Raw genomic sequence first — 72,089 nt, 5'->3', positions numbered from 1 at the left:
CTGAGGAGCCCTGCAGACGTTCTCCTGTGTTCCTCTTTGTCTGGGTTCCCAAAGCCAGCAGAACAAGCTGTGCAGCGTTCCAGTCCTCGGGTCAGAACCAGCCTCTCCATGGGTTGGTGGTGATGAAGCACAGCGCTGCAGCAGGAGGCCACGGACGATGAGAGCGGCTCTGAGCTGCAGCTCCTTGAGTCGTGTGACGTTCTGTTTGTGTTGCTGCAGCTTTCTGAATGTACCGTGTTTGTTCTGCTTCTTCTTCTTCATGTGTATTTATGGAGCCACGCCTCAGTGAGATATATTTATGTACACTGGAGAAAAATCTAATAAAACAATGGAAACTAACTGCATGACTTTTAATTTCATTATTATTACTACTACTACTACTTCTATTATTATTATTATTATTTTAACTTGAGATAAACGCTTTTAAAAGTTTTCTGGCTTCCAGGACTTTATTTTATATTTGCATTATGTTGATGCAAATGTATCAGAAACTGGACCTGTTGTATATTTCAATGCAGGTTTTCCAAAGTGGGGGATATGAGATGATTTTCTGCTGATGTGCTAAAAAGATTAAATATTTCCCTATTTGTGAAACCGACTATTAAATTTTATTTAAATTTTATGACTTTAATCTCTTACTATTATAACGTGATTCTCCTATCTATCTATCTATCTATCTATCTATCTATCTATCTATCTATCTATCTATCTATCTATCTATCTATCTATCTATCTGTTGTTATCTGAAAAGTTTCAGAACCCTTGTTTTAGAGCTAATTCAAAGTTTAACTTTTTTTTAAATGCATAACTATTGTAACTTGATTTAAATTGGACTTTTATTCCTCTTCAACACGTCTGTTTCCTCACCAGGTGAATAGTTCTTCAATATTTAGCAAATATCCACCTATTTTATCTGTATTTCATGAACTGGACCAGAATCAGAGCTCCAGACGGTGTTGGACCTTCTCAGGCTTCAAACTCAATGTACTGGATGGAAAGATTTTAAGAGTTTAAACTGATCATTTTAAAACATGGTCCATTTCCAGCACGTGAGGACAGACTGGGAGAAATGATCTCCCAGTGTTTCATGTTCTGAGAAGAAACTGTCTTCTGAAGTGAAGCCAGAGCAGAAGCTGTGGAGCAGAACCCAGCTGCTCAGAGTTCTGGTTGGACCTGCTGGGCTGTTTTCCAGGAGGAGACGAAGGTTTGGGATGTCGACGCCCCTTTCTGGGATGTCGACGCCTCTTTTTGCAGAAACACCCCGAAATTTAAGTCAAATACGAGAAACGTGGATATTTTGGTAGATGAGCGAGTAGCTCAGGGAGTAAGAAGAAATGCTGCTTGGCTGACTGTTATCTAAAGGTTGCAGGTTCAACTCCAGAGAGCATCTTGCTGCTTTTTGCTTCCAATAGAGGGAAACTGGAGGTAAAAGTGGACTAGTCCAGGAGGTGAACCTGCAACCTGTGCCTCTCTAGCTCACTTCTTACTCCTCTGAGCCACCGCTCATCACACCAGAAAGGGTTCTCAGGCGCCATTTGTCCCATAAAAATCACAGATTTTGGTAAAAAAAAAAAAAAAATCCAGGAACGAGCCAGAAGCTGAAGCTCCAGCTGAGGCAGAGGGCTGATCAGGAGGTGGTTTGTTGGTCTGAAGGCTCTTGGTTCTGCTCCACAGATCATCACCTGCAGAGTCTCCTCACACAGCTCTGCTTCATGAACCCACTGAAGCTCTTCAAACCACCAGGAGCCGGTTCTTACAGAAAAAGCCTTTATTTTTCCTCAGTATATTATTCATGTTTACATAAATAGAAACAGGTTTTCTTTTTGGACTAGTCCAGAACCTCAGAATGAAACATTTAAAGGCCAGCACGGCATGCAGAGTCACATTTCATCATAGAAAATAAAACAGTAAAAACTGAGTTTTGTTAGTCTTCAGCAGAGTGAATGAGGTTAGTTGACCCAACTAGAGGAACCTGAACATGATGAGGGAACACAGAGCGTACGGGCAGAACCACCAGCAGGGAAGTGGGCTTGGAGCCTTAAAGACGGATGCAGGAACAGCAGCAGAGGGAGACGTCTTCAGCTTTTATCCTGAAAGTCTGAACTCATCTGTGGAGACCACAAAAACCCCTTAGTTTGACTTTTCTTCACAGAGGAGATAATCGGTGTTAAATGTGCTTTGGCTGAATCTCACCATTGTGCACCTTGGAGAAATAATTGGTCCTAACAATGAAAGCAGAGCAAAAGCAGCACTTCTGAATATTAAATAAACCAGCAGCCCATTTATACGTTTCAGCACAAGCTGCATTTATGTAAATACTACATGCTACATTTGTCCTTCTGCATATTTTAGAACATTTATTCTGTAAGTTTTTCAAATTGTTCTTTGAAGAGTCAAAAAAGGTTTTAGATATCTAATAGTTTTTATTTTATCGAAGAGTTTTAACATTTTTGACAGTGTCCTTCAGGGATGCTCATGTCTCGTTTTTCTTTAAGTGCTTTTAATTTAGGTCTGCCTCTTATCATATCAGTGTCTCACCAATATTTCATTTTAGTTACATACAAACAATAAAGACTTGATTCTTGAAAAGTTAGTTTAAGGCCTTCCTAACTCAAAATTAAACCATAATCAACAAATTATGACCATCCGAATGAAATTGAGAAGGCTGGTTTATGATCCATAATCTGATCAGCATCCATGTAAATTCATGAATTTACAGAACCTGCATGAGAAGGATGGAGCTGCAGCAGAACATTTTGGGATGATCATCATTTCCTCTCCACAGCAACAGCAGGAGTTCTCTACCATCTCAGAACCAGCTGCAGGTCCATTCTGTGCGCTCAGAACAGTCAGAACCAACACACCTCTGCCTTTATTGTTGGTTTTTTCCTGCATGAAGAAGTATAGAACTTCTGTGGTTGTTTTATGGAAATTCAACCACTCTGCTAACGTCAGAGAGTTTCTACTATGAATAAATCTTGGTGCAATAAACACGTCATGATGAAATTATGATTTTAAGCTGATATAAACGGTGCTTTCAGAATACTTTCTTTCCTTTTAATCCGAACATGTTTAAATTCAATCAGGGAAAGTTGGGCATGTAAACAAGCTCCTGTCATTAACCAGCTAACAAACTAAGAGCCCCCTTACGAGCTACCAGACTGATGTTTACGCGGCAGCTGGAAGAATGACTTCAGCCGCTCAGGACTCTGCTCACAGCCCTGAGACAAGCCCTGTCCTCGTTTCCTCACTTTGAAACGGAACAAACTTAAAATATTGTAACGACTTAACCTGCTGTTGAGCTTCCATCGCCCTCATCAATGACTCCATGTTGTTTCAGCTCCTGCATCATCACGTTCCCATGCCATGTCAAATCTCACGTGTTACTTTTATTCTTTTTCTTTGGAAACGCAACATGCTCCCCATCTTTTAAGGACTTAGTCTGAGTCGTGTTCTGTGACTTAATTTAATAGAATATACTACAAAAAATCTGTATCTAAAAATACTACATCTGCCTTGCTCAGTCATCTGTAAATAAAATGGGTAGCACTGCTGCCTTGCAGCAAGAAGGTCCTGGATTCGAGTCCGACCCTGGGTCTTTCTGCGGGTAGTCTGCATGTTCTCCCTGTGCATGTGTGGATTCTATCTGGGCACTCCGGCTTCCTCTCACAGTCCAAAAACATGACTGTTAGGTTAACTGGTCTCTCTAAATTGTGTGTGTGTGAATTGTTGTTTGTCCTGTCTGTCTCTGTGTTGCCCTGTGATAGACTGGCAACCTGTTCAGGGTGTAAACCGCCTCCATCTACAGCTGGAGAAAGGCATGGGTCAGAAAATGGAAAGAAGATGTCTATTTTCCAGGTAGAAACAACATGATCAGATATTTACTGCCTTTAACCAGGGATTCATATATTTCCAAATCAAGACTTCCTCTGGGTAAATCAGATCACAACCTTGTTTTTCTCTGCTCAGATTATAAACCCCTTGTCAAGAGAATATCCTGTAACAAAAAGGGCTATGAGAAAGTGGTCACAGGAAGCTGACGGAGCCCTACAGGGTTGTTTTTGAAACTACCAATTGGGTTTTTCTTTGCCAGCCACATGGAGAGGACATAAATGCCATAACTGAGTGTGAGACTGACTATATGAACTTCTGTATGGACAGCATTAGCCCCACCAGAACAGTGATGTGCTTAATAACAAACCCTGGATCACCAGTGACCTGAAAGAACTGTTGAACAAGAAAAAAAGAGCCTTTAGGGAGAGAGTCAGGGAGTTATTTAGGAGTATACAGAAGCATGGTGGAGCGAAGCGAAAAACGCACCTTACATTTGAAACGAATTGTGGTCGTACATCTGGGAAGAGGAAGTTACCGGAAGCTAATAGCATTATGCTAGCAGACATTTGGCACTAACTTTAAAAAGCTTCGGCTTTATTTTAGTCGTAATGAGTGGACTAGATAACACAAACATCAATATCCCATCAGTGTATAAAACCCTTGTGGAAATAACGTTTGTTAAAACCATAAAAACACACTCAAGTTTCATCAGCAATGACATAGTTCAAATAATGCTAACGAGGCTAACGGTGAAAATGCATTATGTAAACCTAAATAAACCATTTAACTTTCCCTGTTTATTTCTCTGCCAAACCTGTTGGTGCCTCGGTGTGAGTCTGATTCACTTTGGCCATCCAAGGGAACACAGTACTCCAGGAAAACGTTGGTCATTTCAGCAGCAGACATGTAGCAGACATTTGAGCTAGCCAAAACGCGGTCGGATCAGGCCCCGGGTCGTAGTCGAGTCCCCGGCATGCAGCAAGTGATTTCAGCCCAGATTTTGTTCTCAGCTTGGGCACATGGGTCCTCTGCTGACTGCTCCAGCTGGAGTCTTGAGGAAGCAAAACAAAGCAGGTTTTGGGATGGACAGATTCTTTACTTCAGCGTCTGACGCAGAGTCTAAGACTGCAGACTTAACTCTGATTCAGCCGGCAGTACTCAGATCCAAGTCAGGTCCTGAACTCTGCAGAGGACAACGAGAATTTCCCCCTCTTGTCACTGCATTGAAGTGACGGTAAATGAGTTTCACAGAAAGCACATTTACTCAGCTCGTGAGCCTTTAGCCCCATGTGGCCCGCATGGTGGCTGGTCTCACCAGCCACCCACCACCACAGCGTCTCCAGAAAAAGAAGTGGTGGTGGGACTGAGGTGAAGTCAGAATCTATAGCAGGGTACCCTGCTGTGAGAGGCTGTCTCTGCGTGGATGTGTGAAATTCCTTTGCTTTCAACCCATTTTGAGTTCTCCTCAGGTTAAATATTGCTCCAAATGTAATCAGATTTTAATTTATTTATAGCTCCATTCATCTCCAGTAACATAAATTCTGCATTAATCATATCATAATCATCAACATCTTCAAACACATGTACATTATTTGCTACTGTCTTCCTTCTTGCTCTTCTTTCTTTACCACTAAACTTGTCTGTACTATGGACTTTAACAAAATGCTGAGGTAAACCTTTAGATTTACTTTTATCTAAAATAGTCTTCTCCCCACAAATCATTACAGGATAATTAATTACTAACTCGGTGAAGCTTTGCTGTATCTGATGAAATACTACTACAGCCTACATTTCACCTCTACAAAGTGTGTCCCAACCCTTTTGTCTGTCATTCAGACTGAAGTGTTAAAGGACAATATCCAGGAGAAAGACAGCACAGGCTCATCCAACAACGTCATGGCAGATTGGAACAGTTTTATAAAAAGTAAAGTTGTTCCAGCTAAGTGTTACTGACATTCAGGTTTGTGTTAAAAGGTTTTGTTTTTAAAAGAACAATGTGTATACACATGTGCAAAATAAAAAATGTGAACAATGACAATCTGTTTAATTTTCAAGTTAAAGGCTAAAGAGCTCTTATCTAAATGATGTTTTCTAATGGTACGGTCAAAAGTAATCAGCCAAGGTATCAGTGCGCACATTTCAGGCCATAATATTATGGTTTGAAATGTGAACACCAACCAAAGAACAAAAGCAAAAGACGCTGTGAAGATGTGGCTGAAGCTAGTCAGAGTGTCTCATTATCCACAGTAAAACAAGTACTGTACTGACATGGGCTGAAAGGCTACTCTGGCAGGAAGAAACAAAAGTCAGATTAAAAAGTTCCAATCGCACACATGGACAAAGAAATTAATTTTGTCCTGTGGTCTACCGACACTAAAATTCAACTGGTTGGCCTTAAGGACCATTGTTACATTTGTAACAATGGTCAGAAGCTTTCAAGCCTGAAAACACCATCCCAACTGTGAAATATGGGTTGGTAGCATCATGTTGTGGGGTTATTTTGTTTTGTGCCAAAATCTCCTCCAGTTGAATAAAAACAAAACAGAAGTTAAAATTTTTTGCACACAGCTTCAGTTGCTTCAGCTAGTAACCACAGATCAGGCCCAAAATCTGGGTGCACTAATGCAGGGGTTCTCAAACTTTTCATGGCCAGGGACCCCTTTAGATTCTTCATGCTGATAGTATTTAACAGTCTTTTTTACAGTTAAAGACTTTAGCAATTATGTATGTTTTCAAAAAACATAGAAATACACCCAATATTAGACATTCACTGCTTCCTCTATGCTATCCATTGTTAATGTTCTGTTTTATTATATTGTTAAAGTTTTTTTGTTAAAATCAGTTGAGTTGTGCAATATTTGTTGTAATTGTGTCATTTTTATCATCTAAAGAAATAAAAGGCAATACCTTCTTCAGGAATAGGCCTACAAAATGCAGCACATAGAGGATAGACTGATGTCAAAATAATCGGCATCTGCCTTCAAAAAAACACTATCGCACCATCACTAAATAATATGCTAAAGGAATAAAAATAAAGATTTTAACGCTTTAATTACAGAAGACATTTATTCAAGTTATATCTTCACAGGATATTTTCTTCAAATTTAACATTTTAAAGCTTACAAAAAAATATAAAGCTGTGAGAATAAAAGAAAGAAAATCCAGTGAACCCTATTTGGTCCATTCATAAGATTAAAGACTTAATTGGTTACATGTTAGCACAATAAACATTATTCCATCTATTGGCAAAAAACACAAAACACTCATATCTGCTTCAGGCTTTGTTACACAGTCAAGTCATTCATCAATGACATCTATAACCTCTTGACAATTAGTGAGAAGGATGAGCCTGTCTCTCCCCACACAGTTTATTCTTGGAGGCATGGATGACAAACAAACTCTAAGATCGTCTTCCACTTGTAAACAAGCTCAAAAACTCTCAGCAACACTTTCCCACGAGACATCCACCACACCTCAGTAATAAAGCAGTGTGTCATGTTCAACATCCAAATCTGGGCAAAACTGACTATAACGCATGAATTGCTTTGATTGATTTTATCCATGCTTCAATTCCATTCCTTCAGCCGGTCATCACTGCTGAGCCATCCGTACAAACAGAGACATTTTTACAGCTCAGTCTCGCTTCAGTCAGAAAAGCATCAACTAGCTTAAATATTTCCTCACCAGTTGTCCTGCCCAAGACCTCCTTGCAGAAACAAAAATCCTCCAAAATGTTTCCCTCCCAGGGATAGAGCACCAGAGCTATCAGTTGAGCAGCAGTGGAAATGTCTGTAGATTCATCCAGCTGTAGAAAAGTGATCACATGATCACAGTCTATCCAATAACTGTTCCTGAATGTCAGCCAACAGTTCTTTAATTCTTCTCCCCACTGTGTCGTCTGAAAGCGGGACAGTTTTCAACTTGTTAGCTGCTTCTGTGCCAAGTAGAACCTCACACATGTCCACCGTAGCAGGAAGCACAAGGTCCATTCCAATTGAGTGTTGCTTCTTATTGTTTGCATTGCGCTACGCCACCAGATACAAAGCTTGTTTTGTAGCACTTGAAGACAAACACATTTTGGTCTCCCATACTTATTCTCCATAAAGCCAAACTCAATGTCACTGTTGTCATACTTCCTCTTTTTAGCTGATTTGGTTTTTACCTTACATGATGAGGTGAATGGAGTTAAATATTTGTCCTTTATGATACTTAGCTCTTATTACTTAACACTAATACACTAAGCCATGAACCTGCAAAGGCATCTAAATGAAATTACAAAGTCTGCCTTCCATCACCTGAAGGAACATTTCCAAGATTAAAGGACTGATGTCTCAGCAGGTTATGGAAAAACTAATCCATGCATTTCATTTTGGTCAAATCAATAACTGAAACGGTGTTTTCACAGGTCCACCAACAAAGTCGATCAGATAACTGGAGTTGATCCAGAACGCTGCTGCCCGCATCCTCACTAAGACTAAGAAAATAGAGAACATCGACCTGGTCCTAAAGTCCTTACACTGCCTCCCTCTATCTCAGAAAATAGGCTTTAAAATAAATGTGTTAGTCTATAAAATACCTGAATGGCTTAGCATCTAAATACATCACAGACTTCTTATCAGAGTATAAACCCTCCAGACCACCAAGTCCTACTGATTCAAACCTAATCCGGTAATAGCGTACCGCGAGCGAGATATTTTTAGAAACGTAACGTCACGATAACGTCACATCACGTGGTACGCAGTAGGGCAAACTCCCGAAACCCGCCGCTGTTTTGCCGTGGAAGAGACGTGCGTTAGCCTAGGTTTTACTCGTTAAAACGACTGCTTTTTCCAAATCTAAGACCATGGTTTTTAAACATTGTTGCAACAGCGTGCAACAGCGATTCGAGGTACGCTGATCGGCCGCATATGAAGGATGTTTTCTTCATTACTTACCCGAAATTCAAGACTGCCAAGGAGAAATGTGTGCGCTGGTTACACCGGTGCGGTCGGCCTACATATGTAGCAAGCATTTTGTCGGAGGAAAGGGCACAACCGAAGAACATCCTGACCCAATTCCAGCGACATCAAGTAGTGAACAGGTAAGAGTATTTTGGTGGCCGACATGTTAATAATGAAGAGCCTGCTACCATGATAGCATATAGGCTATCATGGTAGCAGGCGCTAACAAGATACCCTGCTACCAGGATAGCCTACTCAAAAAACATTTCAAATAAGACAAACATTAAACATATACCGATTCCTGGACGATGATTACAAAAACGGCTGATGACGGCATGATCGCCGCGAAGGGAAAAAAAAAAACAAAGCTTACCGTTCGATCAACTCGGCCCGTTTTCCGGTCTTTTTAAGCCCTCGACACTCAAGCCATTGTTTGAGCTGAAGTTTGGTGTGTTCTTCGACAGTGCAACCAGTAAACAGTGCGTCTTGGGAAAGTTTAACGGCTGCAAAGTCGGTCATATCGCTGGTTCTGTTGCGCTTGTAATAGCTGGTTGCTACGTGCGTTCTCTACCTGTGTGCCCTACCTAAGCGGCAAAAGGGGCGTTGCACTTGAGACGGTGACGTCACGTGCGCGGTACGCTATTGGCTTGTACCTGTACAGCACCTTAACTAGTCCGACGACCCCAAATCACTTTGAAACTTGTTATAACAAGGTAACTTCCTATATTCTACCCATCGGGAACAAACTTCCAGAAGACTGTAAAAAGTTCTTGAAAGCCAGATTAAAATCAAGATTATAAACCCAGTTGCTAAGGATTGATTTTGATTGTTCTGGTTAAAATTTATACTGAAACATCATTAATTTAAATTTGTAGTCCAATTGTTTATAAAAGCATTAATATTTACTCTTAGTTTAACTTTTCCTACATTTTATTCCGACTATTTGTGTGCATTTTTATTTTCCTACCTTTTATTCATGTAACTCATTTGCATTGTGCTTGTACGGAAATGTGCTATACAAATGAAATTGCCTTTTGTTATTGCATGGTTTTTCATGTGTCTGTGTAAATTAGATTTGCTAAAAAAAATTTGTTCACATAGATCACAACAGAAAGGCTTCTGTCCTGCATGGATTATCATGTGTTTTAAATTTCATTTTTGGTTAAATCTTTGTCCACATAGGTCACAACAAAAAGGCTTCTGTCCTGTATGGATTCTCAAGTGTCTGTTTAAATGTGATTTTTGAATAAATCTTTACTCACATAGATCACAACTGAAAGGCTTCTGTCCTGTATGGATTCTCATGTGTCTATTTAACATTCCTTTCTGACTAAATCTTTGTCCACATAGATCACAACAGAAAGGCTTCTGTCCTGTATGGATTCTCATGTGTGTGTTTAAAGCTGATTTGTGCCTAAATCTTTGTCCACATAGGTCACAACAGAAAGGCTTCTGTCCCGTATGGAGTCTCGTGTGTGTGTTTAAAGTTCCTTTCTCACTAAATCTTTGTCCACATAGATCACAACAGAAAGGCTTCTGTCCTGTATGGATTCTCATGTGTGTGTTTAAAGTTCCTTTGCGGCTAAATCTTTGCCCACATAGATCACAACAGAAAGGCTTCTGTTCTGTATGGATTCTCATGTGTGTGTTTAAAGTTCCTTTCTCGCTAAATCTTTGTCCACATAGATCACAACAGAAAGGCTTCTGTCCTGTATGGATTCTCATGTGTGTGTTTAATGTTCCTTTGCGGCTAAATCTTTGCCCACATAGATCACAACAGAAAGGCTTCTGTCCTGTATGGATTCTCATGTGTGTGTTTAAATTATGTTTAAGGCTAAATCTTTGCCCACATAGATCACAACAGAAAGGCTTCTGTCCTGTATGGATTCTCGTGTGTCTGTTTAAAGTTCCTTTGTGGCTAAATCTTTGTCCACATAGATCACAACAGAAAGGCTTCTGTCCTGTATGGATTCTCATGTGTGTGTTTAAAGCTGATTTGTGCCTAAATCTTTGTCCACATAGGTCACAACAGAAAGGCTTCTGTCCCGTATGGATTCTCATGTGTGTGTTTAAAACTGAATTTCCCATTAATGTTTTGCCACAGTCTTTGCAGCTAAGCTTAACTCCTGTGCAGCCTTTCCTACATTTTTTCTTCTCTGTAGGACATTTATTATATCCAGAGTCTGACAAGTGTTTCAGCTCAGACAGAGGGTGCTCTACAGTACTGTCCTCTTCATCCTCCTCAGTGTCTTCAGTCTCTAAAAAAATTGAAGCATCTCCATGATGTTGTATTCTGGTGGATTCTTCTCCATCATTCTCTTCTGGAAGCTCTCTGCCTTCAATTTGGTCTGGATAAAGCTGTGAGAGCAGCAGCAACTGTTCATCATCCAGACTCTTTATGGGAGGAGCAGAGACTGGAAACCTGATGGCATTAATCACCTCCTTCCCATTGAGCTGCTCTCCTGGTAGTGTGATGTAGACTCCCTTCTGTTCCTCCTTGATGTGGGGGGGCTTTGGGTCATGCAGGTCGGCACCAGGTCTGTGGTCTAAAGAAGCTTCTTCTTTAACAATCAGCTTCTGCTTAACATCTGCAGGAAACATTGAAACACATTAGATAGTAACCCTAAACTGAGGCACATTTTAATTCTGATATATTTAGGAAATTTTGCTAGATTAAATTCTTTGACAGAACATGCAGAAAAGTAAAACACAGAATAAAATGACATGACTGTTATAACCCCTGCAAAAACTCTGTTCTTTGTAGAGCTACCTTTTTTAACTTAAAGTGCTGATGACACAACATTGACCTTTTCAGCCAGGGTTGCAACAAAACAATCCTGTGAAAATCCTTTAAGGTTTTTGCCGAGCTTTGCTTGAATACAAATTCTCAAAGTTCCTGCTGCTAAATATTACACTGAGAAGCGCTGCCGACCACCCCAAGATGGCGACCCAAAGGTTGTCAGCACCCATAGTCGATTTGTGTATAACCCTTTTTCTTTACCTTAGTGCAGTTGTGCGCTCTTTATTGGGTGGTTACAGTCCTACACTTTTAACATGAGTCCAAGAAAGGTTGAGATTTGGGCTGTTTTCTTTTGTCCCTTTTAAACCCGTACCATTTGCCCGGCTCTACTCGGATCCACCAGCTTTCTGAGCATTTAGATTATATTTTTTCAGTAGCAGTGTGGCTTTTTTCATCTCTACTCAAGAATAAGGCCAATCAGAGAGAAGGGACACAATGTCACATGAACAGACTTTTTTCACTGATTGGCCAAGGATAAAGAAGGTTTTCAATGTAGAAATCAAAGGAAAAGTTACATTTAGAGTGACGTCATTAATATTAAGGACCACTAAAAACTGAGTGGTTCTATTGTCATTCTCTCAGAACAGCAGCTAGAGCTGCAGTGAGTCCCTCCCTACTTCCCTCAGCGCTGCCTCATCCTGAAAAAAAATCCCAAACTTTTCTTCAATTGAATAAAAAAACTGAAGTAATAATCTTTGGACCAATAGAGATCAAAAGTTAGCACACAGCTTCAGCTGCTTCAGCTAGAAACCACTGATCAGGCCTGAAGTCTGGGAGTAGTGATGGACTCAGACCTGAATCTCCAAAAGCATCTAAAGACAATTACAAGGGCGGCTTTCTATCACCTGTAGAACATTTCCAGGATTAAAGGACTGATGTCTCAGCAGGATCTGGAAAAAACTAATCCATGCGTTTATTTTTAGTCGAATTGATTACTGCAACAGTGTTTTCACAGGTCTGCCTAAAAAGTGGATCAGACAGCTGCAGCTGATCCAGAACGCTGCTGCCTGCGTCCTCACTAAGACCGAGAAAGTAGAGAACATGGACCTGGTTCTGAAGTCATTACACTGGCTCCCTGTATCTCAGAGAATAGACTTTAAAATCCTTCTGTGAGTCTATAAATCCCTGAATGGCTCCTAAATACATCACAGACTTGTTATCAGTGCATCAACCCTCGAGACCACTAAGGTCTTCTGGCTCCAGCCTGCTCTGCAGAACCAGAACCAGAACCAGAACCAGAACCAGACATGGAGAAGCAGCATTTAGTTCCTATGCTCCACTTATCTGGAACAAACTTTCAGAAAACTTTAAAACTGCAGAAAGCCTCAGTTCCTTTAAATTAAGATTAAAAACATATTTATTCACAATTGCCTTCGACTGTTCTAGTTAAACTGTTTTAGTGAAACATCATTAGTTCAACTTTGTAGTCCAACTGTTTTTAATGTTTGCTTTTAGTTTCTATTCCATTTTATTCCTACATTTTATTCCTACTTGCTTTTATTCTGTTTTATTTCCCTGTATTTTAATCATGTAAAGCACTTTGCATTGTTTTAACATTGTCATATTTTTCTGACACTGTGGCACGAAAATTATTACCTGATTCCCACACAGTTTGAATCACTTATTCACCTCTTCAATGTGTGCCTCTAATTACTATCTTTCTGGTAGGATTAGATGTATGCAGTATGGATTCGGGCAATGTTTAAAATTTCCTACATTACGACTATAAATTAATCTTATTGTGTTTTGCATTTAAATAACATTTTAAGAACAGTTACACAGGTTAATCTTTATAGTTTTGTCTGATTGGATGCCACTCAATCCAGAGAGTTTTGGCCTTTAGCTGCAACACAGGACACAGAAACAAAGTAAACCAATCCTTACTGTTGATAGGAGCAGCAGTTAATGGAAAGCTGCTATCAGTCTCCTCCTTCACCAGGAGCTGCTCTCCTTCCTGACGGACCCCGGGTTCCTCCTGTTCCTCCTTTATGTGGAGGAGCTCTGACTCCTGCTGCTCCCCCTCAGGACTCTGTTCTTCAGGAGCCTCTTCTTTAACATCTGCAGCCAACACTGAAACACATTACATACTTTATGAACAACTAGATCTTTACAATGTTACAACAATGGGAAAGATTCAGTTTAGAGAAAAATATTTGATCAGCAGTGTAGAGAAAACTGAACCTCAGGAACTGACAGTTTCACCCTAGAAATGATCACCAGTAACTTTAGGGTCATTCTGTTGTGGGAATTTAATGTAATTATTCTGTTAAAACATTTAATAATGACTAAATTGGATAGATTATGACAGTTAAAATAGAGTTGAGAGATAAAATATGACAGTTAAACATTGATTTATAAGTATATATTTGTTATTTGAATATATATTTGTAGCTGATTATTTGATCAGTTATTGAATAATTGTCTTTTTATTGTTTTGTTGCATTTAATGGCACAGAGTTTTATATTATTAGCTACTTTTGGCCCAGTATTTGAGTCATTGATTTATTTCGTTACATATTCTAAATGTTGGCAGGATTGGTCCTCCATACAGGCAGAAGAAAACCTGCAACCCTTTTTCTACACAAGATAAACCAAAAAGCGTTTTTCGGACACAAAGAGAAACTTACTGAACTGAACGGTGCTATATGCTGAGCTAACATTAGCTTTCCTAAGCTACATGCTAAGCTAGCATTAGCGCCCTCTATGCTACATGCTAGCTTATCATGTAGGCTTACCCAATTTTCTGGGGGGAAACCCTGCAACGAGTTCTGATGAAGAGGAGGAATCCATCAGCTGCTGAAAACGGCTCCTACACTTTAGCTTCATCCACACAGTTAGCATGAAGAAGGAAATCTCCAAACCTGATGGGTGCAGCAGAACTCTGGGCTGGAAAACATCCCCCATCATTGGTGTCTCCTCTGCTGCGTCCTGCCGCTCTTTGAGCTCCTGCTTCCCTCCAGTTTCTCCGCTGTGCCTCCAGCTGCTGGACTTCTTTCCAGACTTCATCACCTGCAGCAGCTGCTGCTCTCTTTCAGCCTCACCAACACTCCAGATTCTGGCCTCACAGCAAAACGAGGACAAAGAACCAGGAAGAGAGCGACGTGGCTGCGCTTTGAGGAAGAGGCACACAAAACACGGCCGCCATCTTGGTGCGGTCATCCTGCAAACAGCACCAGGATGCCAGAGGCGGATACTCAGGATTTCTCGTCAACTTGTTTGTAAAACGAAAGATAATTATGTCAAGGTTGCCGCTTTGCTTAAATTTAAATATTGTTCTTAAAAATCTGATACAATGAATAATTTAGCATATTTTTGTAGTGTTTTTGAGTCATTATATTAGAATGGGTAAAATTGGACACTGATATTTTCACGTTTTGCACCCAAAAGTATTGTTTCTATGTATATCTTATTACATTAGGGAGTTATTTAACTTTCAGGGGGAAAAAAATCTTTTATCTCAGGCATTAGTTTCCTTCTAGTTTTGATCATTATTTCCAGATGTTGTCACTCTAATTCCTCAACCCTGTTATGGAAACTTTGAAGGCTCTCTGAATATTATCATAAAATAATTTGGGATAGAAATCAACATTTTCACATAGATCAAATGTCCCCCATACTAATTCAATCATTTTAAACTAAAATGTGACATAAAATCACACATTTGTGTCCTCTTATTTCCTGAAATGTGACTAATCAGGAAAAGCACTCTTGTCATTTTTCATTCTTGTCAGATGTTTTTTAACCTAAGAATTGTAAACAAAATAATTTCACATAATAACTCTCAATATTTTAGATAAAAGTCAACAGACATTAAATTATTTTTTCAGCATTTACATTTTTTTAATGAAACTGTAGGTGTGAGTGGGTTGAGACTAGCATAACAGGGTTGAAGATGGTAACGGGGTTAAAGGGACAAATACAATTGTACATATTTACTTCAATGTACAGCACTTTCCGTTGGCATTATACTGTATTTAATTTGGAACCATAGCAGAGACACCAAATATAAATTGCTGTTGAATTGAGCTTTATTACTCTAAAGTTTAAAAATCAGCATATTACCAACAGTAAAACATTAAGTGAAATGATTAAATGCAACATAATGTGAACTGTGTGTGTGTAATAACAACGATGATCAGACAGTGAAGGATTTTAATGTGTCTGTATCAGTGTTTGTGTCCATGTTAAAGTGATTTTGCATGTGTTCCTGCATCAGTGTGTGTGTCTGTATATATGCATGAATGTGCCTTTTGTTTCATTAAGTTCATATTGTGAGTCGGTTCCACACCTCTTTAAAGATTTCCACATGGCGCTTTGTAACGTTTGTGGGGGTGGAATAAGTTCAAGGACTTCATCAAACAGGTACCAGTGAAGATCATCCTGATATGGCCAGAAGAACCACTTTGACCCAATACCATGCATACATTTTTTTCTCTTAATTTTTATTTCAATTTTTGCAATTTACACACATATACATACAAGCCCACCTTCAGTCTGCCATTCTTCACTTACAGCATACTTAGAAGAAAAAGCTTGTAGAATGGCCAGCAAAGCAACATGGAGGGAGGCTCTGAGAAATGTTTCCATCCTTCAGCTTTTCTAGCCCACTTCCAGCAGCTCAACATGAAGCCAGATGGAGATTTGGCCAAAGAGCCGAGCGCTTGTCATTGTTGATCATTTAGAGATCAGACTGTGAGGACATGACAGAGCTGCAGTCATCAGAGCCCAGCAGAAAGCAGCAGAAGCCAGAGAAGAAGCAGCAGCCATGCTTGTGTTGTGGATCAAGGTAGCGTGCTCCATGTTTGGCTCATTAAAGCAGAAGCTTCACAAGCAGACAATGGGCCACTACTGCACTTTACAAGTTTACAGTCCTAGCAGAGTTTCCTTTAAAGACCTTTGGCTTCCAGGCGCTTCTTTCTGGAGGAGTGGCACCCTGGAGCGGGTGGGCTCAGGAAGCCCACTGCAGCTTGGTGACTAGAAGCCACTTTCTAGCAGTGACTTCTGTGCTGCTGCTGGCTTGGCCTTTAACTTTTTCATCTGCAAAGCTGAACAAGGATCAGATGTGCGCTGAGTCTGGACTCACATCTTGACTGAGAACGCTGCAAATGCTGCGCTGAAAGCACAACTTTGGCTCTTTTCTGGACCCAGGGACAAGATTTGCTCCTCAGCGCTGAACTTGACCTACATGGTGGGAGGGTAGGGGGGGGGGGTCCCTGTGGGCTGCCGTACTCCTCCCCTTCTACCTGTCCTTGGTCCAAGCCGTCCTGATGATTGTCCTTCCAGCGCTTCAGGCAGCTCTGCAGGGCCAAGGGACAGAAGTGATCTCTGCAAGAAGTAGAAAGTCACCTTCTGCATGTGGAAAAGTTGGAGCCTTCAGCATGCAGAAGTTTGAAGAATCAGTCTTTGTTCCCAGAAAGCCGTAGTGGAGCAAAAACACACAAAGACAATGAGTGCAGAAGAGCAGCTGCAAAAAGGCCTCAAAGAAAGTGAAAAGAAGAAAAGAGCAGCAGCAGCAGGAGTCCGGGTGGCCAGCAGAGCAGCACAGCCACAATTTTCCATCTCAAGCCATGAACTTTAAAGCCAGATATCATGTTTAGCTTTGAAGGGCTCCACAAGCCATCAGAATCAAAGCAGAAGCAGAAGCAGGAGCTCAGCTACTTTTAGCTACTTTGTAGACGGCATTCTGGGAGAAAGAAGAGTTTTCATCCACTTTTTTCCACTCTTGCTGCTCATGTGCATTAATGCGCCACCATGAGAGACGAGGGGAAGCTTCTGCTTCTGCTGCTCACACGCTGCACTCTGGACTCCCCAGCAGAAGAGAAAACAGACTCTGCAATAGTTAGAAAAGCACTTCTCACTAACTTTGCAGCTGCACACCTTGCAGAGGGAAAAAGGCAGGAAAAAAGAGGCAAAGCAGCCACTTGTTCCATCCTCTGATGATTAGAAATGAAAGCAGGAAAATCTGCAAAGTGCTTCTTTAGGATCCTGTTCTACGGCTGCAGCTTCTAGCTGCTAAATATCTGCAGACACTTTGGCTTCAGCAGCTTGTGGAGAGCAGCTCTAAAGGAAACTTTCTCACTATGGGGGCTTTATTTTCTGCTGGAACTTTGCTGCTTTTAGCAGCTTTCTGTCCTCCAACACTTGATGCTCAGACCAGAAGCTTAGCTCTGCTTGCTCCCAGCTCAGAGGATGAAGGACGTTTGAAGGTGAAGACGGGACTTTATGGACATGTTGATGGAAATCAAGGACTATTGTGAATGAAGGAAGAGGAGATGGCTGGTCTTGATGACTCAGCATTTCTTGGATCCTTGCAGGGAGAAGAGCAGCAGTCTGTGGAAGATGTTCAATGTGCTCTAAGCAGACAGAGAAATGTTCTCTTCTAGATGTGGCTGACTAGAGGCAGCCTTCAAGAGCCACTCCCCGACTGAAGCCTGCAGCTTTCCTTTCTGCCTAGCGCTCTCTGTGCTCCTCAGCCTTGGCTCTCTCTCTCAGACTAAACACAATCAGGAGGGATTGAAGACTTTTGGCAGGCTGGCAGCACAGAAACTTTTTGAACTTTTCTATCTGAGCAACACATGATTGATTTGCTCCTTTAAATAGTCACAGTCATGCTGGGCTCTGGGAGGTCAAAGGTCAGCTAGGTGCCAGCAGGGAAATCCTGATGCCCACGTTGCTGAATCTTTGCAGCTTTTCCATCTTTTTCTTTTTCTGCCTGCGTTCAGTTCAGATGATCTTTTAGTTGCTTCCTGCAGAGATGTGAACGTTCCACCATGATTCCTGTCTGATTCCAGCAGAGCAGCAACACACATGATGCTTTAAAGCCAAACTGAAGAGGCAGATGCAGACAGGAAGGATTGCTGGCTGCAGTTAGTTGCTGTGGACAGCAGGTGGCGCTGCTGCGTGGCCCACAGAGGGAGAGCAGCAGCGCCACCTGCAGGGACACATGAAGAGCAGCCTGAAGCTGAGCTGGGAGACATGAAGCTTTAACATCTGCTGAACTCTTCAGCTCCTCTTTCCCTCACATCTGGCCTGAAGCAGCTTTAAGGTGGAAAACTGCTGCAGCTGGAGGAGATTCAGCAAAACCAACATGTTGCTTTGCTTTCTGGGCCACAAGCTCCACAGGAGGCTTGGCAGCATCAAGGTGGATGCAAGAAGAAGAAGAAGAAGAAGACGTGAGAGCAGCAGCAGCAGTCACCTCCACACAGGCTCTGCTTCCTTGCTGAACATCTCCAAGCAACACGTTTCCTCAGCTGTGCTGTTAGGATGCTGCTCTGAAACATCTCAGGAGGACAGGACACTTGGAGACACTTTGGAGAGGAGATCTCCTGGAATCAGACTCACCTAAAGCTGCTGAGAGCCTCAACATCTCCAGATCCTCAGCAGACTGAGTTGAGCTGCTGACCAGTCTGCTGAGCAGAACTTTACTGGACCTGCAGCTCTGACTGGGATCTTCTTCCACTTTGGCTTTCAGCAAAAACATCAGCAGAAGATTCCCAGAAATCACACATGAAATCAATCTTTTCTGGGACTCCAAGCTGGGAGAAAGTCAAGCTGACTGTGGCAACATTTGCTGAACACTTGCAGATGATTTCAGGGAGAAAATGATCCCCGTAGAACCAGGACTGAATGTTTTACAGCGTAGAAAGAAAGAAAGATTAGAGTCCAGCTAAACATGGATGGAGCCTTTTCATTAGCAATCTTTCACCTAGCATAAGAGCAGCTAAACAACTGCTAACACACTTCTATCACTGTTTAACAACCTTTAAATGCTCCACAGCAGATTATTTTACAACAACAATCATCAAACTGTCACTTATTATGCTTCAAATCCACTTATTGAAGACAGAAAACCAAACTTCATACCTTCTCCCACGGAATGCTAACAGAAAGAGCGATGGAGAGCGCGGGAAACCCTTCACAGACTATAATGGTATGATCCGTTAATTTGTCTTTTTAAAGTCCGAACTAACACTCAGAACAACAATCCATCAACTCAATAGGTTCACCAGCAAAGATAATTATTTACATTTATATTCGCAACACCTTAAATCTGAATAGAAATAATAATTTAGAAACAGGAAGTTACCCGCTGTTTTTCTATGGATCTGTCGTCTTTTCAAAATAAAAGCTGCCGGTGCTCATATAGTTTCCTACCGGAATAGCTTCTCACTTGACAATCTAGTGTAATAACATCCCACTGCTACATTATGGATGTGGAGAACTGTTCAATAACGTTTAAATAGTATAATAATATCATTATTTCCTGGTGGTTTGTGTAAAAGGATTTGGGAGCTAGTAGAGTCACGTGTGACATAAACACAGAGACTCAGGTTCATGCCAGCTGACCAAATTTACCTTGTTATAGTGTTACTGTGAAGTTTAATTAATACTCACCGGTTGTGTCTTTCCTCGTGTGTGTAGGTGACGGAACGTCTCTCTCAGAAACCAGTTTTTTCCCCCAAAGAAAAATCACAAAAAAGTTACGTAGCGTGAATTGCATAAGGAATTTTAATCTGATTACTAGTTTGTAAAAAGTAACGTGTTTGTTTGATCTTCATTAAAAAAGTAGACACAATAGAGTAACGCCCTACTAAGTAACGCGTTGCTGGCATCATTCTCCATCGCTGCTCTTGAATTGACCCGACCTTTCCGAACACAATTACAATAAACAATTTTCCAACAATTTTAAAACCAATAAATGCCCCAGGTTCACTATTAGGCCGGTAGCTGTAATCTGTAGGGTTGCTCTAAATTGAGTTTCGTTCCTGTGACTCTGGAACTAAACTATTTCTGCATTTTTTCAATCATTACTAGGGTCTAAACTCATAATTAAAAGTTCTCCACGTGAAACCTGCACATTCATAAGTTACAAGGTGTTGAAAGAGCCAACTTTTTGAAAAACGTGACAAATCTGGGTTTTCCCTTAATTTTAAGTGCTTCCCATTTTTTTCAGAAGAGAAGAATGAAAACCAAGTTTCTTTTATCTGGTGTATCTAAATACTTTCTGCAAATATTACAGGCTTTGAATAGCTCACTCAAATGACTTATGAGTTAAAGTGATATGAAAACTGCATGTTTTCAAGAAATTAAGGCCTTAGGCTGAGCTGCACCCATGGCTTTTCAATTTCACATTTAAAAGTAGGCCTACTGATATTTTACATCGAATCCAGTATTAAAATTGTTTATAAGGCGCTTATTTACCATTCCAGCAATTATTAACTAAAATAGGAGATTAAATATGAGCCCCAACAACAATGACAGACACTTAGATGTACATATTTATCATTAGAGTTTAATCATCGCATTTTAATTTCAGAGCACAGGTAACATATTTATATTCACTAAAATTGGAAATTAAATATCAGCCCCAACAACAATGACATACACTTAGATGTACATACTTATCATTAGATTTTAATCATCATATTTCAATTTCAGAACACAGGTAACATATTTATATTCACTAAAATAGGAAATTAAATATCAGCCCCAACAACAATGACATACACTTAGATATACATATTTATCATTAGATTTTAATGATCAAATTTTAATTTCAGAGCACAGGTAACCAATTTATATTATGAAAAAGACAATATGGCAATATTGATGACACTGATGGGTATCAAATTGAGTTTACTCTATTTCAGAGTCATCATCAGAGGCATCATTGTCAACTCCGACTTCTTTATCATTGTCACAACCAATACATTTGCACAACTCAGTACATGCCAGATTAACTTTTAGACAGGAGCATCTCCCAGCCTGACATTTGTTAGTCTTACAAGCACAATGCACAAATTCAAGAACGGAATCTGGTGCTGCCTGTTTAGTCATCCACTTTATACAGAGTTCTGCATTTATCATCTCCCAGCCATGATTGGTTGGTGATGGGGCTCCAATTGTAGCAGACAACGAAAGTCTGTGTAAGTCACTTGGTAATTGGCACGTCTGAAGTGTAACTTCAATGCATCACTGGTTGGTGGCATACTTGTTTCGCTTGGGTTAGTGCAGAAAATCCTGTACCTTGCTTCATCCACTCCACTACTCATTTACTGACCATACAGGGAGCACACATACACTTCAAGATCTTTGAAAGTGTCAAAATTTGGGTAAAAGTTCTCACCAAGCTTTGCAAATGCTGTGAGGAATGTTTCACTTTCCACAGCAGTCTTGAATGCTTTTGTTTTGCCTTTTCCATGAAAAGAGCTTGTGCAGTCACATCCAGTGAAAACATGGAAGCCAATGAGTGCATCACAAACAGCAGGTCCAAGAGATGATGTTATCTTCAGATCCGAGTCCTGTTCTTAACACCAGTGGCAAAGTACAATTGTCCACCAATCTGAGACTGTAACCCTACTGACATAACAGCTACATCAGTATCAGGACTTTTATTCACTATAGTCTCATACAGCTGATGCATGTCGAGCATGAAGCAAGAGCCGAGTGTCTGCCTCCTCATGCTCACAACAGAGCTCATCACTTATGGAGCGATATTTGTGGCTTCTGATTGAGCGAGCAGGAACCAATCAGAGAGCGCAGTGAGACAACACGCGTGAGCTCAAAACCGGTCTGGTGCGCGCTCAACTCTGAAAAACTCTTCTCAACCCACTGTCCTCGCGCTCAGTTCCATCTCTGCTCGTGCGCTCAACCTGCGCATTCCACGTTCAACACCAGCTGTGCGCTCGCTCGACTGTTTCTCCGCTCGCTCAACTCTGTCTCTGCGCTCGCGACTTCAAAAACTGTCCTCACCAGCCAATCACAGACAAGTTTCTTTCCATCCAATAACACTGCAAAAACGGATCTAAAAATAGGTAAAATATTCTTAAAATTTGTGTTTTTGTCCTAGATTTGAGCAGGTAAATAAGATTATCTGCCAATGGAATGAGTATTTTGACCCCTAAAATAAGATAATTAGATATACATCACTTGAAATAAGATGATGGAGATGAATTGTTCCTATTTTAAGTGCAAAAATCTTATTCTATTGGCAGATGATCTTATTTACCTGCTCAAATCTAGGACAAAAACACAAATTTTAAGAATATTTTACCTATTTTTAGTTCCGTTTTTGCAGTGATCAGAGTATGGCTTGCAAACACTGCATTCAGATGGATTAAATCAAAATGCTGCAGCTTTTGGCAGAAATTACTAAACGTAATGGTGGTATTGAAGGAAAAAAAGAAAAATAAACAGTTTAATATTTTTACCTAACATATTTAGTCTAAAATATTTCCTTGAGCTACTAAGTGAGGTGTGGAAATATTGTTGTCTCTTTTTTAAAGATTTTTTTTCAGGTTCTGGGGGGTAATGTAAAATATTCTTTTGGTTTATGTTAAAGAAATTCCTACACTACATCCAGAATCAACATTTCATTACTCTACTGTAGGATTTTAATATAGACCCAAGGAAAGTCCTGAACTGAATGAGAAAGAGATCTATAGGATGAGATATAGGTGAAGACGAGGAAACCATCAAAACTCGAATCAATTTGTCTTTGCAAATCATGAATTGTTAAATATTTTTCTTGGTACTCATATTTCTGCAGTTCCGGCTGGTTATATTGTGTTTTATAGTTATTATTATTATTATTATTATTTTTTTTATTATTATTATTATTATTTTATTTTTTTATCTTAATTATTTTTTTATTGTTGAGTGTTTAGCCAAGTCATTTTATTAGATGTTATCTCTTATCTGATGTATCTCTTATCTAAAGTGCTTTTCAAATAATGATGACAATGATGATGATTATGATCAGAAGAAATTTTTGCATCTCTTCCCCGAAGCTGGAAAGAAAAGAGACAAAATAATTTTTCACACCTCACTTAGTAACTCTTAGTAACTCAAATATTTTAGTCTAAATATTTTAGGCAAAAATATTAAACTGTTTATTTATTTATTTTTTTTACCTTCAATCCCACCATTATGTTTATAAGTTTCTGCCAAAAGCTGCAGCATTTTGATTTAATCCATCTGATTGCAGTATTTGTGCTTGCGCGTGGAATGAGCACGCGAGCACAGATGGAACTGAGCGCGAGGACGGTGGATTGAGAAGAGTTTTTCAGAGTTGAACTCGCGCCAGACCGGTTTTGAGCGCGCACGTGTTGTCTCACTGCACGCTCGGATTGGTTCGAATCAGAAGGCACAAATATCGCTACATAATCACTGACACTGATATGTGAAGAACCTGCTGTTACTCTTATGAGGTGACACATCGATCCATGTGTCAAATAGACATCTATTGTTTTTTTCACACTTTTGAAGTCTCCCTCTGCCTAACCTGAGTACAGAAATTCTTCCAGTGCCTCCTTGTTGTCCCCACTAGTCCTTTGCTGCTTACTATGGATCTGAATCTTTTAAGAACCATCAGATGCTCTTCTCATTCTCTCAGTGTTTTTTGTACTGATGGCCGGATAACGGTCCGTAACATAATCCACTCTGCTGCAGCCTAACTTCTGTGCTTGTTGGATGACCTGGGTTTGTATCAGATCCCCAAGCTCCCCAAAGGTTGCTGGGATATTTTGCAAACTCTGGATGAGTGCCATACCATCGATTATGAGATGTTTACCAATGTTGACATTCGTAGAACTTCCTGGTTACTTATCAGTCTCTGTTTAACAACGGTTCTGCAAAACTCTTTGTAACCTTCAGACAATCTTCCATCTGGTGTCTGACTGGAATTAAAAAGTGAAATGAAATATTAGTAAATAGAGAGGCACAACAAAAACTCACATACGGCTGGCTATGTTATGTGCCAGTTATTTATCATCAGGGTAGGTCTACATCAAACGTAACAAATCCTAATTTCAAAACTTGTCAGTAACAATGAGAGAAATTTCATAATATACCTTTCTGATTTAGATCTTGTCAAGAATTTGGTATATGATCCATAGCAGGTTCTGTGATAGGAGACCTCAAGAGCTACACAGTCCTTATCTCTTATGTGTACAAGTACACTCTCATCCTTCTTTGCTTCTGCTGCTTTTCGCAACAATCCTAGAAATATAAAATATTTATTATACGACACGTCAATATAAACCGCATCATGGTACAAATTTACAAAAAAATGTATACCATGGGGCATCATTCCAAGAAAATTGCATTTATCAACATAGCTGAGCCAAACAAACATAAACATTATGATGACATTATTAAACCTTTTTCCTATAGGCCTAAATATGTTTCTATCCGCATGGCTAAAGATAGAGACAAGACATACATCCACTAAATTTAAGGAAAAATTTAACAATAGATTACAGAGAAAGTATTAACTTACCACCATCAACAGTGTCTGCCTTGACAAGTTTCACCCTCTGGCGAGAATTTCTGACAGTCTCAAACTTCTCTCTTATTTTGCATATAATGCAGACAGCTGGCAGCGCATGTTTTCTTGGCTGGCTATGACCAGCTTTTGGATTATCTTGTTGAGGAGGGGCAAATCCGATGGCGATGTCTTCTCTTGATCTCAGTCGTTTTGGTGATTGGATATAGGGCAACTTATTAATGTCCTGTTCATCAGATACGGGCTCGTGCTTTCGTTTCTGGGCAGCATTTATTCGCTTCCTGTCGGTAAATCGGCGATAACAGGTCGGGTGGTAGCCAATGTTGCTTGGTATATCATCATATTCGAAGGAGAGGAGGGGAAGCGCGTTATCGGCAATCGTCCGTTCATCACCGGCTAAATCAGCCCAAACACGGCAAAAACTACGAAAAGTTTCCCACCTCGTTTGAGTAAATGGTTCTGTGTGTTCTCCGTCATTTCCGGCAACATGCATAAGGCATTCACATTCCATAATTACAATGTTTCCGCTGGATTTTCTTCCTATCCCGAATAAAAGTCTTTGTTTACTACGAGCGCCGCCATGTTGTTTGATGACGTCACGACCTACTTAGGTCACCTGATTGGCTGAGCAGCGGCCGGTCGCGACCTAAATATTACGACATTTTCTCGTCTTAAACTGGCTGTAACTTGCCTTGTGCGCGATTTTGTGTGGAGAACTTTTTATTCTAGGCATTTGAATATATGATCTATCATTTAAGACAATAATAGAGTAGTTCCACGAATACAGGAACGAAAGTGAACGCTACAGTTTTCAGCTACCGGCCTATATGACATCTATAAAGAGAGACTTTACAGATATAACTTACAACTGAAAAATGCAATAGAATCTTTCTTCTCAGAGATCATCAAGAAAAACATTAATAATGCTCGTGTCTTATTTTCCACAGTTGACAGGCTAACAAATCCTCCTGTGTCAGTGGCTTGCGAACTCCACTCCACCAGGGCCTGCAATGAATTTGCTAACTTCTTTACTGAGAAAATCCTAAAAATTAGAGGATCAGTTTGTACATCCATACCAACTTTAGAACCAAAGCCGTATTCAGCAGGAATTTATCCTGACAAAATGTCCCAATTCAGCCAAATAGACTCCAAAAGCTTAGAGGAGATCATTCAGCAGCTAAATTCCTCTTCATGCTGTCTTGATGTTCTACCCACAGTTTTCTTTAAAAAAGTTTTGCCTGTCATAGCGTCTGATTTGACTCAGATAATAAACACGTCCCTTCTGTCAGGTGTTTTCCCCCAGTCCCTAAAAACAGCAATTATCAAATCACTGCTGAAAAATAACAATTTAGACAAACTACTACTCCAGAACTACAGGCCCATCTCAAACCTCCCCTTTATCAGTAAGATCATTGAAAAAGCTGTATTTCAACAATTAAACACCTTTTTAACAACGACCAGCCGCTTTGACGTTTTCCAGTCAGGTTTCCGTGCTCACCACAGTACAGAGACCACCCTTATTAAGGTGTTTAATGACATCCATATAAATACAGACTGTGGAAGAACCACCATGCTGGTTCTATTGGATCTCAGTGTATCATTTGATACTGTTGATCACTCCATTCTGTTAGAGCGCCTGGAGAACTGGGTCGGCCTCTCTGGTACAGCTCTCCACTGGTTTAAATCCTACTTAAAGGACAGGGACTTTTTTGTGTCAGTAGGTAACTTTACATCAGAGATGACAAAAATCACATGTGGGGTTCCCCAAGGGTCAATTCTGGGTCCCCTCCTTTTCAATATCTACATGCTCCCTCTTGCTCAGATAGTAAAAAACAACAACATCAGCTACCATAACTATGCAGATGACACACAGCTCTACATCACCATGTCACCAGGTGACTATAAACCAGTTCAAGCACTGAGTAAATGTTTAGAAGAAATCAATGCCTGGATGTGTCAAACATTTATTCAATTGAATAAAAACAAAACTGAAGTAATAATCTTTGGACCAATAGAGGAGAGATCAAAAGTTAGCACACAGCTTCAGTCGCTTCAGCTAGAAACCACTGATGAGGCCCGAAACCTTGGTGTAGTGATGGACTCAGACCTGAACCTTCAAAAGCATCTAAAGACAATTACAAGGTCGGCTTTTTATCACCTGAGGAACATTTCCAGGATTAAAGGACTAATGTCTCAGAAGGATCTGGAAAAACGAATCCATGCGTTTATATTTAGTAGAATTGATTACTGCAACGGTGTTTTCACAGGTCTGCCTAAAAAGTGGATCAGACAGCTGCAGCTGATCCAGAACGCTGCTGCCCGCGTCCTGACTAAGACTAAGAAAGTAGAGCACATCACCCCAGTTCTAAAGTCCTTACACTGGCTCCCTGTATCTCAGAGAATAGACTTTAAAATACTTCTGTTAGTGTATAAATCCCTGAATGGCTTAGTACCTAAATACATCACAGACTTGTTATCAGTGTTTCAACCATCCAGACCACTCAGGTCTTCTGGCTCCAGCCTGCTCTACATACCTAAAACCAGAACTAAACAAGGAGAAGCAGCATTCAGTTCCTATGCTCCACTTATCTGGAACAAACTTCCAGAAAACTGTAAAGATGCGGAAAGCCTTAGTTTCTTTTAAGCAAGATTAAAAACACATTTGTTTAGGATTGCCTTCAACTGTCCTAGTTAACTGAATCACCACTTTTTTGTTCTATTTTCTATCTACATTTTATTCCTACTTGCTTTTATTCTGTTTTATTTTGCTATATTTTAATCATGTAAAGCACTTTGCATTGTCTTTGTACTGAATTGTGCTATATAAATAAATTTGCCTTGCCTTGCCTTGCCTTGCCTTAGTTATCAATTTAGGTTTCTCTGCTTTCTGGGCATATAGACGCACTGGCCTCCACCTCGGCTATTTTTGGGGGGAACATCCCTATTCTCATACACCTGCTTATGCATATTGAAGTATAATTCAGCGTGAATGTTTCCTGCCGAGGTCTGAGCGCCAAAGTCTTAAAATATTGTATCAATAAATTCTTCTAATTGTCTCTTCTTTCCGTGTGAGTTTTTCAGATTGAAATAACTGCGCTCATTCTTAGTCTGTCATCATGGTCCCAAAGGCAGCTGCAATGTGCCGCAGCGCTGCGCACAGATGGCAGGACGCTATGTGGAGGAATGCAGGCAGATGGAAAGAATAGCAATGAGCTTCTCTGTTCATGTGAACATCTTTAAAATAATGGAAGAAAAATGGAAGCAGGACCTGTGGCAGCCTGGACAGGTTTCTGACTGAGACTGTGTTTTCTGAACACAGTCTCAGTCAGAAACGGCTCCACATAATCTCTGCAGAGACCCAGGAAACTGTTTTAATGGAGAACGTCTGCTATTTGACCTTTTCCTTTATTAAAGACACTATTTGGTATTATAAAAATAAAAGAAAACGACTGTTTTGTCAACAGACGTTTAACACAAACTGTTCAACAACATTTCAACAAAGCAGAAGAAAAACTCTTCATTTTATTTTTAATTTTCTGAGTTTAATAAGAAAATATTCCAGCTGCCAAATCCAATGAACAAAGGCAGTGAAAAGCCATTTTCTCCTTATTCTAGCGGTTGGTGGATCAGTGACAGTCCTCATGTCAGACCAACAGCCTCCGTGGACTAAAGAGCTCCTCTGGTCTCCAAAGTCCAACCAGCGTCTTCATCAGCTCTTCCTCCACAAACTGCTGCCTGACAGCCCGGAGCTGAACAAAGATCACCGCAGCTGCTGCTTTGCCTCAGAAGGAAAGAAGGGAAGATTCTGAGCAGATGTGGACTTGGTAATAGTTCACAGCTTAATAGTCACTTCCCACATCAGTTCATGGGCCACATAGTTGCATACTTGAAGAAGTGGGACAGAGACCTTGATAGTAGCAGCATGTTTGTGAGGATGATGAAGATGGAGAAGAAGATCTGCTGTTGCATGCTGATGGCTCCAAACCAACTGAAGGGAGAAAATATTGTCATATTTCTACTGTCATTGCTGTCATTAGTCCTCATTGCCTCTAAATGATGTTTCTGATAGAGAACAAACTGATTTCTGCATTCAAAAATCTTCAGTGTTGAGATCCTGAGTTTCTTTGACATAATCTGGATTTTGTTCCAGTTATAATAGCTTGACTGACAACCTCTGTTTTCTCCATTGATCAGGACTGTAGCAACTTCAAAGCTGCAGATTTACTCTGATCCAGAACCAGCAAAGCAAACGTGACGTAACTGGTGGATCTGGAGCTGCTGCCGCCATGAAATACCATTAATGTTGTTGAACCGGTGGAGAAAGGTGCGTTCATTAATCTGAGCAGAAGTCATTACCTGTGGTTATAGATGGAAAACCCTCAGATGCTGTCCAGAAATGCTTAATTCTCTGTTATTTTCTCATGTATTTATCAGTTACCAGAATGTGTCATCAGTGAGCTGCTGAAAAGATGTCAGGACAAAAACATTCATCTGAATTTCATAGACGACGCTGCATGGGAACTTTTCTCACAGATGCATGTGAGCATCTTCCTGAATGTATGACTCAATATTTCTGTTCATACTAATAACTCACTGTATTGTGTTGATTAGAAAACCAGAGAGGCTCTTCCTAAAGGTTTCTCCATGGCTGTAGTGGCATTTCATGTTTACAGACATAAACTGCTGGCTCAGTTTATTTTTTATTTGCTTGGACTAAAACTATTTAGCCAAATTGTAGCAGATGTTTCATCCTAGGTACATACCTGCATATGAAGAAATGATTCACTTCATTCTTTGTGCCACAGTTTCCAACAATGTGCTCCGAGCTTTTCTCTTCATCCCAGATCATGTAGAGAACACGAAGGCCGCCTGGATCTGGCCTAACAGTTTGGATCCATTTAAGGTTCTGCTAATGTGGCTCCATAGAAAGCTGAAGCTGCTCAGCAGCGCCACCTGCTGGTCTCCTATCCTGATGGAGACAGAATGAAGGCTGGAAACCAGTGGAAACTTCCAGAGAACAAATGTTTCAGAACAAATGAAATGTTCCTCTAAGGTTCCCACGTTTCCATCAGATGAATGGTCTCTAAAGCTGCTCTGACTGAACCACACTGATAGTCCAGCTTTTCATTTCCACTCAGGGATTTTTAGTGGGAATGGAGTGAGACACCACCTGCTGTTCTTTGGTTCTAATGGATGTTTTAAAGCTAGAAACTGAACCAACGGATCCAGATAACTTGTTAAACTTCTGCTTTTAAACTCAGTTCTGACTAAATCTAGTAATCCCTGTTTGATGCATGAATCATTTAAATAATTCCTCATTTTAACCCAACTTTAACTTTAAAATTCAACACATCAAAAAATTATATTCTATCTTTCTGCCTGTCTGCTGGGATGCCAGATGTCGTCTTTCTCAGGTTCTAAAGTTATTTATGTAACAAGGAGATGATCTGAGGATCCAGGTTCTGTAGAGCAGCTTCTGGTTCTGGTCCGTCTGAAATGTCCAGGAAACGAGAAAAAAGGAAATGATTCATGTTTTGAATTTCTGATGAAAAGAGAAAATCTCTTTTCCTTCTCCAATGACCATAGTGGACTTCATGAGGAGCTGCAGGTGAAGGTTTTACCCCCAAAGTCCCTTAACAGGATTAAAATCTATGTTCTGACCTCAGCAGAGCAGAGCTGCATGATGAGCCTCAGATCCAACAGAACCAGAACCGTTCTGCAGGAAGAACAGAGAAAATCCTCCAAAGAAGATCTGAAAGTCTCAAAGCTCCTGCAGAAAGTGTTTCCATGCTCACCAAAGGAGAAGCTGGAGCAGATCAAACTTTATCTTTACTCACTTTTAGATTTTACCTTCAGAAAGAAGGAAATAAAAAGATTTTATGTAAAATCCTGAAGAAAAGCTTCATCCTCTGATTGAAGAAACCATCATTTACTCACTGAGCTGTTTGCAGCAACAGATAAAAGGAGCAGAGCTGCCCAAACATTTGCAGAAAACATCTAAAATATACTGAAAAACCTACAGAAACTGCATCACAGTGAAGCAAACATGCAGCCTGAAAACTTTAGTTGAGCTTTATTTCAGATTTCTGGGTTACAGGCTGAAAATGAAGCAGAGAGAAAAAAGATCAACTTTCCGGTTTCATCAGATTCAGATCAAAACTCCATGGAGCCACTAAATGCAGCTTAGTTTTCATTTGATCCTCATTGGTCCACAGAGACAAACAATATCAGACACTAAATGACAGACATGATCAGATAAACAGGGTCAACATCTCTATGGTCAGAGTTCATCATCAGGATCCAGTCAGAGTCTCTTTAAACTCAAACTGCTGCAGCTTCAACCTCTGGATCATCAGGACAGCTCAGCTTATTTCCTCCACTAAGATCATCTCCTCCACTCCCTGCAGAGAGAAGAAGGAGCAACAGAGGAGATCAGTGAGTGTTTCTAGCCTCTGGAAGCTGAACATGAACATCTCATCTGTTCCTGAAACATCAGCTGACTAAGAAACATGGAGGCTGTCCCTGAACACATCTGGATGAAACTAGTGAGAGAAGGACACATGTCCAGATGTGCTGAGTGGACTTCAGCAGAGCTTCTGCTCTGTAAAAAGACCACATGGGGACTAAATATAATGATGGACTGTGAAATCAGGGATTTGCAGGCTGCAGTCAGACTGATCTCAGAGCTGTGACTAAGTTGAAACTGATCTGCTGTTTGCTGTTGAAATGAGAGAACAAAGAGTCTGAGATCAGATCTGATGCTCCACAGCTTGATGAATGAGGACCACTGTCTCTAGACATGGTGGAAGACTGTCAGCTGGAATCCAGCTGCATTTCCTGGAGACATGAACACAACAACAACAGTCATCTTCACATGGACACAAAGACAGGAACACAACAAGCTGCTGCCTCCTCTGATTGGCTGATTGTTGTCTTTGTGTCCAATCAGGAAACCTGTCACCATTCTCCTCCCACTGAGAAGCTGCAGCTTTACTGGAAACACTGGATCTTTGCTTTGGTACCAACTGGGTTCAGAACAGTTCTGCTGACAGCAGCTGGACTCACTCCAACCATCTACTTACAGAGTTTTCAGTTTGTAGTCTGGACTCTTTACAAGATCCTCCAGCTGCTGAACCTCTGACTCCTTCAGGTAGTTGTACCTCAGGTCCAGTTCTGTCAGATGGGACGGGTTGGTCTTCAGCGCCGATACCAGATGATCACAGGTGATCTCTGACAACCTGCAGTTACTCAATCTGAATAAAGAATCAAAGATGTGAGCTGAAGCTACCAGGATGCAGGTTCTAACAGTCCAACAGAACCAGTTAAAGAACTCTCATTAATATTAATGACAACAAGCTGCTGCTTCAATAAAGACCTGCTGACTTCTGCTCTTAAACAATCAACAATATCAGAACTTTCAACAGTTAAAACTTGTTTAGCAGTTTTTACTGTCCTGGCTCTCTTTTAGAAACTTTGTGTGGAATCCGTACTAAAAGTCAACGACAAGAAAAAGAAAATGGAGTATGGCAAAAATATACAGATGAATCAAACCATGCTCAGGCACAGCAGCAGCCATTTTCCTTTCTACATCCCAGCTGTAGCGATACATTTGGTACCAGGTTCTGGCTCAGGTTCTGCCGTCTACACGCCCAGATTCAAGCAGAAACGGTCGATGCAAAGCACCACATGAATGTTAATGTGTAGAAAATGTGTCAGCTGATTATTTTTTCATCATGGTGACGTGGCAGCCACGGAGAAAAAGCAAAGAAACGTTGGGAAAACTTCCCAGAGAGGCGTTTATTAAATGTGGAAATCAGAGGTAACAGCCCAGATGTTGTCCACATTAAAACAAGTTGTTAAGAAGCTATTAAAATCAGTTGTCAAAAAGTAAACTACGCTGTGCTCCGTGTTGAAAGTCCCCTGTGGCTGTGGGTTCAGATCCAGATTCAGAGGAGAGAGGTCCCCCCCCTAAAAAGGTGAGCACTGCCTAGGTGTGAGCAGAAAGCCTCCTTCTCTGCTCTCTGGGGGTTGGAGAGCTGCCTTTCAGCTCCTCACAGGGAGGTGGAGCCACTTTCCCCTGTGGGGAACAGCACAATGCATGCTGGGAGTCAGAAGCAGGATATTGGCCAGTCCTCATTATTGGCCAGGAAATCTTTGATCCCTGAAAGCGCGTTTCCTCAATTCTCCATCTGCACGGTCTTCCAGCAGTGCCAATGCATCCAGCCAGCAGCATTACGCACGAGTGTGTTTGACTGTTCGCAGCAATTAAAGTGATTGCTGCTCACCTGGTCACAATAATCTGTGAAACACGTCACCCTGGTGATCATTGGAGAGAGGAACAGAAAGGTAGAAAACCCAGAGAAGATGTTAGCAGACTTTCATTTAAGATTTAAGATGGCTTATGGGCATTTACATTTATCTGAAATGTCCCAGATGGATTTAAGAGTCACCAGCAGCAGAATGAATAATACTGAGGTTTTAATGCTTCTGATCAAGATGATCTATGATTAAAGTCTGATATGGAGTGAAAGTGAACGTCTGAGAGGAATCCTCATGCAGGTTGGCTGTAATTCACCACTTCACCATCTGCGTCTCCAGTTTCCCCGTCTCCAAAATGAGCGTACGCCTGGGTCAGAGCTGGCATGAGGACCACACATTTTCCCCTCAAGTTCATTTTTAGAGATCCTAACTTCTGGTGGAAAGTGGCGTACGCACATTTCAGCTCCATTTAGTGTCAGCAAGCTTTCTAAATGACAGCCCTGCTGAGTTCAGCTCATCACCTCTGTCAGCTCCACCAGCAGCTCCATCAATACAAACTCAGCTTCTGCAACCAAATTATTCAAGTTTCACAGAAAACAAACAAGTCAGCAGCAACTGTGGAGCAAATATGAACAAACGGAGATTAATGTAGATAAATGAACTATTTTAATGATTCCACAGCCATAAAAACATGATGTGATGGAGAGTATTTCATGTAAACTAACTTTAGGAGCTGAAGCTCCCAGAAGCAGAACCTGGTACTGTGACATGTTGTGTTTGAGTGTTTTAGTCAGTAGAATCCTTGCAGAGCTTCTAAAAGTGCTGAAGCATCAATCAGGGATTATAGATTTGTTCCTGTCACACAGATTCCAGGAGCTGAAATTCACTTTTCTAAACTGGCTTGAATCCCCTCTGCGCCGCTTCACATGAGGGGCATTTATACACACTGGGGGTCCCAATGCTGTCCGCTTCTGACCTGAGATCAGGGCTCAGACTCAGTTACACAGAAAGACAACATTAAAAACTGGCTCCAAGTCCAGAAACAAACTCAGCAAAGATTTATTACAACAGATCCTGTAGAAAATGGAGAAAAACTGACCTGATGAAGGTTTAAAGAGATTAAAAACCTTCAAATAAATGAAACATCACTATTTTATTTCTTCTCTCTTCCTCTTCCTCAGTTCTGGATAAAAGCTGCAACTCTAAACTGAAATTCAGCTCATTGTTTCATGTTTTCTGCTGATTATTAAATAAATCCTGGCAGGAAGTTAGAAAAAGAAAGAAACTTTAAGTGGAGCAAAGCAGTGAAGAAGAAAGCAGACTTTACCATGAAGATCCTCAGTGTGGATCAGTAGAATATCAGCCAGATGTCTGCATTTTAGTGTCAACACAACTGTCACATCACAAATATCAGAACTAAAACATGGAGTCTGACCTCAGTGTCTGTAGTTTGCAGAGGGGAGTCTGGAGGAAACCACAGAGCTCCTTCACTCCACAATCTTTAAGGTCATTGGAGCTCAGGCTCAGTAGTGTCAGATGGGACGGGTTGGACTTCAGCGCCGATACCAGATGATCACAGCTGATCTTTGACAACCTGCAGCCCCACAATCTGAATAAAGAATCAAAGATGTGAGCTGAAGCTACCAGGATGCAGGTTAAAACTGAAACATGAACAAATAAATAATAAAATGTAGAAAATGAATGTCCCTGAATGTAGAAGTCCCAGAAACACAACGAACTGATGTCTGATATGTGATCCAGTAGAACTGATTTAAAGCGTTAAAGCCAGCAGAACCAGAACATGTTATCATGACGTTTGAAGGTCAAGATCAAGGTGTGATTCTCAGCAGTGGCGGCTGGTGATGAAGATGTTCTGGGGTTAGGGTTGGGGGGGCACTAGAGCTTGGAGATTACCAGCCAACAATAAACTCTACATGAACATAAATCCATCTGTGGTAATGCGCCTTGTAGGCCTGACCACTTAAGGGACAGGGTTTTTATTGGCTGCATGCACTGGCAGTCAGGCCATAAAAGCACTGTCTTGGTTGCTTTTTCCCCTGTTCAACTTCTCAGAAGGGCCTGCCCCCCGGCATTCACTTCCGTGTTTGTCTGCAGCCCACAGCAGTACGGACCCGTGCGGAGACATGTGCGGACCAAGGAGCCACACCACGTCTCAACGGCTGCGATGATTGCTTCTCCTGCTTCTCTCTGCACGGCTTGCATGCTGTTTTAGTGCTTTGAATGACGCTGCCGTTTTGTCCTGTCTGTGTGCATACGGGAATGCTTGCGTGCTGATAGCACGTACGCTTGTGCCGTTGTCGTGGTTACGCATGGCGCCGGATAGTATGGCGTAGTGCCGTATTGATGTGTGTTTTAGCCAAGTGTGTTTTATATTGAGAAGCAATCGTTTTATTTACAAACTTTAGCACTAAACACTGGAATAATGAGGCACAGACTAAATCACCATTTGACACAAGTTATAAAGTGTTAACATCCCCCCTTTATTTAGGAAAATAAAAAGGTGAATAAAATAAATGTGCTTTAGGACCTTTAAATAAAGAGAAGTAACAAGCACTTCTCTGCATACAACAGCAAAATAAAAACCCTCAGGGTGTCAATCTGAGATCCCAGTTAAATAATATTTGCTTAAATGCTTATTAATTAAAGCTAAAGGTGGTAAAACCCAAGCTAACCCTACGTTGCAGGTCTGTTTCTATGCTTGTGAACATGGAGCCCAAACTCAGTGGTTGCTTCTCTCAAAGAGCAAATATTAAACTGAAAAGGAACCTTGGTCAAGATGAATAATAATGCTAACAGAAACACTCTGCTCTGTGACTACTGAAAGGGACAGAGCCAACGAGACCCGATGGACTCCTTTCCTGGCCTTATCCTGGATCCTGGTTTCCTGGACCAAAGTGGACCTCTGCTCTCCAGCCTGGACCCACAGAAGATGGTTTTATTCACCATGGACCAGAAAACTGTTTATGGAGTCTGTTCTAAAGTAATGACTCAAAGACACCTCCAGAACCACGCAGTCTGTCTATGGACTGATAAACTTGCTGGTAGAGCACCCCAGTGGAGGACTTTATACAAGCCTCCAATTAAAAAGAGAACTGCTGATCTCCAATGGAGGATTTTACATGGTGCCATCGCCACAAACTCGTTTTTATCCGTTATTAATCGGGCTGTTTTAAACGAGTGTCCTTTCTGCAGTCTGTCTGAAAATGTTTTTCATGTTTTTATGGACTGCATCAGACTAAAGATCGTTTTTAGCCTTTTAACAAATCTTTTTAGTCTTTTTGGCACAGTTTTTACAACTTCTTTATTTATTGGAGGAGTGTGTCAAAATAAAAGTAATAAGCCAAACCAGACTTTTAAACTTTTTAATCAGTGAGGCAAAGATGGCCATTTATTTGTCCCGTAGAGACAGACTGCAGGGGGGACCTCACCTTGATGCTGTGGCTCTGTGGAAGTGCAACGTTAAAGCCAGAATTAGGCTGGAGTTTCACTTCTACAGAGTTATGCAGAACATGGAGGATTTTATGCAGTTACAGCTATTGATTCATAATCATGCCCTATTAATTCCACGTTATATCTTATACCATCTTTCACAAAAGTTACCACCCCCCACCACCACCTTGTCTTTCCTTTCTATCATTCCTAATAGTTGTATATCCAGGAATTACAAAATCTAATTAGGGCTTAAGCCAAGTTTCCTGAATGCAAATCAGATGAGGCTTAATTACCAAATCAGAAATGTATTTCTTAAACTCTAGACCATTACTAATGAGACTTCTTGCATTCCACTGGAATATAACTAACATAAAGAAGGGCCACCACTGCATGATTGAGGCAGAGAAGATTGTGTCTCGTTCAGTTTTTCCTTAATTGATTCCCAGCTAGCATTCTTAAAATCAAGATACTTTTGGGCTGCCTTCACAAATATAGATTTTTTTCTGTTTTCCTTTGAGCAGTGTAATTTATAACCTCCACCATGAATAAACCAAATCTTCTTTCTTCATGAGTAGAGTGTCATCTTTAATCTTGTTGCATTCCAGACAATTAGAACTTCCTTCTTCTACCCCTGTCACTTTCTTTGGCTGCATCATTGGTGGAACAGGCACTTTTATAGCTGCCTCTGCATCAGTGATCCCAGTAGTGATTTTAACTTTCTGTACTTCCACAGCTCTTTTACTAGCTACACATCCCCTGAAACCTGAACTATGTCCACCTCCACCATTACAACATCTCAAAGGAGCTCCTTCCTCACATTTCTCATACTCATCTTCCCCAGCACATCTCCCACACTTCTGTTTCCCCTTGCGTTCTGCCACCACATGTCCAAATCTTTGACATTTAAAGCACCACAGTGGTGGAGGAATAAATGGTTTAACATCATAACTCATATATCCCACAAACACTTTGTCTGCTAGAGTTTTCTCTTGAAACTTTAGCATGATAGAAAAACTATCACTCTTTTCTCCATTTTTGTTTCTTTTCAACCGTTTGACTTCAACTACTTTCCCTCCTGATAAATTAGATTTAATGTCATCAACTGGCACATCAGGAGAAATACCTGAAAAAACTCTGCACACATATTTCCTGTTATCTAACATTCTCCCCCTCACATTCTCACCTAGGACTTTTTATATTCAGGGCCCTTTCTTTTTGTTTAACATCATTACAAATGATCAGCAAAGGTCCTTCCCTTAACCCCCCTAGGGCCAAAACCGTATTTTTCAGAGCGGGCAGGCGTAACGCGACCTTCCAGGCCGTACGGCCCCAATGCCAAGCGACACACGGCGGCAGGCGGACGCTCGCCACGGCCGGGACGGGCATCTTAAAAAAAACGCCAGGCGGGCCGGCCAGCGGCCGACCGGACCAACGGCCGCAGCGGCGCAGCCGGCGTCCCGCCGCCGCGTACGCCGGCCCCGTGGTGGCCCCCCAAAGCGAAGCCCCTCTCGGCTCGCAGCGCGGGCTCCATCCACAGTGTGGCGCCCGTGGGAACGGTCGCGAGGCGTACCGGTCCCACGCGGGAGGGGAAAAGCTGGAAAGGTTCAGGCATTGGCCGAGCCCGCGCGTCCATCGAAGCGGCGCGTTTTGGGAGGGGCCATATGGCTGGAAACTGGGACCAGCCGTACAGGACACATAAACTCCCATTGCCCCTGGCGTCCAGCCTTCAGCGCCACCAACCTGTCGGAGAGGGGATGGCGCCCGTCGCGGCGTCGGGCGGGAGGGGAAAAACAGGAAAGGTTCGCCTATTGGCCGAAGCCGCGCGTCCCTCGAATTGGCGCGTTTTGGGAGGGGCCAGGCGGCCGGAAACTGGGACCAGCCGTACAGGACCTATAGACTCCCATTGCCTCTGGCATCCGGCCTTCGGCGCCACCAACCTGTCGGAGAGGGGATGGCACCAGAGTGGCAGGGGGCGGGAGGGGAAAAATGGGAAAGGTTCGCCCATTGGCCGAGCCCGCGCGTCAATCAAAGTGGCGTGTTTTGGGAGGGGCCATGGCGTACGGAATGAGGAAGATGAGGGAAGGCATGGGACTTTTCAAGCTGGTGAAACACAGAACAGTACAACAGACACATTTTAGAACTTCAGCACTCTCGTACACTCCCAGATCCACCGTACCATATGTCACCAGTTTGTAAAAGTTTGTAACAGTGGCAGACCAAATGCAGAACTTCGTAAAACAATGATTATATTTAATAATAAATAATTTAAAATAATTCCCAACATCGGCCCATCACCTACCGCGATATGTACATTTTATAGGTACGTCACATACCGCGATATGTACATTTTATAGGTACGTCACATACCGCGATATGTACATTTAGGACCTAAAGAAAAAATGCCATTTTTTAAAATGTAATGTTCAAATTATTATTAAATATGTTTTCAAATTTTCCTTCCAGAGTCCTATTAGGAATTAGAAGAATATATCAGTCCCAGATATATATTTACTTTAATGTTGTAAATGAGAATCTGATGGCTGAGGTGGGATTTGAACCCTCCTCTATGTGGAAGGCAATGTTTTAACCCACTCTGCTACACCCCTTAGTCCCTATATATAGGGAGTAGAGAGCCGTTTTATACTTCAGTGTTGCCTGTACAGCCTCCCTCCTTCCAAACACCTTGGCCCCTCCTAAACACGCATAATTAAATAAGCTACAGTCCATAGTTGTGGTCGTGTAGTGCAGTTTCAGACACATTGGCGCTATGCTGGGTGAGCAAATAAGCAATTAACAAATGGAACCAGGCCCGTACAGGATCGCTCCTTCCGTACGCCTAATTTTTTCCATAGTAAGGTCAAAAAACAGGTACTGCAAGACATAGGAGGGGGATACGCGTTCTCAAATGGGCTTGTTTCGATCGTCTCAGTTTACTCTTTCGTTTGGTACCAAGTTTGTGAGCCTACGTTGCTCCTATGCCGAACGATGGCACAAAACACACTGCTTTCTAGGCGGCTCCAATTAAGGCCTCTTTATGATCTAAAACCAGCTGCTGGCAGACAAAAGAAAGAGCTACATTGGCTCGAGTGGGCTTGTTTTGATCGTCTCCATCTACGCTTTCGTTTGGTAACGAGTTTGTGAGCCTACGTTGGTCCTATGCCGAACAGCGGCACAATACACACTGCTTCTAAGAAGCAAACCAGACTTTTAAACTTTTTAATCAGTGAGGCAAAGATGGCCATTTATTTGTCCCGTAGAGACAGACTGCAGGGGGGACCTCACCTTGATGCTGTGGCTCTGTGGAAGTGCAACGTTAAAGCCAGAATTAGGCTGGAGTTTCACTTCCACAGAGTCATGCAGAACATGGAGGATTTTATGCAGTTACAGCTATTGATTCATAATCATGCCCTATTAAACAGGAAAGGTTCGCCTATTGGCCGAAGCCGCGCGTCCCTCGAATTGGCGCGTTTTGGGAGGGGCCAGGCGGCCGGAAACTGGGACCAGCCGTACAGGACCTATAGACTCCCATTGCCTCTGGCATCCGGCCTTCGGCGCCACCAACCTGTCGGAGAGGGGATGGCACCAGAGTGGCAGGGGGCGGGAGGGGAAAAACGGGAAAGGTTCGCCCATTGGCCGAGCCCGCACGTCAATCAAAGTGGCGTGTTTTGGGAGGGGCCATGGCGTACGGAATGAGGAAGATGAGGGAAGGCATGGGACTTTTCAAGCTGGTGAAACACAGAACAGTACAACAGACACATTTTAGAACTTCAGCACTCTCGTACACTCCCAGATCCACCGTACCATATGTCACCAGTTTGTAAAAGTTTGTAACAGTGGCAGACCAAATGCAGAACTTCGTAAAACAATGATTATATTTAATAATAAATAATTTAAAATAATTCCCAACATCGGCCCATCACCTACCGCGATATGTACATTTTATAGGTACGTCACATACCGCGATACGTACATTTTATAGGTACGTCACATGCCGCGATATGTACATTTAGGACCTAAAGAAAAAATGCCATTTTTTAAAATGTAATGTTCAAATTATTATTAAATATGTTTTCAAATTTTCCTTCCAGAGTCCTATTAGGAATTAGAAGAATATATCAGTCCCAGATATATATTTACTTTAATGTTGTAAATGAGAATCTGATGGCTGAGGTGGGATTTGAACCCTCCTCTATGTGGAAGGCAATGTTTTAACCCACTCTGCTACACCCCTTAGCCCCTATATATAGGGAGTAGAGAGCCGTTTTATACTTCAATGTTGCCTGTACAGCCTCCCTCCTTCCAAACACCTTGGCCCCTCCTAAACACGCATAATTAAATAAGCTACAGTCCATAGTTGTGGTCGTGTAGTGCAGTTTCAGACACGTTGGCGCTATGCTGGGTGAGCAAATAAGCAATTAACAAATGGAACCAGGCCCGTACAGGATCGCTCCTTCCGTACGCCTAATTTTTTCCATAGTAAGGTCAAAAAACAGGTACTGCAAGACATAGGAGGGGGATACGCGTTCTCAAATGGGCTTGTTTCGATCGTCTCAGTTTACTCTTTCGTTTGGTACCAAGTTTGTGAGCCTACGTTGCTCCTATGCCGAACGATGGCACAAAACACTGCTTTCTAGGCGGCTCCGATTAAGGCCGGATTAAGATCAAACACCAGCTGCTGGCAGACAAAAGAAGTAGCAACATGGACTTGAGTGGGCTTGTTTCGATCGACTCGATTTACTCTTTTGTTTGGAACCAAGTTTGTGACGTTACGATGCTCCTATGCCAAACAGTGGCATATAACACTGCTTTCTAGAGGCCCTGATTAAGGCCTCATTAAGGTCAAAAACCAGCTGCTGGCACAAAACACACTGCTTTCTAGGCAGCTCCGATTAAGGCCTCTTTATGATCTAAAACCAGCTGCTGGCAGACAAAAGAAAGAGCTACATTGGCTCGAGTGGGCTTGTTTTGATCGTCTCCATCTACGCTTTCGTTTGGTAACGAGTTTGTGAGCCTACGTTGGTCCTATGCCGAACAGTGGCACAAAACACACTGCTTCTAAGAAGCAGTGTGTTTTGTGCATCTCTTTTTCATACTTCAAACGTGTGCCATTCGCAGACGCAAGCACCCAGAGGCACAAAAATCACAGACGGCGGTTAAGTGGTGAGCTAGAACTCATATCTGAATTTTGGTTTTGCTGCGCATAAATAAACCTTTCTGCCTCAGCTTTTGAGACTCAAACACTATCTTGAGCCCTTAAGAAGTTGACTTTTTTTGGGGCAATCAGCTTTTGTTGTTTTTTTCACAGGAGGCTGATTTTAACATATTTTGTAGGTGACCTTATGAGTACCAGAACCTGTGATTTTGAACTCCCTGGATGGTTCCACATGGACACAGTAGGGGTCAAAAGGTGAAAATTAGCAACCTTTGATGGCACACAGCTCACACATGGTTTGTCTGTTCCAGCTCCAACTCGGCATACAGGAGCCTCTTTGAGGCATCTAACTAAAGGGCAAAGCTCACACCTGTATCCCCTTCCTATAGCTACTTCCTTTTAGCAATGAGATAAGCAGATGTGGTTAGTGGCATGTTGTAGAGCACTTCCAGGACATGATCATTTATAAGGTTGGTCCAAATCCATAAGCTGCAAAGGCCTAAATAATCACAAATCAAATATTGCCTGGCTGGTGGCATAGCTCCAGAAACAAAATGGGCCCAGAGTTCCACTCTTGGCCATATGCTGCAGTACCATTTCCCACCACTATTGGTGCTATTGATATTTGGACAGGCCTGTACACCATCCCCCCTTCTGTACACCTTGGCCCCTCCTAAACGCGCATAATTAAATAAGCCACGGTCTCGGCCAATAGCAAAAGTTTCCCCACTTTTCCCCTCCCGTCCGTAGTTGTGTTCGTGCAGTGTACTTTCCAAACCGTTGGTGGCGCTATGCCGGGTGGGCTTAGCCATTGTAAAGCAATTGAACCAGGCCCCTACAGCGTCCTTCCTTCCGTACACCTTGCCCCCTCCTAAACGCGCATAATTAAATAAGCCACGGTCTTGGCCAATAGCAGAAGCTTCCCCATTTTTCCCCTCCCGCCCGTAGTTAAGTTCGTGCAGTGCACTTTCTGACACGTTGGTGGCGCTATGCTGGGTGGGCTTATAAGCCATTGTAAAGCAATGGAACCAGGCCCGTACAGCGTCCTTCCTTCCGTACATCTTGCCCCCTCCTAAACACGCATAATTAAATAAGCCACGGTCTTGGCCAATAGCAGAAGCGTCCCCATTTTTCCCCTCCCGCCCGTAGTTAAGTTCGTGCAGTGCACTTTGCGACACATTGGTGGCGCTATCCAGGGTGGGCTAATAAGCCATTGTAACCAGGCCTGTACAGCCAATCCTCCTTTCGTACACGCCCTCCGACCCCGACCCCCCCCTGATTTGAAAAATTGAGAAGAGAGCGCCACCACATGGTGCACGGAAGCCAGCACGTCAGCAGTCAGCAGTAACGGACACACGCAACCACTTTATGTCTCGTTCTGTATGTACACTATTCAGAAGAATGGCAGCCGTACAGAAGAAGACCGAGTTTTGTACAAGTTTCCCCTAACACTTTAACATTTCTCACTTTTCCAACCAGCGAGTTCATTTCTTAAGTTTGATCAGATTCCACTTACCAAAGGACACACCCTCTTTGACCGTTTAAGACTATTTTAAACTGTGTCATCAAAACTGTTTCTCCTTCATCCTCAGAAACAGACCATTTTGTTTGTTGTCTTGATTTTTTGCCTTTGTGTTTAGCTTATTGAGTTTACCATACTCCTTCATTTGGTCCCCGGTAAGATGACGATGTGGGCACACGTATTTTTCTGAGCTCCATCTACGCAGCCCTCAAGCAGCTACTTAAACTGGCCTTTACACATCATTTCATCCACAAGGTAAACCCCAACATCCACGTTTTACAGTAAGGGGAAAAATAAGAGTTTTATAAAAGATGTCGGCTGTTGATAAAGATTTTTGTGGAGGAAACCTGAACAAATCGAGATTAATGCAGATAAATGAACTATTTTAATGATTCCATAAAAACGTGATGTCATGGAGAATATTTCATGTAAACTGACTTTAGGAGCTGAAGCTCCCAGAAGCAGAACCTGGTACTGTGACATGTTGTGTCTGAGTGTTTTAGTCAGTAGAATCCTTGCAGAGCTTCTAAAAGTGCTGAAGCATCAATCAGGGATTATAGATTTGTTCTGTCAGACAGATTCCAGGAGCTGAAATTCACTTTTCTAAACTGGCTTGAATCCCCTCTGAGCCGCTTCACATGAGGGGCATTTATACACACTGGGGGTCCCAATGCTGTCCGCTTCAGACCTGAGATCAGGGCTCAGACTCAGTTACACAGAGAGACAACATTAAAAACTGGCTCCAAGTCCAGGAACAAACTCAGGAAAGATTTATTACAATAGAAGATCTGAACTTTGTTTTTCAGCTGAATTACATCCACTTATTCAATTATTTTAAAATCATCCTGTAGGAAATGGAGGAAAACTGACCTGATGAAGGTTTAAAGAGATTAAAAACCTTCAACTAAATGAAACATCACTATTTTATTTCTTCTCTCTTCCTCTTCCTCAGTTCTGGATAAAAGCTGCAACTCTAAACTGAAATTCAGCTCATTGTTTCATGTTTTCTGCTGATTATTAAATAAATCCTGGCAGGAAGTTAGAAAAAGAAATAAACTTTAAGTGGAGCAAAGCAGTGAAGAAGTAAGCAGACTTTACCATGAAGATCCTCAGTGTGGATCAGTAGAATATCAGCCAGATGTCTGCAGTTTAGTGTCAACACAACTTTTACATCACAAATATCAGAACTAAAACATGGAGTCTTACATCAGTGTCTGTAGTTTGCAGAGGGGAGTCTGGAGGAAACCACAGAGCTCCTTCACTCCACAATCTTTCAGGTCGTTGTCACTCAGGTTCAGTTCTGTCAGATGGGACGGGTTGGACTTCAGTGCCGATGTCAGATGATCACAGCTGATCTCTGACAAACTGCAGTCTAACAATCTGAATAAAGAATCAAAGATGTGAGCTGAAGCTACCAGGATGCAGGTTAAAAATGAAACATGAACAAATAAATGATAAAATGTAGAAAATGAATGTCCCTGAAAGTAAAACTCCCAGAAACCTGATGAACTGATGTCTGATATGTGATCCAGTAGAACTGATTTAAAGAGTTAAAGCCAGCAGAACCAGAACATGTTATCATGCGTGAAGGTCAAGATCAAGGTGTGATTCTCAGCAGTGGCGGCTGGTGATGAAGATGTTCTGGGGTTAGGGTTGGGAGGGGGCACTAGAGCTTGGAGATTACCAGCCAAACATAAACTCTACTTGAACATAAATCCATCCATGATTACTTGCTGCTGCTGGATATTTAAGTCTGATGGCTCTGGCGTCTGTTTAAAATGCTGCTGTCTTCTAGTCTGGGTCAGGGTTCTGGTAGAACAGTGTTTCTCAGAGCCAGAATGTTCTAAACATGGATCATTTAACAGAGTTTGAGCTCACATTGTTCTGGATTCATCTTCAAGCTAAACCAGTAGCATGCATGGAGGCTTTTCTCTAAGGAAACATGGCATATGTTTAAAGTTCTGCTCCTTCAGTCCCTGATCACTGAACATTGGTCCCATGTTCTGCTGCTGGGCTCACATGTTCTCCATCATACTGGCTCGGTTGTTCTCAGTGGGTCTCTGTGTGTCTGGTGGCTCATTGTGAGAACTAAAACCTACCATGAGGAGACTTTCTCCACCTGCGGCCCTCAGCTGTGGATCAGCCTGCCTGAAGACCTGAGGGCAGCTCAGAGCTTTGGACTAAGTAATAATCATCTGCATTTTTCAGCACATCTTTGGAAACCAATGAAATGTGTCCTCTGCATTTAACCCGTCCCACAGGGAGCAGTGGGTTGCCACTGGGTGGCGCCCCGGAGCATTCTGGCTCTAAGGCTCTTGCTCAGGGACCCAGGGTAGGAGCCTGCGGGATTTGAACCAGCAAACTTTCAGTGTAAACGTGAACTACAGATCTATGCATGGTATTAGGTTTTAGCACTAAACACTGAACACTGGAATAATGAGGCACAGACTAAATCACCATTTGACACATGTTATAAAGTGTTAACATCCCCCCCTTTATTTAGGAAAATAAAAAGGTGAATAAAATAAATGTACTTTAGAACCTTTAAATAAAGACACGTAACAAGCACTTCTCTGCATACAACAGCAAAATAAAACCCCTTAGGGTGTCAATCTGAGATCCCAGTTCAATAATATTTGCTTAAATGCTTATTAATTAAAGCTAAAGCCGGTAAACTTGAGACTTTGCCGACATTGTAAATCCACATTTATTTGCCCAACCTTCCACTTTCAAAATGGCATCCTGCATCTTTTTTTTGAATATATCAGATTCTGACCCTCACACACAGAGCCCTATCATCTGAAAATAAAGATTTCCCTATACTACCATCTATCTCATCAGAAATGTAATTTATCATAATATTAAAAGAATTGGGCTACACACACTGCCTTGTGGGCTACCGTTTTCAACAATATATCTAGTAGAGAAAGCAGCCCCAACTCTAACTTCTATTTCTCTACTTTTCTTTGAAAAGAACAGAATAAATGTTTACTTTCAATAAAAGATGATATTCTGTTACAATTCTCTCCCCTGTTTTCCCTAATTGAGATGTCAGAGCTATAGGCCTATAGTTTGAAGGCTCTGCTGCAATTTTACCTGCTTCAACACAGGAATTATAACTGACTGTTTCCATGCTGCAGGAATAATTCCCGTCTTCCTAATCAGATTTAACAGTTTTAAAATAACAGTCAGAGATCTATCATTTAAATGTAAACTGCATCTTTTCCTGGTGTCTTTCTAACTAGAGCTTGTGTGTCTTTGCCCTGGATGAGCAGAGGCGTCCACTCCTAGAGGAGGATCCTCCTTCAGGCTCAGGGAGAACCACAGCGGACACTGAGCGTTCTCTGGTGTGGAGAACAGGTCCATTGCTGGCCTGCAGAACCTGCTCCAGATCTGAGAGATCAGGTGGTGATGGAGGGTCCAGTCTCCCTCTGGACATGATGTGCGCTCCTCTGTTCAGGACAGCGGGGATGTAAACTGCTCTGATGGAGAGCAGATTGGTGCGTTTCCAGCACAGCAGCCATCTGACCACCTTCAGCAGCTGAGCTGAGCCACGCCCCCTTTATGCCGCTGCTGTGACCCTGTTGTCGGTGTGGATCAAAAGCTGCTGGTCCCGCAAAGAGGAGCAAAATGCTGAGTCAGCTTCAGAAGAATGGTAGGAGAAGGAGAAGGAGGATAGGAGGAGGAGGAAAGGAGAAGAGGAGGAAGAGAGAGGAGGTGCAGTGTGGAGCCTCTGCTGATTAGTCTGTGAGGAGGAGAGGAGGAGGAGGAGGACGAGGATGAGGAAGATGACTGAGGGAGAGAGAAGGAGGAGAAAAGGAGGATAGGAGGAAGAGAGAAGGAGGAGAGGAGAAGGAGAGGAGGACAGAAGGAGGACAGAAGGAGGAGAGGAGGAGGAGAGAGGAGGTGCAGTGTGGAGCGTCTGCTGATCATTCTGTGAGGTGGAGAGGTGGAGGAGAGGAGGAGGAGGGATGAAAGGATGAGAGAGGAGGAGGAGAGGGGGGGAGAGAGGGAGGAGGAGGAGAGAGGAGGTGCATCGTGGAGCCTCTGCTGATCAGTCTGAGGAGGAGAGGAGGAGGAGAGGGGGAGGAGATAAGGAGGAGAGAAGAAGGAGAGGATAAAGAAAAGGAGGATACGAGGAGGAGGAAAGAAGGGGGAGAGGAGGGGGAGAGAGGAGGTGCAGCATGGAGCCTCTGCTGATCAGTCTGTGAGGAGGAGAGGAGGAGGAAAGAAAGAGAAGAGATGGAGGAGAGAGGAGGAGGAGAGGAGGAGGAAAGAAAGAGAAGAGAGGGAGGAGAGAGGAGGTGCAGCGTGGAGCCTCTGCTGATCAGTCTGTGAGGAGAGAAGGAGGAGAGAGAGGGGAGAGAAGGAGGAAAGAAGGAGGAGAGAGGAGGTGAAGCATGGAGCCTCTGCTGATCAGTCTGACAGGAGGATAGGAGGAGGAGAGGAGGAGAGGAGGAGGAAAGCAGAGAGAGAGGAGGAGGAGAGGAGGAGAAGAGAAGGAGAAGATAAGGAAGAGAGAAGAAGGAGAGGAGGGCAGAAGGAGAAGAGGAGGAGGAGAGTTGGAGAGAGAATGGGGAGAGCAGGAGGAGACAGGAGGAAATAGGGAGGAGAGAGGCGAAGAGAAGGAGAAGATAAGGAGGAGAGAAAGAGGAGAGAGGAGAGGAGGAGAGGGAGAGAGAAGGAGGAGAGGGAGGAGAACAGGAGAACAGGAGAACAGGAGGAGGAGAGGAGGAGGCGGCTGATGGAGGAGTAGGAGGAGGCTGAAGGAGGAGGAAGCTGATGGAGGAGGAGTCTGGTGGAGGAGGAGGTGGCTGAAGGAGGAGGAGGCTGATGGTGGTGGAGGAGGAGGCTAATGGAGGATGAGGCTGAAGGAGGAGGAGCTGATGGAGGAGCAGAGGGAGGGTCCAGGAGGCGTGGAGCGCCTGAACTCCTGACGCTGGCCACAGTGGTCCAAGCAGCCGGCAGACCAGCGAGGCCCGGAGCGAGGCCTCACCAGGTCCTGAAGCTTCTCTGACTCCTCGGCGTTCTTCTGGATCTTCTCCAGCGCCGATTTAAAGTGAGGAGCCAACAGAGCATCCGGGCTGATGGGGCTCCCAGCACCTCCTTTTTCACATCCTGGGAGGAGGAGGATGGAGGAGAACAGCTGGAGCCAGATGTTCCTCTGGATCATGGTCTGCCAGGCAGAAATGGTCTGCAGACTAATAGAAATGATGATTCTTCAGTTTTTCTTTGGTTTCCTTCTTGGTGCTCAAACTTGTTGGCTTGTTGCTGAACGGTACCGCTGAGTCCAGTGAGTGTCTGCTGCAGTAGAGCTTTTTACTTTTCAATATTGTGGTGTAGTTTTAATAGCCACACTGCTGGCTCCTGGTTCTGGTTCTGTCTGATTGAGCTGTCAGACTGAAGAGGACGGTTCCTCTCTGAGCCGCACCAACAGAACAGCCGCTTCAGGACAAAGCTGAGCTGCTGGAACCTGCTGGTGCCGTCCATCCAACCATTTTCCACCAGTCTTATCCCTGCTGGGGTCCTGAGGGCTGCTGGTGTCTATCTGCAGCTGTCAGTGGCTGAGAGGCGGGCTTTACCTGGACAGCTAAGCAGCCTATCACAGGACAACACAGAGACAGACAGGACAACCAACCATTCACACACACACTCACACCTAAGGAGAATTTAGAGAGACCAGTTAAGCTAACAGTCATGTTTTAGGACTGTGGGAGGAAGCCGGAGTGCCCAGAGAGAACCCACACATGCACAGGGAGGACATGCAAACTGCTGGTGCCGTCGCTTTGATTTAGTTTACATTTTCTGTCTTTGTTCTTCTCAAACATTCATTTTTTTAGATAATGCTATTTTATTATGTTTATTTTACTTGTTTATGTGTATGAATGTGATCCTGGCACTACTCTGGAGGAACAAAAATGTATGTTTCATGTAAAGATGTGACAAAGAAATGAAAAATAAAGCTAAATTATCTGATCTTTCCCAAATCAAACTAAAACATCTCCATCAATAATTTACATTATTTGACTTATTTTCCTCATTTTTGTTTTTCAGTCCAAAGCATTTTAAGTGTTAAATGTTCAATATTGAAAATATCAAATAAGAAAATAAATAATTGACAAGGTAAAACATTTAGACAGCAGGTTGTCTGTAAAGAAAAAATGTCAGAACAAAATTATTGATTAAGTTTTAAAGTAGCAGTGAAGATAAAACCTACATCAGCTTCTTTACTTTACAGAATGGAGTCTCCAGGATCTCACAGAGGCGCTTCATCTCAGAGTCTCCAAAGGTTCTCCGTGCATTGTAGATCTGATCTATTTCCAGGTCAGTCAGGGAGGGGTTGGACTTCAGAGCTGAGGCCACAACTTCCCATTCAGTCAGTGAGAGCTCACAGCCCACTAGTCTGTGATGAGAGAAAGAATCAGATCAGTTGTAGTTAAATCAGACTAATAAACACTGATAAACAGACTAAAAGAGGATGACTAAACAGTGATGTCATCATCAGATGAACATCTGCTCTTCACATCAATGTCCTGTTTGACCCACACAGAGAATCTCTTCAGTCTCTTCAGGTCTTGGTTCTACTGCAGAGCTGCTGTGTCTCTGCTTTGGTTAAAAGCTTCATTTAACCACAAAGATGAAGAAAGATCATCTAGAGTAAAAACAACAGAACTGACTAAATCTATCTGGATGTCCATGGTAGCATTTGGCCGTCTCCTCTATGTAAATTATCACCAGATTATCTCTAGACATATGTGAGCCTAGTGATAATACACTATGGTTGTTTTGGCTTCATCTCACTTCCAAATCATCTCTACCTATACATACAAGTGACGCCTCTTCCTTTTACTGGAAGTGACCAAACTGGGTAAAATTACTGGTAATGTATCAAAAAGAAAACAGGAGGCTCCAGTTTTCATTTAGTAAAGAGAGTCATGACTTAATGTAACAGATAACGGCGTTACGTTACTTCCAATAGAACACAGTGTGTTACTACAACTGCATCAATAAAGCAGCTTTTCTTCAGAGCATGCTTTCCGCTGCAGGAGTTTACCAGTGGCTGACTTAGTTTAGCACTTTACTTCTTCAGTGGTATAATAGCTGAAGTAAATTCTACCTACTGCTGTCTGCAGTGGAGGGAGCCCTATTTCATTTACTACAATGTCAGTTTTACCTTGATATATTGCTGCAAGAGAAGATTTTGTTACAATTATTTATAGCTGGTTGCTGCTTGTTAATGTGCAATAATTATTAATTTAAAAACGTTTGGTTTATTTATTGTTTTATGATGAACATTGAGTATAACATTAATCATCATATCTACATAATTATATTAAAATTGATAGGTGTCTTGACTCTAGACTCACTTGTGCCACCACACACTAAAATGGTAGATTAGTGGACAATGTTTTCAGATTAATGCTCCATTCATTATTTATTCATTATTATGTATTTTATATGTGACCCTTGAACTCTGAATTCTTTTTAAAGTTCCACTAACAGGAAAGTGGTCCTAATGCTTTGACATGTTAGATCCCATAAAGTAAGTGAATAGCTCCTTTATCTAGTCAGTAGTGCTGGATGAGAACATTGTGGAGCAAAGGCCTCTTGTGTTTTAAAGCCAGACCTATCAGCTCTGAGCCACTCTGAGCATGAAAGCCAGTCACACCTGCAGATGGAAGCAAAGGAGAAGGCCGGCTCAGCTTCAGGTAAGCTCCACCTGCTACCAGGCTCTACTTTGCCCTCTTTCACAAGGCAGATTGTAACTGAGCATCATAGTTAAGATTATTCTCTAGTCTTACACTAAGGTCTGTAGCAGTTAGGGATGGTGTTAGCGCAGGCTAAATACTTTCAACATTAAGAAAGGAAGACAGACAACGTCTCTCTTTTAAGCTCAGAAAGCATAAAAGCCTTTTCTCTTTTATTTCTCTCTTTCTTCAACAACACTTACACATATATCTTCTCATCAGAGAACAGCACCCCCTAGCGGTGTGGAATAGGTAAGTTATGGTACAGAATACATTCAGTCAGTCATACACATATGTCAACACTCCCACTTATGAGTGACTTGTATCCTGTACACCTTTTTAACAATCAGGGTAAACAGAGTTGAACCAGCCTTTTACACCACATACAGAACTTAACATATTTTACAATCCCTCAGATGCTTACACCAAACATGACTTTGGAAAACTTCCTCAGTTTAACCTTTGAGACTGGTTTGGTCATAGTGTAACCTGGTTGTATTTCTTTTTTGTTATAATTACACAAAATGTTTTTATTTGGTTATTTGTATTGTTACTTACCTGACTGAAACACCTTTAGAAATTCTGTCACTATTTTAACCGTGTTACTTTAAGAGTGGAAGCCCCGCCTTTTGGTTCTTCTTCTGTGGTATTGTTTTTAAATAGTTTGCACCCCTTAGGCCCTCCCCTTTTGTCATGTTGTCCTGCGGGAGAGGTGTGTGCCATTTATTTTTCCTCTGAATATATCCAGTTTATTTATAGATATATTAAGTTTATTTTTGTTATGTACTTCTGTTTTGTGTAGGACTTGGAGCAGGCAGCCTATAACACGGTTGTATGTTGTTCTCGTCAGGTATGTGGCATAAAGAAGGTTTATTTTCTTTATTGTTGTGAGACATGGTTGGCCCTTTTGTCATGTTGTCCTGCGGGAGAGGACTTGGAGCGGGCAGCCTACAACACGGTTTTATGTTGTTCTCATCAGGTACAATAAATCAAGAAACCGTCATTTTAAAGACAAACTGTGTCATGGCCTGATCACTTAAAACCAGCACAACGCAGAAAGGATCCAGTTACACTAGCATCTGCTATCATCTCATCTGTAGGACAGTACACAAGTGCCATCTTTCCATCTTTAATGGTTGACCTTATAAAATGGTACTTGATGTCAACATGCTTGCACCTTTGTCTGTATACAGGATTCTTCACAAGTGCAATAGTGCCCTGGTTATCCTCATAAACAGTAGTTTGAACATATTTATAGGAATCCATAGCTTTCAGCAGTTGCTCTAAATAAATACACTCCTGTATTGTTAGAGCTAAAGCCATGTATTCGGCTTCACATGTTGACGAGGCTACTGTAGGTTGCTTTTTGCATCTCCAAGATACCAGTGAGCTATCTTTACTCATGCTCACACAGTAACCAGACGTGCTCCGTCTATCACTAGTGTCTGCGCCCCAATCTGTATCACTGTATGCCTGCTTTTTCTAAAATTAGCTGCTTATCAACAGTACCTTTAAGATAACGCAGCACGTACTTCACTGTCACCCAGTTTTCCTCTGTGGGGTTCGTAAAATGTTGTGAAAGCTTGCTTACCACGAAACAAAGGTCAGGTCTCGTACAAGCAGCTAAGTAGATGAGACTACCTACAGCTTCCCTGTATTTCCTTACATCTGTAATCTTAAGCGCATCATCAGCGTAGTCAAGCTTTTGTTCACATGGGGTCTCGCGTGTTCTGCAGTCCTGCATATCAAATTGTTTGAGGATCTTTTCAGCAAACCTCTGCTGTGACATTATTACACATTCATCAGTCTGACTGAAGTCTATGCCTAGAAAGTGTTTCGGCCTGCCTAGGTCCTTCATCTTAAGCATGTTGGAGAGCATTGACTTCACTTGCTCTAGGCTTCTCGTGTTGTTCGTTGCGATTATCAGATCATCCACCCAAATGACTATTATCACCTTCCCTGTCTGCTCTGACTCTTTTGTGTACACACAATGGTCTGCTGGGTTCTGTGTGAAGTTGTCACTTATCAAACATTTATGTAGTATTTCGTTCCAATTTTGACCCAACTGTTTTAAGCCATAAATTGACTTCTGTAGTTTACATACTAGGTTGTTCCCCAGTTTTTCATAACCTTCAGGTTGGTCCATGTAAATGTCTCGGTCTATTGGCACATGTAAGTACGCTGTCTTCACGTCCATTTGATATAGTAACAACTTCTCTTGGGCTGCCTTTTGCATGACAACATGCACACTTGTTATATTGGCTGTGGGTAAGAATGTCTCACTATAATCTATTTCCGCTCTCTGGCTATACCCCTTCGCCACAAATCTGGCTTCGTACTGCTCATGACCATCACCACCCTCCTTAATAGAGTATACCCACCTACCTCCCACTGTTTTTCTGCCCTCTGGCAAATTGGTCAGGGTAAAGGTTTCGTTCTCCTCTAAAGACTGCATTTCCTCATCCATTGCCCTCTTCCATTTACTTGCCTGTGGAGATGTCATAGCCTGTTTAAAGGTCAGTGGTACACCACATACTGCTCGGTAACAATAGTCAACACTGGTGAGTAGACTATCATCATCATCAGTATTTCCCTGAGTAACGTTATCACTAAGATTACTCGGGGGGCTTACGATTTCTAGTGGGATATCTTCTACTGTTTGTGTCCTGTGGCATCACTTTGTGGTGCTCCTCGCCATCATCCTCTGGAGATTCTGGACTGTCAGTCTGTACATCTGTGCTCTGAGCACTGGATTGCAGTGAGTCTGTCTTGTCAGTATTTGCGATGGGGTCAAATCCTAATCCCTGTGTCTGAGTCTCGCTGTCACAAGTGGTTTTAGTGATAAACTTAACCAGCCTGTGTTTCTGCACTTTTCCTTTGTTGGGGTAATAAACTAGAAAAGCAGGGCTCCCTTTGTCATGCCCCACGAAGAAGCCCTTCTCACACTTGGGATCTAGTTTGTCCTTATTTTGTACATAAGCATAGTACTCTGACCCGAATTTGTGCATATTGGCTAGATTACACTTCTTCCCTGTCAGTGCTGTGTATGGTGTTGTGCCACTGTGCTTGTTAAAGCATCAGTTTCTGGTGTAGGCTGCTTCCTGTACAGCGTAAGGCCATAGGCTTTTTAGGTAATTTACTGTCAATGAGCCTACACCTTGCCATCTCGAAAAGAGTACGTCCCTCCCTCTCAGCTATCCAATTTTGGTGTGGGGAGTAAGGACAGGACGTCTCATGTCTGATTTTGTTCTTTCTCAGGAGTGTCTTAAATTCTCTGTTTTTAAACTCAGTCCCGTTATCTGACCGGATGCACTTCATACTGCCATAAGGCGCTACATCAGCCAGGAACTTTTCAGTAGCCTGTGTGGCATCACTCTTCGCCCTGAGGAAGTATGTAAAAACTACTCCTGTGCATACATCTGTGAAAGATTGCATGTATTTGTAACCATCGATTGAACCATTGGTCATTGGGCCAGCTAGATCAGTATTTACCAACTCAAGTGGTGTTTTCACCTTGTCAGTTGCATTTCTGTTTCTCGTCTGAGTAACCTTCCCCTCTATGCACACATGACATTCTTTGTCAGGCTTGCGCTTTGCACCTTTAATGTGCATACCTACGGTTACATTTTGCAGTTTCAGTATGTCGTCATAGTACCAATGCCCCATAATCTCGTGCTAGGTTTGGATATCATGGCCAACATTGCACATGTCGTTTCATCACACTCGGATTGCAAATAGTACATTCTATCACACACTTGAATGTTAAACTGTCCCATCAGGCGCCACAAGAACATTATTACCTTCTTTGAAGATTACCTTGGCACCTTGTGCTGTGGCACACTTCACAACAAGAGTTCTTGTGGAAATGAAGGAATGCACAGGGCATTCTTTAGAGTCACTGTACACCTACATCTGTTGTTGTCCACGAGACATACCTGTGCATCTCCTCTGCCTTCCGCCAACCCGAACATCCGCCTCCCGTCGACCAGTTCCATGCTGTGGCTCTCTGGCTTGAATGAGCTATCGAAGGTTTTAAACCGGCTTTTGTCGTTAAGCATGTGGGACGGCTCACCTGTGTCAACGATCAACCCCTTTTTCTCAATCTGCCGCTGTTGCGCCAGCTTTCAGGTGTCCCCGGTTTTTGCTCGGAATGTGAAGTCGTCTCTCTCCTCAATCCGTCCTCCACCGCTCGCTGTCCGTCCGCCACTGCTGCCGCCACGCCCGCTGCTGCTGTTACTGCCGCCGCCGTTGTCGCCTCCGCCGCTTCTGCTGTCTTCAGCGCGAGCACACTTGGAACTCTGTGTGCACTCTTTCTTCCTGCAGGTTCTGTTGCTGTGGCTTGTGCTTTTGCAGGGACCGCACCAAACTTTCCTTGTGCATTCATCTTTTCAATGTCCCTTTTCTCCGCACCTCCAGCATGCCATCTCTGTTGAAGATCCGCTGTTCTTTTTCTTCAGTGCTGTGCGGGCTTTCAGCACCCTTTCTCCCACCATCTCGGCTTCTGGCTCTGCTTCCTCCGATGCCTCGAAGTTTCGTAGCTTCACCTTGAACTCATTCAGTTTTATCTCCGCTGAGCTATGTGTCACCATCAGCGTAAATGGTTTGTATTTCTCTGGAAGTCCCCTCATAATCATCGTCATCATCAGCCCCTCACTCGGTGCTTCGCCTGCACCTCTCAGCGCTGTGAAGATTTGCTCCGCCCGGATAATGTACTCTGTAACAGTCTCTGTTTCCACTTTCTTTAGCGAGGTTAACGTTATGTACAATGAAACAATCCGTGGCCTGCCGTTGCCAATGTAATGCTCTCTCAGCACTTGGAGACTCTCGTGTCCTATGTTTTTACAGTCTCTGAATATCAGTCCCAAACTGACGTTGTCCAGTAATGGTGCTAACGCACAGTAAGCATCAGCGATTCGCTTCTCGTCCTCGGCTTGTTGCTCCGCCGTCAGCGGTCTACCCGGCTCTTTCAGAATAGTCTCTTTTAATCCTACACAGTGCATAAAACACAGCATCCGTTCTTCCCAGAGCTCATATTCTTCGGCCTTACCGTCAAATATCGGCCATTTTGCCTTTTGCTGCGCCATAGCTAGCTACCACGTTTTTGTCGTCGCGCTTTCCGTTGTTGTAACTTTGCTTGTCTTCGTCACTTCTTCCCGTTGTTGCAACTATTTGTCGTTCGTCACTGGGCCCATAACCTGTTAGCGCAGGCTAAATATTTGCAACATTACGAAAGGTAGACAGACAACTTCTCTCTTTTAAGCTCCGAAAGCATAGAAGCCTTTTGTCTTTTATTTCTCTCTTTTTTCAACAACATTTACACATATATCTTCTCATCAGAGAACGGCACCCCCTAGCAGTGTGGAATAGGTAAGTTATGGTACAAAATACATTCAGTCAGTCATACACATGTCAACAGGTGGGAGTCAAAAACCGGTTCCTGTTCAGAACCGGTTCCGTGTTTTCCAATTCCGTGGCACCGTTTGGCAGCTCGCTTAACGATTCTCTCTTCGATTCCGTCGGCTCTGAGCAGCACAACGTTAGCACAACGTTTTTTTACGCAAGTTCCGTCACGTTTTATATGCAAGTTACGCACACGGCGTTCAGTAAGCATGCGTGCGCAGTGTCCAAAATTAACTTTGTTATTCACCGGCCAAGTTGGCTGGTAGATGTAAAAATCAACCAGCCAGGCATATTTTTTACCAGCCAAAATATTAATCCTGACCAGACCTTAACTTTTATAAAAATTAAGAATGAGATTATGTTAATTTTGGGGGGCGTGGTTGGGGGCGTGGCTGACTGGACCCTGGAAGAGAAATATTTGTTTCCTGACTTAAAAAAAAGAAAATATTGTAGTTAATTATAAAAGACACAATATGAATTATCAGATTCACATCCAGGCGATAAAAAAACACTACAGATTATCATTATTCTATCCATGTTTTTATTTGTGAATGAGGCAGAGTTTCATCAAGCCTGTACGGTTAAAAAATGTCCACTCAGCTGCAACACTTAAAGCACTCAGGGCTCACGCTGCGTCTTTACGCTGATCTAGCTGCTGGATTTTACCCTCGTGTGCTGCTCCCCCGATGTTACAGGTTACATGTAACATAATTTTGCGCACCTGAATTCAAGCGCAAGGCACCACGCCCACCGAAGCACCGCTGGTTCTGTGTCGTTAAAAACAAAAGAGCATGAAAAACAGTTACTGACTCTCCTACTGACTTTAATTGGGACATTTTGGTACGAGTGGAAGGACATTAAACGCAGCGATTCACGTTTTGAAGGCTGGCCGCTGATAAAAGCACCTGGCTCCGAGAGGGGGCGGGGGCGCAGTAAGAGCGGTGAAGCACAGAGCCGCAGCGCAGGTAGAAATCTGAATAAATAGGAATGAAACTTATAAACAATTAGCAGATCTGTTTTCTGGTTCTGAATGTGAAAGAAGCTGAACCAGCTCCGCAGAAGGCGTGTTTAGACTGAGCTCTGGATGGACAGAGCTGTGAACGGATCATATGGGTTTCGTTATTTTTATGTTATTTTTATGTTATTTTTATTTTATTTGGTACAAACATTTACACGCAATGTGGCAGCTAGCCCTCTGAAATTCACTCGCCAAACGGGAAATTTACTCGCATTTGGCGATTGGCGAGTGTTAATTTCGGACCCTGCGTGTGCGTAACTTGCGTGACCAGGCTTGAAGCAAAACAAAAAAAATTGCCGCCCCATCGGGTAAACAGGAAAGTTTAGCTTAATTTTAAGGAAGAGAAAGATGGCAACGAGATGCTTTGCAATCATTGCAAAGTGGCAATTATATCCGCGGGAGGAAATACATCCAACAGGCAGAAACACCTGCGCACATAACATACAATTTACCGGATTCTTACCGGACAGAAGCTAAAGTTATGACCAGCATGGAAGGCAACTCTGGTGGTAAGTAGCTAGTTTTACATCACTGGCTGGTTCCTAGTAAATCATACGCCATTTCTGGAAATAAACCAATTTCCTACATCTCTTTGGGGTTATTAAGAGAGTGTGCCTTTATCGTTAATCCAGCCCTTCATAGGTAGCATGTTTAATTAGAACTACTGGTACCTGGAATTCTTACATGATTCTAGCTTTGGCAATGGATGTAACGAAACATGCTACGAAGTTGCTCCGCGGTTCAGGGAGGAGAGAAAGGTGACGCTCGTTTATTTAAATCAGGGGAAGATGAGTTTATTTCCCAAAATTGTACAGTAATGCTTTTTCATTAAACAGATGGCTTCTCCGTTAGATTTAGATGACTGAGGTTATCTAAAGAGAGATTAATAAGCAACTGTCACAACAAACTTGCATTTTATTGTATTCTAAACAACTCATCTACTGTATTTAAGTTTGTTCTTATATTCCTTTTTTATTTAATTATATTCCTTTTTTTATTTAAACAAATATAAATGTTACTCCAGTTGCACATTTGCTGTGGACATCTTGACCTTGTTAGTTTGTAAGGTCGTGTGATAGTTAAGTAAACAAAGTTGATGCTCATCATCAAACTGTTTGTTCTCCTTTTTTCCCAAATTGGAATCGAAAAGAGAATCGAAAAGAAATCGAATCGTTTCACAGAATCGATAAGGGAATCAGAATCGTGAAAATCTTTTCAATTCCCAACCCTAGTAGTATACATTGTCACATACTGACTTTAAGGTCAACACTGACGTTAGACACATCAATGCACCCAAACAACATAAACATTTGAGAATTTTATATATAGAGCATCTATTTTTCTTTTTAGTGTCATAAAGTCTGTCTTCTGCCTAAAAAAAGCTAAACACTGGTTTCTCATAACTGACCCCAAAGGGACGGGGTAAAAAGAGAGGAGGAAGAGGCCAAGAACGGAGCCTTGATGCACTCTGCATTAGTGGGACTCTTTAATAATATAAAAAGCAGTTCTCCATTCTTAAATAATTTCCCTCTGGGAAATGTTAAAGTATTTCTGATTCTGATTAAAAAAGGAATAATGCCGGCAGAAACTTACAACTTACAACTACTTTATAACTTTATTCAGTGATTATTTGTACATGTGGGGTCTGTTTCATTTGATCCATTCATGCGGGTCTATCTAGTAACAAAACCTATTTTACAAGAATAAAGCAGCAGCTGAATGGACTCAGGAAGGTGGAGTTTTGGTTGCAGCAGACAGAATTTCTGCAGATGAGCCAAAATCAGAGCAAACTGGATTTTCCTCAGGAATCTGGCATGGACCACAGAGCCCTTTACTTGTTGAGAAGGTGCAATATTGAGTGTAAATGTTGTGAATAGAGATTAAACAGACGTGATTCTGCTCATATCAGGCAGTCTTGGTATGTTAGAACAATCCCAGGAGAACAGTTTTGTGTTTTTCTGTTTAACCCACTAACTGGACAGTAAGGTATTGACACTCCTCTTTCACTTTTTAACCAAAGGAAAACATCTCCACTTCCATGTCTAGTCAGTTAAAAATGAGACACAGTTGACTGGATCCATTCTCCACCGCTCCCCCAGCCCAAAAAATGAACATAATCTCACTCTTAACTTTCCTTAAAAGTTGAGAGGTGTGATGATAGCAGATCTAGTTAGCTGAAATCTTTCTCTTCTAACTCTGTTCCAGCTCCATAACATTGTGGAACAAGCTAAAGGGCTCCTGAGAGACACTGTGGTGTTGTTAGGCTTGGCTTGTCATGGACTGTTGTTGCTGTCCTCACAACAGGAGACTATGTGAAGCCAGACAGCCAACAAGATGAAAAAAGTTAACCACACAGGCTTGATGTCCTTCACTTCTCTGAGGAACCTTTATTCAGAGATCTGACCAAGATGGGAGGTCTCACTCTGATTGAATATCAGATCCAAACCTTTTTAACTATTGTAAGCATGAATTTACTTGGACTCATTTTAAACTATGAACTAGTTTATTATCTTATTTATGTCATTTATTCCCACCATGAATTTATTGCTGTCTTTTAACAAAAGGCAGGACACTGTTCATTTGTTCTCTATTGTTCTTCATCTCAATAGTCTTTTTCCTGGTTAAATAAAACTAAAAATGAAGCTGTTGTTCCTTTCCTGTTTCTTGGTGTAGGGGTGCTGGAGAGGCGGATTTAAGGTCCATTCATACCCTACGTTTGGCCTACACGTCCGTATTTCTGTCTGTACGTTCTATCCGTTGAGTCTTTCATACCTCCGTCCGTTGAGGTGCGCAATAACCAATATTTCCTGTAGGTGGCTGTGCTGGGCGCCAATGACTCGTCATTGATCAAACATGGCGACGGTCCAAGACGTGATTTTGTTGTATTTGCTCCATAAGCGAAAGAAAAGTAAAAAAGAGATCGACAGTGAAATGTGAGGCCATTAAACACTAGTCGCCCTTTTGATGGGGAATTTTGCAGTTTGGTGTTGCCATTGTTTAAAGCCCAGAATTATAACCTTCTTTGTGATTTTGTTGACATTTTGTACTACAAACTCGATAGCGCCCCCACCTTTTCCGGTAGTATTGTTCTGTATTGATCCGTTTCGTCTGTAATCGTAAGCTCCCAATATTCGTGTCAAAATACGGACAAAATCGACGGTTAGAACGTATGAAACACTCCACACGTATCTGTATCCGTCTTTTACGTGAGGCATGAATGGGCCTTTAGACAGAGACAGTTCTGCACCATGAGTTCTGTGTCTGTTCTGTTTAGTGACATCCTCTGTTCTGCAGTCAGCTTTAGAAACCTGCCTGCCTTCAGACAACTGTTTGTTAACCAATGGTTGAAGTGCAAATAAAGCGAAATGTCTCTTCTTGTGGGCTCACCTATGTAGCTTTACACAGTGGGGGGGGGAGGGGGGGTTTACAAAGAAGTCATTTACGGGCCAGATTACCACCACCAGCGGACCAGAAGTGGCCCACAGACCACCAGTTCAATAGCCCTGACCTAAAGAGTGATTTTCTAAAGAGGTGAATTATGGGTAACAGCCCAATGAGTGAAGAGCTGTTTAAAGTTTAAAATGTGTCTCTGGATGATTGAATCTTTCTAAAACATCAACATCTCTAAATACCAAAAGCTGCAGCAGAGCTGACATGAATGAGCTGAAGATTTAGAAATCTGAATGGTTGAAACACTCCAAAGTATGAAGGAAGTAGTTAAAGGTCCAAAAACGTCCAGAACCGACTGAACAAAGAAGAATAAACCGGACGGCAATAATGCTGAATCAGCATCAGTCAATGAAGACATCTGGACTCACCGAGCCTTTCTGCAGTTCCTCACAGCTGGAATCAGTCTCCGTCGTCCTCTCTCTGATGTGTTGTACTTCTCCAGGTCCAACTCATCCAGAACCTCCTCTGACATCTGCAGCATGTAGGCCAGAGCTGAGCACTGGAACTCTGAGAGCTTCTCTGATCTGTTCTCTGATTTCAGGAACTGTTGGATCTCCTGATAAATTGAGAGGTCCTTCATCTCCATCAGACAGTGGAAGATATTGATGCTTCTGTCAGGAGAGATATCATCAGTGCTCATCTCCTTCAGGTTGTTGATGACTCTCTGGATGGTTCCTGGACTGTTCTCTGTCTGACCCAGCAGGCCTCCTAAGAGTCTCTGGTTGGACTCCACAGAGAGGCCATGAAGGAAGCGAGCAAACAGGTCCAGGTGGCCATTTTCACTGCTGAGGGATTTATCCATGATTCTCCTCAGGAACTCATCCAGAGATGTTTTACTGTATTTATCTCCCAGGAAGTTCTTCACTACCTTTTTGTTCCTGCTGGTGAAGCAGTGGAACATGTAGACTGCAGCCAGGAACTCCTGAACGCTCAGATGAACAAAGCAGTAGACTGCTTTCTGGAAGATCACGCTCTCTCTCTTGAAGATCTCTGTACAAACTCCTGAGTACACCGAGGCCTCTGTGACATCCAGACCACAGTGCTGCAGGTCTTCTTGGTAGAACATGATGTTTCCTTTCTCCAGATGTTCCAACGCCAGCCTCCCCAGCTTCAGGAGAACTTCTCTGTCAGCCTCCATCAGCTCCTGTGGACTCCTACCATGTCCTTCATGGTTGTTGTTCTTCTTCCATCTTTTCCAGACCAGCTGGAAGCATGTCGTCAGCTTCTTCTGACTCCTCTCATGTCCTTCATGGTACTTGTTGTTCTTCCTCCTGGTCTGGACCAGCAGGAAGTGAGAGTACATGTCCGTCATGGTCTTGGGCAGCTCATCTCTCTGCTCTGTGGTCAACATGTTCTCCAGAACCGTAGCAGTGATCCAGCAGAAGACTGGGATTCCACACATGATGTGGAGGCTCCTGGAGGTCTTGATATGGGTGATGATTCTGCTGGACAGCTCTTCATCACTGAACCTCCTCCTGAAGTACTCCTCCTTCTGGGCGTTGGTGAAGCCTCGTACCTCTGTTACCCTGGTAACACATGAAGGAGGGATCTGATTGGCCGCTGCAGGTCTGGAGGTGATCCAGACCAGAGCCGAGGGAAGCAGGTTCCCCTTGATGAGGTTTGTCAGCAGAACATCGACTGATGACTCCTGTGTGACGTCAGAAACCAGCGGACTGTGCTTGAAGTCCAGAGAAAGTCTGCTTTCATCCAGGCCGTCAAAGATGAAGAGAAGTTTGTGGGCAGCCAGCTGCTCTGCTGGGAGCTTCTGGAGGGTTGGATGGAAAACATGGAGCAGCGTGAGAAGATTGTGCTGCTCACCTCTGATCAGGTTCAGCTCCCTGAACGACAGCAGAACCACCACACGGACATCTTGGTTCTCCAAGCCCTCGGCCCAGTCCAGAGTGAACTTCTGCACTGAGAAGGTTTTTCCAACACCAGCGACGCCGTTGGTCAGAACCACTCTGATGGCTCCATGTTGGTCAGGCGAGGCTTTAAAGATGTCGTGGCACCTGATTGGAGAGTCATGGAGGTTCTGGATCCTGGAAGCTCTCTCCAGCTGCTTCACCTCATGTTGGGTATTAACCTCTTCACTCTGTCCCTCTGTGATGTAGAGATCAGTGTAGATCCTGTTGAGGAGGGTTCCACTTCCTGGTTCATCACTTCCTTCAGTCACACGTTCACATCTCCTCCTCAGACTGATCTTATGTTCCTCTAGAACCTCCTGCAGACCAACATCTGCTGGAACAGAGAAGAAGAGACAACTGAAGGAAAAACCTGATTTAGTGATGAAGTTGGAGCAGAAACATCTGGAACATCAGGAGGTGTCATCATTAGAAGGTCTCTTAGTTCACATGATGTGATGCTAACCAATGGGATCCATCCTTAGAAGCAGAACCTTGTTAGATGGTCAGACAGCAGAGTTCTGCCTCTGCTTTGTGGCCAGTATCTGTTCACTGTCAGGATCTGATTCACAAAGCAGATCAGATGAAGAAATGCTGACAGAAACATGCAGCAGCTTTCAGCAACAGGAACTCTTTAGCATCAGGTCACCATTGTCCTCATTTCTCTGCTTCTATCTGACCTTCTCCCACAAACACAGCAGCTACAGAAGAGGCAGAGAGACAGAAAATGCTTTCTGGCAGCATTTTCAGCCTTAATGAAGGAAATCTGGAGGAAATTCTCTAATCTGCCAGAAAAAACAGCTCCTTGGATCAGATAGTGTTCACATTTCAGATGCTTTTCTCCCTCAGAGACTGGATTGGATGTTTTTAGAGAATAATTACAGATTAGAAATGACATGGGACTGATTTGGTCCTTTAGAAGTAAACAGCAGATAGAAATATTCCATGTTTCTACAAATATATCTGCTGTAATCTGGGATCTATTGTCAGGAACCATAATTTTTCTTTTCATTGTTATGCTGATTATGTCCAGATCTATTTTCCTTTAGTATCAAAATCCAACAACCCTGTACAGTCATTTTCTGACTGCTTAAACGGTGTAAAATCTTGGATGACCTCAAACTTTTTGAATCTGAATGAAAATAAGACAGAAATTATTATGTATAGTTGTAGTCCAGCAGTTTTTCCTTCTGGCTCCTTGGGCCCTCTTACACCTAACATTCGATCATCAGTAAAAAATCTTGGTGTAATATTTGATGATAGGTTGAAATTCGATTGCCAGGTTAGTTCGGTCATAAAAAACAGTTTTTACCAGTTAAGAATTTTATCAAAAGTGAAAGGGTATCTGCCACGCAGAGATCTGGAGACTGTAATCCATGCTTTTATTAATACAAGATTAGATTACTGTAATTCATTATATGCTGTGTTGGACCACTCACTTTTACACCGTCTGCAGTTGGTACAAAATGCAGCTGCCCGTCTCCTTACTGGCACACGTAAACGTGACCACATATCACCCGTTCTAGCCTCGCTGCATTGGCTTCCGGTTGTTTTTAGAATAGATTTTAAAATTTTATTGTTTGTTTTTAAAGCTCTTAATGGTCTAGCCCCCCAGTATTTGACTGAGCTTCTCAAAATCCATGTCCCAGCCAGAACACTGAGATCCTCTAATCAGTTGCTACTGGCCATGCCTAAAACCAGACTTAAAACCAAAGGTGACCGCGCCTTCATGGCAGCGGCACCGAGACTCTGGAATAACTTGCCTTGGCATATTCAATCGTCAGGCTCCTTGGAGGTTTTTAAATCCTCTCTAAAAACACAAACCTGGCTTTTAATCAAGTCTAGGTCTTAATTTGGCAAATTATATTTTATTTTAACATTTTATTTATATTGAAACATTTATCCTATTATATTTTATCTGCATTAAATTTTTCTTTTTGCATTGTGTTTATGTATTTTAGCATTCAGTTTTTATCTTTTATCTGTACAGCACTTTGGTCAACCCCGGTTGTTTTAAATGTGCTTTATAAATAAAGTTTGAGTTGAGTTGAGTTGAGTCAGAGGAAATAAAGGTTTCTGTCTCTCAGACTTTCCTTCCCTCTTTCTGTAAAGCAGCAGTGCAGCAGGTTGTTTTCTCCACCTTTTTGTTTCCATCAAAATGAGCTGCAGCTTTAAGGAGATGTTCAGTTTTAATGCATTTAGCACAAAGGCTGAAAACAGAACCACTTCAAAGCAAACCCAATAGGTTGTTGGGTTGAACACAGACGTTACATTTACAGCAGCTGGAAATCCAGAGATTCAGGGCAAATAATCGATCCCAGAAAGACTTTAAACACTTAGATTCCCAAATGCCAACTAAAGACGAGGAATTAGTCCAACAGAGACGATAGAAGGAAGTTCTGATTGGAGATGTTCAGTCTCACCTGGAGCACAGCTGCTCTGATTGGCTGCCAGCAGTCCAGGTCCTGGTCTGAAGAAGTAAAACAAAAGTAATCACACCCCTTCTCCTTCCTTTAGATCTTAACATAAATGCTCTTCCTAATTCATGCATTACGTGCAAGTTTATAAAACTCTAAGGTCCATTTTTAAACAAATGAATGAATATGCTTCTAAACATATATTTACACATTTACATGCCAACAATTCTCCCTACAGCCAATGTGACTAAGACCATTGTACATGTGTGTATAGCCAGGCCCAATGTTTCTTCAGTGAATACTACTGGTTTATTGACTAACAGCTGATGATTATGGAGCTTTAAGTTAAGATAAAGTTCTAAACTAATTTACTTTCACTTTATAAACTGAAGACTGAGTATATATTATTTTTTATATCTCTGTGGAATCACAAGGATCAGTTAGAAACTGGGTTCTTACTCTGAGTCTGAGGGTCCAGGTTCTTCACTGAAGTCTGGATTCTTCTCTCTGGACCGGTCACTCCTCATAGACGGACAGGTGGATCCTGGAGGTTCTGCTCTGTTCTCCATCTCCTGGACTTCAGTCAGCCTGAGAGAGAAACCAGAACCAGTCAGTTCCCAGTGGTTCAGGTCCAGTCAGTGTTCTGTAGAGCAGAAAACTGGTTCCCATCATGTGTGTAGAGGACCAGAGGAACCTGAGTTCAGCAGGTACCATCTGGGTCTGGATTGTCCTCTCCTTCACTACTTCATGCACCTCCTGATGTCTGCTGGGTCATCTCCTCAGAACCATCTGGAGAAGTTCTGGTTTCTTCAGAAAATGAAGCTAAAACTGAGGGTGAAACCTTTTCAGGTCTGAACTGGAGTCCTGTTCCAGGTCTGTAGAAACATCCAGAGTGAATGAAGGAGGGAACATTTCCTCTGAAGTTCTGATGTGTTGGTTCTGAACACAGCGGCCCGCAAAGATGAACAAAAATGCTGCAGCTCCACTGCTAAAAGGAACTAAAAGGAAGTAAAACTGTATTGAAATAAGAGTATTTGCCCTTGATCTGAGCAGCTAAATAGGATTATCTGCCAACTGAATACAATTTAGCACTTAATATAGGATCAACTCATCTCCATCATCTTATTCCAAGTGAAGTATATCTAATCATCTTATTTTAGGGATCAAAATACTCATTCCATTGGTAGATGATCTGATTAAACAAACTTCTTAATCAATCACTTGATCTGGGTGGCATTAACTTGGCCTCTGGTAATAAAGTACAAAATCTTGGTGTTATTTTTTACCAGGAAATGTAATTTAAATCCCATATTAAACAGGTTTCCAGAGTTTTATTTTTTCACCTCAGGAATATCGCCAAAATTAGAAACATTCTGTCCCGGGGTGATGCTGAAAAACTAGTCCATGCATTTGTTACTTCAAGGCTGGACTATTATAACTCTTTACTATCAGGAAGTCTACAAAATGCAAATCAAAGACTTCAGCTGATCCAAAATGCTGCAGCAAGAGTTCTGATGAAAATCAACAAGAGGGATCATATTTCTCCTATTTTAGCTTCCCTTCATTGGCTTCCTGTTAAATCAAGAATAGAATTTAAAATTCTTCTTCTAAGGTATAAAGCCCTCAATAATCAAGCTCCATCATATATCAGAGCTCTGATTACCCCGTATGTTCCTAACAGAGCACTTTGCTCTCAGACTGCAGGTCTGCTGGTGGTTCCTAGAGTCTCTAAAAGTAGAATGGGAGGCAGATCCTTTAGCTATCAGGCTCCTCTTCTGTGGAACCAACTCCCAGTTTTGGTCCGTGAGGCAGACACCCTGTCTACTTTTAAGACTAATCTTAAAACTTTCCTTTGTGACAAAGCTTATAGTTAGAGTGGCTCATGTTACCCTGAGCTACCTCTATAGTTATGCTGCTATAGGCTTAGGCTGCTGGAGGACATCAGGGTCTATTTTTCTCACTCTACTGATTTCTACTGTTCTCTAGTTTTGCAATGCATTGCATTGAAATGACAGTTGTCATTTCAGCTTTTAACTTGTTGCTCTCTCCCTTTTTTCTTCATAGTAGGTACACCTGGTCTGACGTTCTGTTAACTGTGACATCATCCAGAGAGGGCGGATCACCCGCTACTACCATCTAATGTAGAACAGATTACTGGATCAATGTGTGCTTCTGTGCTTTTTTTGTCTCTCTGCTCTGTCTTCTCTAACCCCCAGTCGGTCGAGGCATATGACCGTTCATACTGAGCCCGGTTTTGCTCCACAGATGGAAACAAAACGTCTCGAGAGTTCTTCTAACACTAAGAATCTTTAGATTTCCATATGAGGTCATAGCCTCCATCTCTATCTAAAAACCTCTTCTATGAGTTCCTCCACATTTTCTGCTGACAACCCTTTGCTTAAGATTTTATTTACCAGACCAGGTCAAACTCTGACAGAAACAGAAATGATTACAGGCCTGTATTGAACACAGGGACTGGAAAGTGTCCACAGAGGACGCTGATCTGGAAGACTTGCCATCATCTGTGTTGTCCTATAGTCACTTCTGCACTGATGCAGTCCTACCCACAGAGACAGTCAGAGTTTTTCCTAAACAGAAAGCATGTGTGGACGATGCAGGCTGAAGGCAGGAAGCGCGGTTCCTGTATCCACAGAGCATGACCTGCAGTGTGGATGCAGATCAGGAGACAGACTGGCCTACAGCAGGGCTACAAGTCAACTGAAGAAATGCACCTTAAGAGTCAAAGAAGGGACAAATGTTCTTTTTCTTTTGGTAGAAGACATAAAGCATATTAGTATAATAGCTCAGCGCTCAGGAAGCATCACTAAAAAGTCTGTTCCTGTTCTCAGGAACTCTGATAAACAGTTTTATGGTTGGCTGCTGGAACCAGAGTCAGGACAGAAATCAGCACAACAACCTTTGTTTCTGCAGAGATCTGAGTGTCCTTGTTCCTCCACAGCCAGAAAGTATCATTCTAAACACATTTAGAGCTGCTGACACCAAACACTGAACACAGCTGCTGACACAGGTAGAAAGTTCTCTCTGGAACAAAGACCTGGGTGTCAACAGAGGAGCAAACTGAACTCTGACTTCCCAAAGAAAACTCAGTGAGCAGAAGAAAAGTTAGAATAAAATGATTTACCTTTAATTCTGACAGTTTCTTCTTTTTGTTCTTCAGAGACTAAATGGAGCCTGAGCCTCTCTTCCTGCTACGAGTAAACACGAGAACCAGGAAGTGCTCACTTGGGTAAAGTTAGAAAGATATTCACAGATTCGGCTTTTCCGGATCAATAACTCATCGGCGGATGATTTATTCTACAAAACAGACACCTCTCTATGACCACAGCAAGGCAGACAGTCAGCTACAACCGTAGTTTCCTCAAAACGAGTCTCCCACCGCGCAGGGAGAATTACATTGGACCCAATGCAGAGCTCGCGGCTCCGCAGATACTTAGGGACCGTGTGCAAGTTGCTACCCCAGAAACATAATCATAGAGAAATATTCAACAGCGTCACCAAGGAGAGGTGGATTATTATCAAATTAATTTTATATGTATCTGATCTCATGTATATCACACCACATTTATTGGATTTGAAAATAATACATTTTTTGAGGAATTTCCCAAAGCCTGAATGACAAATGGCACCTCTATTTTACTATTAGACTAAGTATAAAATGAGCAATGACTACACCTTATATCATTGTAGTGCCACCAAACTCATCATACACATAGATAACCTCATCTAGTTTATACTACAACTCTTACTTTGGGAAAATGTGCTAAATTACATTTTTTAAGATTTTTTAATTGTTATTACAAGCATATAATAGCCAATAGGTACAGTATAGATCATTGTAGTGCCACCAAACTTGTAGTATACATAGATAACGTCATCTAGTTCATACTACAACTCTTACTTTGGGAGAATGTGCTAAACTCTATTTTTTGACATTTTTTATTGTTATTACAAGCATATAATAGCCAATAAGTACAGTATAGATCATTGTAGTGCCACCAAACTTGTAGTATACATAGATAACCTCATCTAGTTCATACTACAACTCTTACTTTGGGAAAATACGCTAAACTTTATTTTTTGACATTTTTTATTGTTATTACAAGTATATAATAGCCAATAAGTACAGTATAGATTATTGTAGTGCTACCAAACTCATCATACACCTAGATAACCTCATCTAGTTCATACTACAACTCTTACTTTAAGAAAATGTGCTTAACTTTATTTTTTGACATTTTTTCTTTGTTATTACAAGTATATAATAGCCAATACGTACAGTATAGATCATTGTAGTGCCACCAAACTTGTAGTATACATAGATAACCTCATCTAGCTCATACTACAACTCTTACTTTGGGAAAATACACTAAACTTTATTTTTTTTTATTTTTTATTGTTATTACAAGTATATAATAGCCAATAAGTACAGTATTGATCATTGTAGTGCCACTACATCTGGCTTCATGTTGAGCTGCTGGAAGTGGGCTAGAAAAGCTGAAGGATGGAAACATTTCTCAGAGCCTCCCTCCATGTTGCTTTGCTGGACATTCTACAAGCTTCCAGCTTGCAGCTTCCTCTGACTCCCACCAGCAGAGATTTCTAGTTGCTGCATTAAAGATGGACTTTTCTCTGACATTAGGGCTGCTAGAGCTGCAGCTCTTCTCTTCCTAAAATACAGCAGCAGCAAATTCTGCTGCTAGCAAAGTTTTCACAGCCTCAAAGCTGAGCACATTCATTTTCTCTGGCTTTTCATCCACACATCAGCTGCTCAACATCCATCAGCTGCTGCAGAGTCCTGCTAGCAAACTGACTTCCACTACAGGCCCCTACAGGCTAAAGTATTCACACCCCATTAAAGTCCTTTTAGCAGCTGACCACCACAAACTCTGCTGATGAATCCATCAAGCTGTCAATTCAAAGTTGTCAGAAAGGACTTGCTGTATTGTGTTGCCTCCAGGTTAGGGATGAGTCTCTGCCTCCAGCCAAGGAGTTCACATGATCTTTGGTGTCTTGTTCCTGTGTGATGGCAGCATGGAGCAGGATGAAGGGCAGACAGCTGGAGGCTTCATCCGCACTAATCAGAATAATCTGCTTTACTGCCAACCTTTGAGCAACAAACCAGCAATCTGACTTTGCTTCCACTTTGCTCTCAGTCTTCAGACGTTTTCCACAGAAATCTAAGAATTTGTTGGATTTCTTCTAGTTTTTGTCACATGGAAACTTTTCAGATCATCAAATGAATTTTAATGTCAGACAAACAGAACCTGAGTAGATCCAGAAAGTCGTTTGAAAGTCATTCTTGTGTTATTTCTGCTTCAAGCCATGGCGGCAGCAGCTGCCATCAAGTGGTTCTGACAACTGCTAATCAGTCTTTTCCATCAGCTGGACCAGTTTGGACCCGCTCTGCTTTGCAGAACTTTTTCATTCAGACACATTGGAGGCTTTTCCAGCATGAACAGCCTGTTTAAGGTCAGGCCACAGCATCTCAGTCAGCTTTAGCTCCAGACTTTGACTAGGCCACTCCACAACCTTCATCCCTGGCTTTGCTGCTGAGCTTTGGATCATTGCTCTGCTGCAGAACCTCAGTCAGCTTGAGTCTAAGGTCCAGAACTGCTTCAGGACTTTCTTCTCCAGGATTTTCTGTCAAAGAGCAGAATTCATGCTTCCTTCAGTTCTAGCAAGTCCTCCAGGTCCAGAAGAAGCAGAAGCACCCAGACCATCACACTGCCACCACCGTGTTTGACTGTAGGCCTGATGTTGTGCTTCTGAAACGCTGTCCTAGTTCTTCAGCAGATGGAACGGAGCCACACCTTCCAGAAAGGTCCAGTTTGTCTCATCAGTCCCAGAATATTTCCCCAAAAGTCTTGATGATCATCCAGATGTTTTTGGCTCTTTGGCTGCTTGTGGCTCAACAGTGGTTCTGGTCTTGGACCTCTCGCATGGAGGCTATTTTTCCACTTTCTCTCTAATTGTTGAATGCTGACCTCTGACCTTAACTGAGGCAGTGAGTCCTGCAGAGCTTCACATGTTGTTCTGCTTCCTCTGGGACCTCCTGGATGAGTCCTTGTTAAATCTCTCAGTCATTTAGATGTGACTCAGATTTTTATGCTAGATGTGCTTCGTTCCACCGCCTCCTTTTGTACCTCGGCTTTTTTCACTTCATTCCACTATTCAGTTTACAGCATTTTAGGATTCTACATTTCAGACTAAAGACGGCTGACCACATGGACAATTGGCATTTATGCTTCACTTTCATGTGGCAAACCTTTCCAAATGTGCTAAAATTGAAGCTTTTGGCCTCTTTTAATGTTTGGTGTTAAAATGACTGCTATGCTGGTTAAGGCTAGTGTCTGGTGTTCTGGATTAAACTATTGCCTTTCTCCTTGATCTGACTTTCTAGCTTTATTCATGTGGATCTGTCTGCTGATTTCTCCATGGATGTCTAGTTTTTACAAAAAACAACAATCTACTAATCTGCTCAGCTGCTCAGTGCAACTGGAACTGACTCCTTTTTTCTCTTCTCTCTGACTTTAGAGCCAAAAGTGCAAATGAGTGTCTCTCCCAGCTTCACGTGCTGCTTCCTGTCAGACAGGAAGTCTGTGATCCACCTGCAGGTGGAGTCAGGCACATTCAGCTGGGAGAGCTTCTCCTGAAGCAGAGCTGGGATGATGGTGTCTGCAGCCTGTGCACAAAATAAACCAGTTAATTTTTTACCTTAAGTGGAGGTCAGCGTGGTTCTGGCCAGCCAGGCCACTAATGGACCAAGCTGCAGGACTACAGGGTAGCAAACACTCCCTACATGGTACCATCTCAGACCTGGTATGGTAGATTGGACAGTTCCAGATTTAGTAAGGGTATGAAAAAGACAGCCTGACCTTTTACTGATGCC

At 42.2% G+C, this 72,089-nt stretch overlaps 1 protein-coding gene and 2 long non-coding RNA genes across 3 annotated transcripts in view; 1 reads left to right on the top strand and 2 right to left on the bottom strand.

Annotated features, from left to right (window-relative positions):
* LOC118560100 overlaps positions 1 to 335 on the top strand; it is a 529-nt gene extending 194 nt beyond the window's left edge. Inside the window, exon 2 of the long non-coding RNA XR_004929070.1 lies at positions 55 to 335. This is a non-coding gene — a long non-coding RNA (uncharacterized LOC118560100). The remainder of the gene's footprint in view (positions 1 to 54) is intronic.
* Positions 336 to 23,830: 23,495 nt separating this feature from the next.
* LOC118560101 lies at positions 23,831 to 25,684 on the bottom strand. Its single transcript, XR_004929071.1, has 3 exons — positions 24,854 to 25,684; positions 24,426 to 24,573; positions 23,831 to 24,251 (listed from the first exon to the last, which is right to left on the bottom strand). It is a non-coding gene; the product is annotated as an uncharacterized LOC118560101 (long non-coding RNA).
* A 5,325-nt stretch (positions 25,685 to 31,009) lies between these two features.
* LOC105923023 (protein NLRC3-like) lies at positions 31,010 to 63,355 on the bottom strand. The gene is made up of 7 exons (XM_036130825.1): positions 63,229 to 63,355; positions 61,230 to 63,096; positions 49,463 to 49,648; positions 44,452 to 44,625; positions 34,554 to 34,727; positions 31,942 to 32,112; positions 31,010 to 31,260 (listed from the first exon to the last, which is right to left on the bottom strand). The coding sequence occupies exons 1-7, from the start codon at positions 63,239 to 63,241 to the stop codon at positions 31,245 to 31,247; spliced, it is 2,601 nt and encodes an 866-aa protein (XP_035986718.1). The 5' UTR covers positions 63,242 to 63,355; the 3' UTR covers positions 31,010 to 31,244.
* Between the last annotated feature and the right edge of the window lie 8,734 nt (positions 63,356 to 72,089).

This window comes from Fundulus heteroclitus, unplaced genomic scaffold (assembly GCF_011125445.2).
Source record: "Fundulus heteroclitus isolate FHET01 unplaced genomic scaffold, MU-UCD_Fhet_4.1 scaffold_386, whole genome shotgun sequence".
Classification (NCBI taxonomy): domain Eukaryota; kingdom Metazoa; phylum Chordata; class Actinopteri; order Cyprinodontiformes; family Fundulidae; genus Fundulus; species Fundulus heteroclitus.
The sequence above is the reverse complement of the archived record's forward strand: the minus strand, read 5'-3'. Positions and strand labels throughout refer to the sequence as shown.

Excerpts from the sequence above, each read along its gene's own strand:
- LOC105923023 (XM_036130825.1), bottom strand. Across the intron at positions 49,649-61,229 it reads AGGAACTGCAGAAAGGCTCG|ACTAGTGGGCTGTGAGCTCT; the intron begins GTGAGTCCAGAT and ends CTCTCATCACAG. Across the intron at positions 44,626-49,462 it reads TGTAAAGTAAAGAAGCTGAT|ATTGTTAGACTGCAGTTTGT; the intron begins GTAGGTTTTATC and ends TTCTTTATTCAG.